We start from the raw sequence: 60,948 nt of genomic DNA, 5'->3' as shown, positions 1-60,948 counted from the left end.
TGGAGGCAGCACCTCCACACGTGGAGATGTATCCACTCAGTCAACTAGACCTGCTAGTGATAGTGGTGGAGCCAGCACCTCCACATGTGGAGATGTATCCACTCAGTCAAGTAGGACTGCTAGTGATAGTGGTGGAGCCAGCACCTCCACACGTGGAGATGTATCCACTCAGTCAACTAGACCTGCTAGTGATAGTGGTGGAGCCATCACCTCCACACGTGGAGATGTATCCACTCAGTCAAGTAGGACTGCTAGTGATAGTGGTGGAGCCAGCACATCCACACGTGGAGATGTATCCACTCAGTCAAGTAGGACTGCTAGTGATAGTGGTGGAGCCAGCACATCCACACGTGGAGATGTATCCACTCAGTCAACTAGACCTGCTAGTGATAGTGGTGGAGCCAGCACCTCCACACATGGAGATGTATCCACTCAGTCAACTAGACCTGCTAGTGATAGTGGTGGAGCCAGCACCTCCACACGTGGAGATGTATCCACTCAGTCAAGTAGGCCTACTCCACGACCCACAGCAACGCAGTCTTCTATGGACCAGTTTATGCCAAATTGATATTGCATTGGCTAAAATGTTTGCCACCGATTTCCAGCCATTTTCGATCGTGGAGGACAGAGGTTTTAGAAATTATAGCAATAGTCTAGATCCAATGTACACAATTCCAAGCAGGAAAACCCTTTCAAAATCACTTATTCCACAATGTACGAGAGCACACAGGCTTCATTGCGGGAAAGAGTCCAAAAAGCTACTGCAGTTTGCCTTACCACTGACTGCTGGACATCAAGGGTAACCACTTCTTACATGTTGGTTACATGTCACTTCATTGAAGATTTTTCGATGTATAGCTGTCTTCTGGACTGCTTTGAGTTCAGCGACAGACACACCTCAGAGAACTTGGCAGAGGAACTGTTGAGAGTGGCCAGAGAATGGCAAGTAGATGGAAAAGTGGTCTGTTGTGTTAGCGACAATGAAGCTAACATAACCAAAGCCATGAAAATGTTTAAATGGACCCATCAGCCATGTCTTGCCCATATAATCAACCTGATTGTAAGAGATGCTCTGAAGGTGATGAAGCCCACTGTGAACAAAGTGAAAGCAGTTGTGGAATACTTCCATAGGAGCACAGTCGGTGCTGAAAAACTAAAGTCTACACAACGCCAGATGGGGATGCCTGAGCTGAGGCCTAACAAGACTGCACTACAAGGTGGAATTCAACATTTAATATGTTGAAGCGGTTTCTTGAGTCAAAGGATGCCATCATCTCTAACCTGGCCATGGTCAATGCACCTGTTGATGCTCTGACCCATGAGGAATGGGAGGTAACCACAGGACATGTGACAGAGTTGATGGACACCCTATGTTCATCAATGGACAGAAAGTTCCACAGAATGGAATATAATCACATGCTATCAGAAACCGCTGCACTTGACCCCAGGTTTAAGAAGTTAGTCTTCAGTGATGCCTGAGCGATTGATGAGGCTCTTTAAAGAATAACCTCAGCAGCAGGGAGGGACAGCCCCAGCAGTCAGCTGGGTCAGGCACCAGGGCAACAGGAAGAAGAGGGAGCAGAAGCACCAGCAGTAGTGCCACAAACGTCTACTGTTTGGATGCTGTTTGACGAGAGAGCAACTGGGGATGCAGCACGAAGGAATCCCTCAGCAGATGCCATAATGGAGGTCCGATCCTATTTGGAGGAGCCCCTCCTCCAAAGATATGCAGATCCTCTGAGCTGGTGGAAGAACAAGGCCTCTGTCTAAAGTCATTACAGGGAGACTGCATAGGGGCCACATCCGTTCCCTCTGAGAGGGTCTTCGAAAGTGAGGCAGCTTGCATTTCTGAATGCAAATCTCTCAAAAAAGCAAAATATGGTCAGCATTGCTGTGTGCTGCTGGTTATAACATGGCAATAAAGAAAAGATGGACCAGTTTAATGTTTTAAGTGGGATGCTGCAGTTTTGCACATTGTTAATTATTTTTCTTTGATATGGTGCAATATTCTATTATTATGTTGTTCAGATTGTATTAGTTTTGAATTGTTACATTTAAACATTTAAACGTCCTCACTGGCAACTGCGTTTATTTTCAGCAAACTTAACGTGTAAATATTTGTATGAACAACAAGATTCAACAACTGAGACATAAACTGAACAAGTTCCAAAGACATGTGACTAACAGAAATGGAATAATGTGTCCCTGAACAAAGGGGTGTCAAAATCAAAAGTAACGGTCAGTATCTGATGTGGCCACCAGCTGCATTAAGTACTGCAGTGCATCTACTCCTCATGGACTGCACCAGATTTGCCAGTTCTTGCTGTGAGATGTTACCTCACTCTTCCACCAAGGCACCTGCAAGTTCCTGGACATTTCTGGAGGAGCCTGCAGGAATGGTACCACATGAGGGAGGAGGATGTTTTCCCTGTAACGCACAGCGTTGAGATTGCCTGCAATGACAGCAAGCTCAGTCCGATGATGCTGTAACACACTGCCCCAGACCATGACGGACCCTCCACCTCCAAATCGATCCCGCTCCAGAGAATAGGCCTCAGTGTAACGCTCATTCCTTCAACAATAAACGCAAATCCAACCATCACCCCTGGTGAGACAAAACTGCGACTCGTCAGCGAAGAGCACTTTTTGCCAGTCCTGTCTGGTCCAGCGACGCTGGGTTTGTGCCCATAGGCGACGTTGTTGCCGGTGATGCCTGGTAAGGACCTGCCTGTCCGCAATAGGTTGAGAGAGGCTGGACTGACGGCTTGTAGGCCTGTTGTAAGGCAGGTCCTCACCAGACATCACCGGCAACAACATTGCCTATGGGCACAAACCCACCGTCGCTGTTTTGAGACATCGTGCTTTCATTTGTGTTTAGAGCTCATCAGTTTATAAGTTAAAACGTTAGCAAGCTAAATGTCCTTTACCTTGAGCTAAGAGCTCATGTGGCATTATGCCCTCATGGGGCATACACATCAGTGATGGAAGCTAACAACCAGCATAGATAACAAACTAACAAGACTACCTAACTAGCTCACAAGACTAGCCAAGTTAGCTGCTTTGTTCCTTGCATGAGATTGGCTGCATGAGATTGACTGTGGTCTTGGGGGCGCCACGCAGCCTGGGAGACCATGCTGCCTGTCCGGTTATCGTTCTGGGCTTCAATGCCCCACGAGCGCATTGCGATCTATGCAGCAGCAGCATGGTACTTTTGATTATCTTGACATTTTATGTCGTGATCACAAGAAAATGATCTTGATCTGACAAAACTTTTGTGTTGTAGTGATGATGAGATAAGTTGTGATCTCTCCATAAGGAGGGAATTTTATTTATTCATTCATATGTCCTCTGAACTTCCGTAGTGAACTGAGCAATAGTTCCTCTTTCGCTCTCTGTCCTCTTTCTTCTTTTCTTCTTCTTTATGTGAGCTAACTTGTAACACATAAATAAGTACAGTCACATTTAACATGTAAAATTCATAAGCACAAATAACAATTGTATAGAAAAGGATATATTTTGATTGGAGAAAGTTCCTATTGTGACAAGATGCGTATCTCACGTGTGAGCGGTATTTCTCAAAATGAGTGATAATTGGTCACGCTTATATTGGGCTACATTTTGTGAGTTCAAAGACAACTTTGGTAGTATTATAAACGTTTAAACAGCTGGTTTCTAGTAGGCTACATAATTCAAGAAGGGCTGTTTCTCAGTAGGCTCAAGCAAGCCTGTTTCTCTCCCCAGTCAGAGGCTGCATGTCTGTCTCACAGACTGACCAGCAGCAGAAACCTATCCTCCTTACAGTGCATTCGGAAAGTATTCAGACCACTTGACTTTTTACACATTTTGTTACGTTACAGCCTTTTAAATGGATTAAATCATTTCCCCCCTCAATCTACATACAATACCCAATAATGACAATGCAAAAACATGTTTTTAGAATTTTTTGCAAATGTATATTACAAAAAGACGGCTGAAATATCACATTCACATCAGTATTCAGACCCTTTACTCAGTACTTTGTTGAAGCATCTGTGCCAGCGATTACAGACTTGACTCTTCTTGGGTATGACGCTACAAGCTTGGCACACCTGTATTTGGGGAGTTTCTCCCACTCTTATCTGCAGACCCTCTCAAGCTCTCAGGTTGGATGGGTAGCATCGCTGCACAGCTATTTTCAGGTCTCTCCAGAGATGTTCAATCAGGTTCGGGCTCTGGCTGGGCCACTCGCGAAGCCACTCCTGAACCTTCGCCCGAGTCTGAGGTCCTGAACGCCCTGGCGCAGGTTTTCATCAAGGACTCTCTGTACTTTGCTCCGGTCATCATTCTCTCGAACCTGACTAGTCTCCCAGTCCCTGCAGCTGAAAAACATCCCCTCAGCATGATGCTGCAACCACCATGCTTCACCGTTGGGATAGTGCCAGGTTTCCTCCAGATGTGACGCTTGGCATTCAGGCCAAAGACATCAATCTTGGTTTTATTAGATCAGAGAATCTTGTTTCTCATGGTCAGAGTCCGTTATGCGGTATTCTGGGCCTGAGAAGCAGGCAGTTTACTTTGGGCACGCTTTTCATCAAAAATTCTGAATGCTGCCCCCAATCACAAAAAAGTTAACCCACTGTTCCTAGGCCGCCATTGAAAATAAGAATTTTTTCTTATCTGACTTGCCTAGTTAAATTAAGGTTAAAAAATAAAAAATAGATGAGGTAGTTGCAGTTGAAGTCGGAAGTTTACATACACCTTAGCCAAATACATTTAAACTCAGTTTTTTACATTCCTGACATTTCATCCTAGTAAAAATTCCCTGTCTTAGATCAGTTAGGATCACCACTTTAATTTAAGAATGTCACGACACCGACGGATGGTGGCGCCCCTCCTCGACCGGGCGGCGCTCGGCGGTCGTCGTCGCCGGCCTACTAGCTGCCATCGATCCTTTTTGTTTCACTTTCTGTTGGTTAGGTCTAGGTAGGCACGCACCTGTTTTGGGTTAGTTATTAGTAGGGGGGGTTATTTAGTTTAGCGAGGTATGTCTGTGTTTGTGCGTGATTATGTTCCTTGTCAGGTTTTGTGGTATCTTGAGGAACGAGGAACGTGTGTTTTTTTCCCTCTGCCTGAGGTTGTTTTTGTGTTTTATCACCGCAGAGGTATTTATGGGCTGTGTCCCTATTTCTGACGTCTATAAGGGTTTTGGAGCGCGGCATCTGTTTGACGCCCTGCCCTGCCGTGTTTGGACTGTCTTTATTTTTTGTGCATAAGGATTAAAGTGTGTTCAAGAATTTACTGTCTCCTGCGCTTGACTCTACCTCTCCTGCTTCCTTGAGCCAGCCTTGACAAAGAATGTGAAATGTCAGAATAATAGGTAGAGAGTGATTTATTTCAGCTTTTATTTCTTTATTAACATTCCCAATGGGTCAGAAGTTTACATACACTCAATTATTATTTGGTAGCATTGCCTTTAAATTGTTTAACTTGGGTCAAATGTTTTGGGTAGCCTTCCACAAGATTCCCACAATAAGTTGGGTGAATTTTGGCCCATTCCTCCTGACAGAGCTTGTGTAACTGAGTCAGGTTTGAAAGCCTCCATGCTCGCACACGCTTTTTCAGTTCTGCCCACACATTTTCTATAGGATTGAGGTCAGGGCTTTGTGATGGCCACTCCAATTCCTTGACTTTGTTGTCCTTAAGCTATTTTGCCACAACTTTGGAAGAATGCTTGGAGTCATTGTCCATTTGGAAGACCCATTTGCTACCAAGCTTTGACTTCCTGACTGATGTCTTGAGATGCTGCTTCAATATATCCACATATTTTCCATCCTCATGATGCCATCTATTTTGTGAAATGCACCAGTCCATCCTGCAGCAAAGCACCCCCACAATATGATGCTGCCACCCCCGTAATTCACGGTTTGGGATGGTGTTCTTCGGCTTGCAAGCCTCCCCCTTTTTCCTCCGAACATAATGATGGTCATTATGGCCAAACAGTTCTATTTTTGTTTCATCAGACCAGAGGACATTTCTCCAAAAAGCACGATCTTTGTCCCCATGTGCAGTTGCAAACCGTAGTCTGGCTTTTTTATAGCGGTTTTGGAGCAGTGGTTTCTTCCTTGCTGAGCGGCCTTTCAGGTTATGTCGATACTGGACTCGTTTTACTGTGGATATAGATAGTTTTGTACCCGTTTCCTCAAGCATCTTCACATGGTCCTTTGCTGTTGTTCTGGGATTGATTCGCACTTTTCGCACCAAAGTACGTTCATCTCTAGGAGACAGAACGCGTCTCCTTCTTGAGCGGTATGACGGCTGCGTGGTCCCATGGTGTTTATACTTGCGTACTATTGTTTGTACAGATGAATGTGGTACATTCACGCATTTGGAAATTGCTCCCAAGGATGAACCAGACTTGTGGAGGTCTACAATTTTCTTGGCTGATTTATTTTGATTTTCCCATGATGTCAAGCAAAGAGGCACTGAGTTTGAAGGTAGGCCTTGAAATACATCCACAGGTACACCTCCAATTGACACAAATGATGTCAATTAGCCTATCAGAAGCTTCTAAAGCCATGATATCATTTTCTGGAATTTTCCAAGCTGTTTAAAGGCACAGTCAACTTAGTGTATGTAAACTTCTGACCCACTGGAATTGTGATACAGTGAATTATAAGTGAAATAATCTGTCTGTATACAATTGTTGGAAAAATTACTTGTGTCATGCACAAAGTAGATGTCCTAACTGACTTGCCAAAACTATAGTTTGTTAACAAGAAATTTGTGGTTGAAAAACGAGTTTTAATTACTCCAACCTAAATGTATGTAAACTTCCGACTTCAACTGTATATGCATACAATCAGGGTAAAGTGGCTGAGCAGCAGGATAAAAATAGCAGCGACCTATGGCGTGTGTCTTAGGAGTCATGTGAATAGAGGCACTGCAGATAGTGCTGATGACTGGTCCGTCCAAACCACGCATGAACAAGGGAATCTATATTCGGAGAGCCTGTTTCTGTCAGGCCCTTGACTTTGGTGCAGGGCATGTGATGTCCATAGCCTCTTCATCGCAAAACTCCCCGATCTTGTAAAAAAGATAGCTAGACAAACTGTGTCCAGTCCAGGTGGTGCTTTTCCAGGCAGACCATCTATGGGAGGAAGGATGACAGTGTTGAGAAGAAGCTGAAACCTGCTCACGACTGAGTCCGAAATCCAGAGCATCGAAATTGTTAAATAGGGAATAACAAGAAATCAGAAGACATTACAACCCTGCACAACATCAATTTACCTCCCAAGTTTAGATAAGAATAACCTCATACAAAGAAAATGATTTTTTTACCTGAAGTGCTGGTACTGCTTGATCTGAGGAAACGCCTGAAGTACCGAGTCAGGTGTTGTTGCCAGCCATAGCTTTCCACCAGCACCGTACCATCCTCCAGTCCAACCAGCTGTGGGATGTTGACCCCTATCACAATGCTGTCCTTCACAACACCAGCAATCTCAGACAAAGTGTTCACTCTGATCTTTCTGAAGCGCTGCTTGATGATGCTGAAGCACAAGTCAGGGGCAAACTTGGTGTGGCCTGTGATCAGGAAGTTGAAGGTCCAGATTGTGGTGGAGCTTGTGCATGGTCCACCAGGCACAATACCAGAGCACAAACTTGTTCTTGTTTTGGCCACTACAGTTATCACTATTCAGGTCCACACATGTTTTCCCAACTCTGTAGTTGGTGAAGAAATGATGCATGTAGTTGCTTCGCCCAGCTCTCTTTTTGATGACTGGGGGATTAGAGTCAGCCGTGTTCTACTGATTAATGCTGAAAGACAAATTCCAGATACAAACATTTTTGCATTATTATACAATAGATGTGAAATGGCATTATGAGTTATCACTACACACAGTTCATACAGGTAATGTTAGCTACTGTAACTAGCCAGCCATCTAACGTCAGCTGGCTAGCTAATAGCAAGCTTTAACTAGCAATACAAACCGATTGTCATAGCTAGTTAAAGTTAACTAATATGTTCAATGTTAGCTAGCTAACATTAGCCTATAACTAGCAATGTGAAATGGCATTCTGAGAAAACATCACTAACGTTACACACACTTCCTACACATAAGTTAATGTTAGCTAGCAAGCCAGCCACCTAACCTCAGCTAACGTTAGCTAGCTAACAGCAAGCTTTAACTTGGGATCTTTTGTTTAGACATGTCACGTTAACATTAGAAATAGATAGATTATAATCCCAATCCATAGAGTAACATTATTAGCAATACAAACCGATTGTCATAGCAAGCTAAAGTTAACCAAATAATGTTAGGTTCATTGTTAGTTAGCAAGCCAGCCATCGAACTCCAGCTGGCTAGCTAACAGCAAGCTTTAGCTTGCAATGAAAACAACTTTCGGACAAATTAGAAACGTATAATATCTGAATCTGAAAGCTTCACCCCTTTTATAATACATCCTGTGTTGTTTCCGTTTAGTTTGCACAGCTTGTTTGGCCTGTTGTGTTCCACTGATTTCAAAACGTGTTATGAAATGAGAGAGTCAGCATGGCACGATCGTCGTCCAGAAAGTAGTCCATCACAACTTTTTCCCACTGACCTTTGTCGATAGCGCCTGATAAATTCAGGGCAGCAATGTTATTGAGAGCAGTAGCAACATATTTGCAGTTCTCCATGGGTAACATAATATCTTTCGGAAACAAAACTGCAGTAGAAAGGATTATTTACCTATTACGAGCAGCTCATTTTATAGACACAAGATGCAACACCGATCAATCCAAACTCATCTCTCGGCATGTCCAGCCCACTCATTATCTCAGCCAATCATGGCTAGCGGGAAGGTTGCTGTCTTTCTGTGGCTAAACCAACTAGGCTCATAATTTAACAATTTTATTCGTATTTACAGATGACATACACATTTGATATTATGAAAGTTCACATGTTCGAGAAGGCATTTCTGCCAAAAAATGCTTTTTGTTGAAAAATATTTTTTTACGTTCAAAAGGCTTTCCTGTGAAGTCGTGACTTACGACATACGTCTAGTTTCCTGAATCGGGTCACATTTAATAAATGTGCAAATATTTCGAAAAACCTCTTTTCGCTTTGTCATTATGGGGTATTGGGTTTAAATGGATGATTTTTAATTATTTAATCCATTTTAGAATAAGGCTCTAACGTAACAAAATGTGGAAAAAGTCAAGGGTTCGGAATACTTTCCAATGCACTGTATTTATGTTTGGAAAACACATTTGAAGGCCAAAATTATGGGGAGGAAAGCACTCATGTTTGTGCAACCTAGTAATCACCCTAGAAGGGTTGTGACCCTGGAACCCATTGACCCGGATCCCCCCAATATGCAACACAGAGTTAAGCCCTTGGCTGGAATTACAAATGTGTATGATTCTATTATGGAGTTCCTCATTTAAATTACTCAGTTCTTGTAGATTATGTAGAACTAGAGTAAGACCACAGCTAGCTTCACTGAAAAGAAAAGCATGAATAGGGGAGCAGTAGTATGTAGTCTAGGCTACTGGATACAGTAGAGACATTTCTTTACCCGAGACAAATCTGTCGACAACTATTCTATTTGGCTACCTTTTTGCGTCATCTGACAGTCAGGGAGCTCCACAGTATGATGTAGATAGACTACATTGTTGCGTTGTCTGACGGTTACAGAGACTGTCAATCACTAAAGCCCTTGAAATATTTGTTGAACGTTGCCATGGCATTTAAATGATTTAGTAGTCGTGTTTGATTGGTTGCGTCTGTTTGTTACCTGGAGACTGTCTACAAGAGTTGGGGAGGAAACCAGCCCTTTGGCTTTGGACACAAGTTCAGAACCACCGGTGTAGACACTGCAGAATATTCGAGAACTTTGGGTAAGTAAATCTAACATTTTTGTGCAATAATGCCAAAGCTATTTTGAATAATGGAATACATTTGTCTACTTAGGTTCCATATCAAATGAACACCAATTAATTAGGCTAACTATTAAACAGAACCACCATAAATACAAGACGGCAGGCATTTTCAATTATTCAAACACCTGATGTGAATTATCACAAACAATTAGCTTAGTCTGTGTACTTGCTGAATTAAGCGTAACCTTTCCCCTTAGCCTAGCTTGCCTATCGTTTCAATTTGATTAGGCTTAGTATCTTTTCTGAGAAAAAGTAGAGTAATAGGAAAGCTAAATTGCAGACATTGTCTTATTGCCCTCCAATATTGTGCATTGATCTACTGTCATGGCTCAATCATATTTGGCCATTTTACATGAAAGCAAATTAATTGTTCAACATTTTACATGAAAGGGAATGAGTTATTCAACATAATGGCTGTTTCATACTGAAGTTAATGTATTAAGTAATATTGAGCTTTGCAGTGCACACTAGCCCAAGTTTTCATATAGCCTTAAAGCTAGTCTTAATCAACTAAAGGCTGCTTTTAAACAGAGGTTATACCAAGTTCATTTCCTCCTTGAGTGAGTAGTATGTTTTATCATTGGGTCGAGAGGGTGGAAATACACCATGTAAATTATGATTTCAACAGATCATTACTCATCAGACAGCGCTGTAGTCCCACAGGTGGAGGCTGGTGGGAGGGGCAATAGGAGGATGGGCTCATTGTAATGGCTGGAATGGAATGGAGTCAAACGTGGTTTCCATATGTTTGTGTTTGATACCGTTCCATTTATTCCATTCCAGTCATTACAATGAACCCGTCTTCTTATTGTGCACTACTTTTATTGTGCACAATAGCACTACTTTTATTGTGCACTACTTTTATTGTGCACTACTTTTATTGTGCACTACTTTTATTGTGCACAATAGCACTACTTTTATTGTGCACTACTTTTATTGTGCACTACTTTTATTGTGCACTACTTTTATAGTGCACTACTTTTGATCAGGGTCCATCAACTTGTTTGCAGTCTCATCATATCTGTGTGTCACCTGTTTCCTTTAGTCCCGTGACGCTGCGAGTATCATGTCCACGCTAAGTGCCAAGCCTGGGCTCAGGTACAGTGTGTCCGACTGGGACCTCAGTAACAAGCTGATGTCTGACACAGCAGAACAGAGGTGACACATCTCACATGAGACACGCCAGGAAGGGAGGACCTTACGCAATGAGACAACCAGCAAGGTAAGATGTTGTGACTATGTAATGAAACAACCAATTCAGTAAGGATATGCTTGACGTTGTGAGTGAATTGTAACATTGGCCTATACAAAGTTAGTTTTCATATCATAAACTGTTATGGACTATTATTTATTCTCATCACACGTATTCATGCCATCTCTCTTTCCTCTCTCTAACCTGTCATCGCTCTTTCGCTATATCTCTCCCCCCATCCCTCTCTGACTAACTGGGATGAGAGTGACAGGCTGAGTAATAGGATCTGGGATATCTCCCACTAGAGAGAGACTTTGGAATCCTGCGCACAGGAATTGGGCAAAGAGATGGATGCCTTAACCCTGATGAGATTTGCAATTCAATTTCAAATTAGTATTAATCTGGTATGCAGTTGTTTCAATGTACCTGGTAAAAAACAAACAAGCCAGGATTTGGGGTGATGTATTGACTTTCAAGTACAGCGTAGGTGAATTTATGTGCTCTGTCTCGGGGGAAGGAGGAGACGGAGCGGGCCATCATAGTGCCTCTGGAGGTCACGGTGGAGTGCCTGACCCTGAGGGAGGGTCGCCCTGGAAACGAGCTAGTCAGCGACCTGGTGGAGGTGATCGACAGAGCACAGAGGGTGCTCCAACAGCGCATTGACAAGGCCTTTGAGGAGCTGTTGTAAGAAACCATTTGACCAAGATTGAGTCCCAAATGGTGCTCCATTTCCTTTATAGTGTACTACTTTTGCACAGAGTCCCATGTGCTCTGGTCAAAAGTAGTACACTAGGAATAAGGTGCTATTTGGGATGGCTCCACTGTTAGAGTGAAACGGAAGCGAAAAAAGGAGGATGAAAGATGTCACATATTTTGCCGTCTCAGTACTTTTGCTGTCTCAGGCTGTTCTCTCCAGTCTTCTACAGGAGTCCTGGCAGCAGCTGACCCATGGCATTCAGAACAAGGTCCTGCTTGTCACTCACTGTGACATCACCTGAGATTCTCTGAAGCCAACCTTCTGCGCAAACCCATAAGGTGAGCTGGAATGAGAGTGTACAATACAATACAATACAATGAAATAATAGACCTTCTGAAATTCGGAGCAGGATATCTAGATCAAACCTACTTATGTGTTGTCAATGAGAACCTCGTACAATTGTTATCCTTACATGCATATACATGTCTGTAACTAGCAACAATATTAATTCACCAGGCACTCAACTCATCAAAATAGTTTCTGCAATGCCACCATTTTCCTTTCAAATTAAATGAATGTACCTATAAAATACCTGTATGTGTTAATGTGCTGTTGCAGTTCCACCACCTTCCAGCACTGGGAGCAGTTCAGCCAGTACAACATGGCCCAAGCACAGGAGACGATGCAGGCGTCACAGCAGCTGAGAGAGGACATGAGTCACTAGGGTACAGGTATAAAATAAAGCCTGGGGGAGGGAGAGGGGAGTGTAGCGTTACCATATGGCCAGGCCTGTAACAATAGTACTGTTCTGTATTGACTCCTATAAAACAGCACTGTCTCTGCATCCCAAAAGGGACCCTATATAGTATTGCACTACTTTTGACCAGGACCCATTGGGTGCCATTTGGGAGACACACCCTGTCTGCTTTCACAGGGCTCTCTGTGGTTGTTTAGTATCTGATAGGGCCAGTTTCTGCTTCATAGATATTGCTAAAATGTATGTGTACAGTAAGACTATTGAGAGTTAGATGACAAGTGTGGCATATCAAGAAGATGATTAAACAGCATGATAATTACACAGGTGCACCTTGTGTTGAGGACAATAAAAGGCCAATCTAAATGTTGCAGTTTTGTCACACAACACAATAAGCCGCCTCCAATGTCATTTTAGAGAATTTGACAGTACGTCAGGACCTCTACATCTGGCTTCTTCACCTGCGGGATCATCTGGGGACTTTATTTACAGTATGTCTGTAATAAAGCCCTTTTGTAGGCAAAAATGTATTCTGATTGGATGGACCTGGCTGCCTATGCCCTCTCAGTCCCACCCTTGGCAGCGCCCTTGCCCAGCCATGTGAAATCCATAGATTAGGGCCTAATGAATTTATTTCAATTGACTAATTTCCTTATATAGTGTAACTCAGTAAAATCTTTGAAATTGTTGCACGTTGCCTTATATTTTTGTTCAGTATACATGGTAAGTTTTCAGATTAATCTGAAATAATTTCCCAATTGACAGGTTGACCCAAATATGTAGTTCTTCAGGGAAGCAGATTGCATCTCTGAATGTGATCACGTTTAAGAAACACATCTGATTCGCTCATGTGTTAACTTCTCTAGGGTAGGGGGCAGTATTTTCACGACTGGATGAAAAACATACCCAAATTAAACGGCCTACTACTCGGCCCAGGAACTAGAATATGCATATTATTAGTAGATTTGGATAGAAAACACTCTGAAGTTTCTAAAACTTTTTGAATAATGTCTGTGAGTATAACAGAACTCATATGGCAGGCAAAAACCTGAGAAACATCTAACCCGGAAGTGGGAATTCTGGTGCTTGTAGTCCTTTAAAGTCATTGCCTATCACACAGTGACTTAGGCTTCATGGTGCACTTCCTAAGGCTTCCACTAGATGTCAAGTCTTTAGAAAGTTGTTTGAGGCTTCTATGATGAACAGAGAGCGAACAGAGGAAGTTGGAGACTCAGGAAAGCACTGGTGTTCATTGGTGCGCATTCACGTGAGAGTTAGCTGTGTCCCAAAACATTTTTCAAGACACTGGAATCGTCCGGTTGGAATATTATTGAAGTTCTAAGTGAAAAAGGCCCTAAAGATTGATGCTATACAACGTTTGACATGTTTGAACGAACGTAAATATAACTTTTTTGGACTTTTCGTCGTGACATTTTAAGCGCGCTTCCTACACTTGGAGTAGCTAACTGAACGTACAAACAACAAGGAGCTTCATCTATAATTCTTTGAATAACAGTTTAATATTTTATCAACGTTTATGAGTATTTTTGTAAATTGTTGTGCTGATTCACCGGCAGTATTGGAGGCAAAATATTTTCTGAACATCATGCGCCAATGTAAAATTGGGTTTATGGATATAAATATGAACTTTATCGAGCAAAAAATGCCAGTATTGTGTAACATGATGTCCCAGGAGTGTCATCTGATGAAGATCGTCGAAGGTTAGTGCATAATTTTAGCTGGTTTTCTGGTTTTTGTGACGCCTGTCCTTGTTAGGAAAATGGCTGTGTGCTTTTGTGTTGGAACTGTCCTAACATAATCTAACTTTATGCTTTCGCCGTAAAGCCTTTTTGAAATCGGACAATGTGGTTACATTAAAGAGACGTGTACCTTTAAAATGGTGTAAATAGTCGTATGTTTGAGAACTTTGAATTATGACATTTTGTGGTTTTGAATTTGGCGCTCTGATTTTTCACTGGCTGTTGAATAGTGTGAACCTCACTGCCCAAGGGAGGTTAATAAACCAGCTAGCATGCCTACTGACATTGTTTCACTCGCTAAGTCTAGGGGTCCTAGGCCTAGCTAAATGGTCTGTTACCTGATTTAATGTGTGCATTTACGTGAGAATTCAGAGTATGCGGACCGTGTTGTATGCATGTACTACAAGAGACAGCAACCTTACCTGGGTCCAGGGGCAGCTCCATGCGGCTTATTTTTTAATATATTATTTTCACCTTTATTTAACCAGGTAGGCCAGTTGAGAACAAGTTCTCATTTACAACTGCGACCTGGCCAAGATAAAGCAAACTGTGTTCAGTTTATGGTATATATACATATACAGTTGAAGTCGGAAGTTTACATACACTTAGGTTGGAGTCATTAAAACTCATTTTTCAACCACTCCACAAATTTCTTGTTAACAAACTATAGCTTTGACAAGTCGGTTAGGACATCTACTTTGTGCATGACACAAGTAATTTTTCCAACAATTGTTTACAGACAGATTATTTCACTTATAATTCACTGTATCACAATTCCAGTGGGTCAGAAGTTTACATACACTAAGTTGACTGTGCCTTTAAACAGCTTGGAAAATTCCAGAAAATGATGTCATGGCTTTAGAAGCTTCTGATAGGCTAATTGACATCATTTGAGTAAATTGGAGGTGTACCTGTGGATGTATTTCAAGGCCTACCTTCAAACTCAGTGCCTCTTTGCTTGACATCATGGGAAAATCAAAATAAATCAGCCAAGACCTCAGAAAAAAAATTGTGGGCCCCCACAAGTCTGGTTCATCCTTGGGAGCAATTTCCAAACGCCTGAAGGTACCACATTCATCTGTACAAACAATAGTACGCAAGTATAAACACCATGGGACCACGCACCGTCATATGCTCAGAAAGGAGACGCGTTCTGTCTCCTAGAGATGAATGTACTTTGGTGCGAAAAGTGCAAATCAATCCCAGAACCACAGCAAAGGTCCTTGTGAAGATCCTGGAGGAAACGGGTACAAAAGTATCTATATCCACAGTAAAACGAGTCCTATATCAACATAACCTGAAAGGCCACTCAGCAAGGAAGAGGCCACTGCTCCAAAACCACCATAAAAAAGCTAGACTACGGTTTACTGTTGCACATGGGGACAAAGATCGTACTTTTTGGAGAAATGTCCTCTGGACTGATGAAACAAAAATACAACTGATTGGCCATCATGACCATCGTTATGTTTGGAGGAGAAAGGGGGAGGCTTGCAAGCCAAAAAACAACATCCCAACCGTGAAGCACGGGGGTGGCAGCATCATGTTGTGGGGGTGCTTTGCTGCAGGATGAACTGGTGCATTTCACAAAATAGATGGCATCATGAGGATGGAAAATTATGTGGATATATTGAAGCAACATCTCAAGACATCAGTCAGGAACTTGAAGCTTGGTCGCAAATGGGTTTTCCAAATGGACAATGACCCCAAGCATACTTCCAAAGTTGTGGCAAAATGGCTTAAGGACAACAAAGTCAAGGTATTGGAGTGGCCATCACAAAGCCCTGACCTCAATCCTATAGAACATTTGTGGGCAGAACTGAAAAAGCGTGTGCGAGCAAGGAGGCCTACAAACCTGACTCAGTTACACCAGCTCTGTCAGGAGGAATGGGCCAAAATTCGCCCAACTTATTGTGGGAATCTTGTGGAAGGCTACCTGAAACGTTTGACCCAAGTTAAACAATTTAAAGGCAATGCTACCAAATACTAATTGAGTGTATGTAAACTTCTGACCAATTGGGAATGTGATGAAAGAAATGTAAGCTTTAATAAATCATTCTCTCTACTATTATTCTGACATTTCACATTCTTAAAATAAAGTGGTGATCTTAACTGACCTAAGACAGGGATTGTTACTAGGATCAAATGTCAGGAATTGTCAAAAACTGCGTTTAAATGTATTTGGCTAAGGTGTACGTAAACCTCCGACTTCAACTGTATATGGTATATATACAAAATGGCATGCTCAAAAGTTTCAAACCAAAACCTCATGGCCATCAAAATCCAGCAGCCTCGCAGCTCTGCAAGCTCCTACATCCTCACACCTTTGCACAATCAACACTTGACAAGACTTTCTGGCAGAGCACAGGACCTGACCGTTTGCTGCTGCCACCTGGGGATGGAGTTTGGAAGTGGTAGTGTAGGGTCTAATTGTGCTCCTAAGAAATAAATTACCTAACCTATTCCATAAACCACGTTTTAAGGTGGTTTAAGTATATTGAGCATTAGCATTAATGACCCTGTTTATCCTCCGTCTATCCACGCATTGTTTGGCCAAGACTACGTTCCAGATGGCATCCTATATAGTGCACTATTTTTGATCGCTGCCCTGTGGTCAAAATTTGTGAACTATACAGTATAGGGAATAGGGTGCCATTTGGTATGCAGTCCAAAATAGGTTGTTTTGATCCAGAGTCCTGGGCATAGTGTTTATTAGGCCTTTGTATCATACGGTTTATGTGACCTTTGTATCATACGAGGAGGTAGCTAGATAAAAACAAGGTAAACACGCACAGGAAAGAGAATCATTGATAATAAACCAGCCTAACAGCCTGTGATAATGTCTCCAAATGTGCGTGTTTGTGTCGGATGGAATATTTTAAAGAGAAGGAAGAAGACAGATTTTTCTCAATATTTATAGTGCAGCCACAAGTGCTGTGCAGAACATAGAACATGTTTTCTATATATACAAAAGTATGTGGAAATGAGTAGCTTCGGCAATTTCAGCCACACCTGTTCTTGACGGGTGTATAAAATCGAGCACACAGCCATGCAATCTCCATAGACAAACATTAGCAGTTGAATGGCCTTACTGAAGAGCTCAGTGACTTTCAATGTGGAACCGTCATAGGATGCCACCTTTCCAACAAGTCAGTTCATCAAATTTCTTCCCTGCTAGAGCTGCCCCGGTCAACTGTTATTGTGAAGTGGAAACATCTAGGCCACACAAGCTCACAGAACAGGACCGCCGAGTGCTGAAGCGAGTAGAAATTGTCTGTCCTCGGGTTGCAACACTCACTACCGAGTTCCAAACTGACTCTGGAAACAAACTCAGCACAGGAACTGTTCGACAGGAGCTTCACGAAATGGGTTTCCATAGCCAAGCAGCCACACACAAGCCTAAGATCACCATGCGCAATGCCAAGCGTTGGCTGGAGTGGTGTAAAGCTCGCTGCTATTGTACTCTGGAGCAGTGGAAATGCATTCTCTAGAGTGATGAATTACGCGTCACCATCTGGCTGTCCGAAGGACGAATCTGGGTTTGGCGGATACCAGGAGAACTCTACCTGCTCCAATGCATAGTGCCAACTGTAAAGTTTGGTGGAGGAGGAATAATGGTCTGTGGCTGTTTTTCATGGTTTGGGCTAGGCCCCTTAGTTCCAGTGAAGGGAAATCTTAACACTACAGCACACAATGACATTCCAGACAATTCTGTGCTTCCAATTTTGTGGCAACAGTTTGGGGAAGGCCCAAACCTGTTTCAGCTAGACAATGCCCCCGTGCACAAAGCGAGGTCCATACAGAAATGGTTTGTCAAGATCAGTGTGGAAGAACTTGAAAGGCCTGCACAGATCCCTGACCTCAACCCCATCAAACACCTTTGGGATGAATTGGAATGACGACTGCGAGCCTGGCCTAATCAGCCAACAGCAGTGCCCGACCTCACTAATGCTCTTGTTGCTGAATGGAAGCAAGTCCCCGCAGCAATGTTCCAACATTTTAGTGGAAAGCCTTCCCAGAATTGTGGAGGCTGTTATAGCAACAAAGGGGGAACCAACTCCATATTAATGCCCATAATTTTGGAACAAGATGTTCGACGAGCAGGTGTACACATACTTTAGACTATAGTTTAGGTGTAGCCTACGGTTGTATTTCGGATACACTTGTATGTCGTAGTGGAGACCAATATCTATCTTGTTATTAAGCTATATACTGTAAAACAACTGTTGCTTTGTATGGCTGAGTTTCAGATTCTTTTTTACATTTGAATGTTGTAGTACTAGGACCTACAGTAGTAGGACTTAAGTTCTGTCTGGTGCTTTAGTGTTTGAGCGAGCATAGTGAAAGAGAACTGCAGGCTATCAGTGAATTTATGTAAATCACAAAGCTAATTTGAATTTCTCAGTGACAACAGTGTTCAAATTGTACACACACATCTGTACACACACCGCACAATTAACAGATCGCATTGCACACATCACACTCCATTTTCTCTGCTCTCTATCGATCATACCTATGTGCGTGTGTTTGTCAGTGCTGTGGAAACCAAACCAACAGCAATGATACATTTCATTCTCCTTTGTTTTCAAATTTTAATTTTTATTTTATTTAACATTTATTTAACTTGGCAAGTCAGTTAAGAACAAATTCTTATTTACAATGGCGGCCTACCAAAAGGCCTCCTGCGGGGACGGGGGCTGGGATTATGAAAATAAAAATATAGGACAAAACACACATCACAACAAGAGAGACAACACTACATAAAGAGAGACCTAAGACAACAGCATAGCAGAAACGCATGACAACACAGCATGGTAGCAACACATGGCAGCAGCACAACACATGGTACAAACATTATTGGGCACAGACAACAGCACAAAGGCAAGAAGGTAGAGACAACGATACACCACACAAAGCAGCCACAACTGTCAGTAAGAGTGTCCATGATTGATTCTTTGAATGAAGAGATGGAGATAAAACTGTCCAGTTTGAGTCTTTTTTGCAGCTTGTTCCAGTCGCTAGCCGAGGATCGACCCGGGATGTGTGTGCTTTGGGGACCTTTAACAGAATGTGACTGGCAGAACGGGTGTTGTATGTGAAAGATGAGAGCTGCAGTAGAGTACTCAGATGGGGGGAGTGAGGCCTAAGAAGGTTTTATAAATAAGCATCAACCAGTGGGTCTTGTGACGAGTATACAGAGATGACCAGTTTACAGAGGAGTATAGAGTGCAGTGATGTGTCCTATAAGGAGCTTTGGTGGCAAATCTGATGGCCGAATGGTAAAGAACATCTAGCCGCTCGAGAGCACCCTTACCTGCTGATCTATAAATTACGTCTCCGTAATCTAGCACAGATAGGATGGTCAACTGAATCAGGGTTAGTTTGGCAGCTGAGGTGAAAGAGGAGTGATTACGATAGAGGAAATAAAGTCTAGATTTAACCTTAGCCTGCAGCTTTGATATGTGCTGAGAGAAGGACAGTGTACCGTCTAGCCATACTCCCAAGTATTGTATGAGGTGACTACCTCAAGCTCTAAACCCTCAGACGTAGTAATCACACCAGTGGGGAGAGGGACATTCTTCTTACCAAACCACGTGTTTCATTCAATAAAGGAAAAAGGCTAATTTTAAAAACCAATTCAGACAAATAAAAAGTAAAGGGCAGGTTTCCCTGACATATATTAAGCTTAGCTTGAACCACAAAATGATTTCAATGGAGATTCTCCATTGACCCTACTTTTTAGTCCAGAACTAGGCTTTATCTGTGTCCAGGAAACTGGCCCATAGTGCTCTTACGCATAAATGTAGATAAGGATAGCTGTTTTTTCAGGTTTCCCTCTGAACAAAGCTGGGGGAGAAATTGTTTTTCTTTACTATAAAACTATACTGATGACATTTTTATTTGCACACACAACTAGCCAACCTCTCTCTAATCTTCTCTCTTCCATGAAGAGTAATTTATGTCACTTACACACCCAAGCGCACACATACAAATATACCAGGTTGTTTTCCTACTGCTATAAAGCATAGAGAATCTACCTTGTGCCACAAAGTAGGCGCCCAACCCTAAAGCCCTACTACCCTGCTCCCACGCGATGACCATCATCCGTGGCACTTTATGACTTTACTGCCTGACCCTCAAGTTAATTTAGAGTGGCCGCGCTGTGGCTGGATGGGCATGCGCTTCCTGACAAGCCCAATTATTCTGAATCATTTCACTAAAGGGTCCAGATGCTGCCTTGCTGTCGTCTTTGATCCTGGGGGCCATTAAGACATGCTGGTGCCTCCTAAATGCCATACACTTCTGCTTGAATGGGCACCTCCCCATATCTGTTTACCTGTCATGCTGCACCCTGCCCCTTCATGCCCACACACATATACACACGCCAGTATCACCCCACTTCCGCTCTCTATACTATTGTCACCAAAGGGTTGTCTCTGCCTCCCTGCGCTATCTCGCTCAGTGCCAAGCCTGTGTGTGGAGGAGAGAGGGGTTTGCTAAAGCGTGATGTGCTCGCATGGTGGGAACTATCCTATTGATGCGCGTTGCAACTTCACAAGAGGAATGCTGTCCACCAATGGAAGCTAGAGGACTGAGGAACAGGATAGGATCTGTGATTGCGCATTAAGGATTTACTGTATGTGCTTTGGAATTTGTTTTCAACCGAGTCGCTTTAAGAGATCTTTTAACATCCATTACGTCTGCCACAGGACTGGTGTGTTTTTTTTTCTTCCCATCTCAAATGATTTTACTTGCAGAATTGAGGCTTCAGTTGCTTCTGATGCAGTGCCTCCTACGCTCCTGAACTCCTGAGCAGGAGGTGTGAGCTGAAGCGATGCAAGTGCCCGTCAAGGACTGTGTCTCCCTGACGGTCTACTCCTTCACATTCCTGCTGGGCCTCCCCTCCAACCTGCTGGTGCTCTTCGTGTACGTCCGCAAGGCACGCAAGCGGGGTGCCACGCCCAACGTGGTATACGCACTCAACCTCTGCTTGGCTAACCTTGCACTGGTGGCCTGGCTGCCCGTCAAGGCCCTGGAGACTTTCCTCCAGGACTGGGCTCTTCCATCGCTCCTCTGTCCCGTCTACAGCTTCTTCTTGTTCTCCTCGATCTACGGCAGCTGCCTCTTCCTCACGGCCGTGACGGTGGGCCGCTACCTCAGCATCGCCTTTCCCATCAGCTACAAGCTGTACCGGCGGGGCCGCATCTCCTGCTTCATCAGCGCTGCCCTCTGGGCAGTGGTACTGTTGCACGTGAGTCTGGGCCTGGTGGCAGAAGGCGGGGGCGGCTTCGTGTCCACCTCCAGCCATAATGTGTCGGTCTGCTTCGAGAACTTCACCCAGGACCAGCTGGACCTGCTGCTGCCATTGCGCCTGGAGATGGCGCTCCTCCTCTTCCTAATGCCACTGGCCATTACCGCTTTCTGCACGCTGCGCTGCGTAGCCCTGGTGTGGCGGTCCTGCTTGCCCGTCCTGGGAAAGAGGCGCGTCCTGGCCGTGGCCCTTTCCACGCTGGCTGTGTTTGTGGTTTGCTACGCGCCCTACAACGCCTCACACATTGTGGGCTTTGTGCTGCAGGAGAACGTCCACTGGAGGACTGAGGCCATGCTGTCTAGTGCCTGTAACGTCTTCCTGGAGCCTGTAGTCATGCTGATGCTCTCCCCGGCAACGCCCCGTGGCCTCATGGGAAGGCTCTGTGGAAGGCCCAGCAGATACAGCCGGACAGAGGGGCGCCATTGTAGCAAAACCATCACACGGGACCCTCTGGCTAATGTGAGGGGAGTGGCGTCACTGACCGACAGACGGGAGCAAACATTTCCAAGTTAAGTCAGGAATAATCTGCACAAACAAGACGACATGTAAGACATGTGAGTGGAACTCAAAAAGGAAATAGTTTAGGACAAAATGAAGTGGAGAACTGAGGCTGATGTGGAATACACTTCAAAATAGGACTGGTAATGCTCAAAATGGGCAGAGCTGAGGTTGGAACAAGTGACAGTCTAGAAATCTGCACAATTATTGATGACAAAAATAATATTGTGTTCTCATGATACTGTATGCTTTCTATGCTCTGAAGTCTTTAGAAAGTTATACATAACAAACCACAGTGATCATATGAAGAACCTTTATGAACTGAGAGGCTGAAAGATAAGTGAGATGTGGAAAACTGACCAAAGGTTATCTGAGATGAGCCAGTGATGAGTCCTCTACTGTGATGGTCTGATCTGGATTGCGCCACCAGCAGCTAGGGCAGGAGGACTATTTCAACTGAGTGACTAATTACAATGGAGTCATTGTTAAATAAATAGTTTGAATGTATTCTTGTTTATTTTTTGGTTTACTGTAAGAAACTGGGTATCTTTCTGTATCTTAAAGTATGGTGATAGAAATGCCCTGTCAATTCTGTCCAACTATTCTGGAGATAATTGATCAATGGGCAAGTGGTATTAAACAGATACATGTAAATAGAACCATCATTTATTGATTGTTATTTACAGCTTACACTGGGAGCTTTAAGGAGTTTACGAAGATGAATGTAAAATGTACTAATTCATTCTGATCTGAAACTCTGCTGAGCATGAAGTTAATCAGAAACATGTCTTCATTTTATATCTGACAGTCTGAGAATCAATACATTTGAAATCTCAACCAGAAACAGTTATGACTATAATGAATGTTTCTCTAATCTCAATATGTGAATTAACTGAGCATTACTTGTTTATAGAACCTGCATCTAATTGAGGATTTGACTTTGCAATATTTACATGTAAATCACTACCTTCCTTGTGCAAGAGAAATGCCTGAATAAAATATCAACTGAGCAAGTGTTGTGTATATTTCTTCTGAATCCCATTTAAGAGAGACATTATGAACTATGAATAACTTGATAAATTCAACGTGATAGTGTTCAGTGTTTCAGTTAAATGGTCTATCCTATTAGTCGGCCTAATTGAGAGTACCTAAAGTTGATCAAATATAAGCATTCAGTGAAAGTCCCTCAAACTGTTTATCATTTCATCATTTTTATGTTAGTCACTTCCTCATCATAGATACATCCTAATGTGTGTATAAAAAAAGTTGAGGTCAGTTGAAGTGCATTTATGGTAACGACTGAGGAAAAGGCCTTCTTTGGTGAGTAAATTCACTTCAATAATTTCTTACTTTTATTTGAGAGTACCATCAGTGAGGGATGGTTTAGCAAATGCAACATGGTTCACAGTCCTTATCCATTGCCGTTATCCATGACCTTTGACCAAGAGATACTGAAAATAATCTTCTGACACTTCAATTAAAGAAATACGTTGTTACTCATGCAGAACTGTGCAATTATAAATCTACCATGTAATATCTTAGTATGGGGTCACATTCTTTGTGTAATGCAAATGACCTGTACCATAATGTGTATGGCTTTTATGCATGCCTTTGTTAAATATGCTGCAAATAAGCCAAATGCTGCATTCATGAAAATAAAGAATTAATATGATTTTGACACTTCTCAGGGAATTTGTAAGGTTTGGGTTGAAAGAACAAGAGGTCCCATATTGTGTAGAAGTCCCTTTTTTTGTGTGTAATTGTGGTGTCATTTAGAGTAGTACTTTTCAGTTGAATACAACTTTATTCATCCCCGAGGGGCTTTATTGTGTTATGTTGACGAACCACACTTGCAACTCCAGTAAGAGAACTCCAGTACGAGACATTGGTTCCTAGAGTGTGCGATTGATCAGTATTCTCAACATAAAACAAGCATTACTACTACAGTACAAACTATGCTGGGTAGCATACACAAGAATAAAGTGGGTTTGATATTTTGAGGCCTCAATCTAAGAAGAATGTGCATTTTAAAATGTCCATAACATAAAAGAGTAAAAGTGCAAGGGGCAAATGTATCCTCTCTAATAATGGATAACTAAGGTTTGGATATTCTGAATATTCCGTTTATATATCCATATGTTTAACTATGGACACTAGAGGATTTGCTAATAAAACAGTACACAACAGGGTGTGCACTATGGGGAAATAACCTTGTAGATTAGTTAATTTTAAGAATGCCCTTTTTGTGTGACTAGAAATAATGAACAGTCATTATAGAAATAGCATAACTGTTTCGTGGTGCGTCTCCATGGTAATAAAGTAATGACAGGAAGTGAATGAGACAACCATGTCATCTGAGATGTTAGTTGTGCAATTCCGTTCAGACAGCTGTCTCCCAATAGTTTTGGGTTGAAATGTCGGTATTTCATGATACTCTTCTCTCTCTTGTAGTGACAACAATGCTAACAGTACCTACCAATATGAGGCCAGCAGATGACATTTCATGCAGCTTTGCGCTGTTCGTCTACATCACCACCTTCCTGATCGGAGTACCTGCCAACATCCTGGCATTCTGCACCTTTTGCCAAAAGGTGCGTCGCAAACCTGCCCCCATCGACATCCTGCTTCTCAACCTGACTATCTCCGACCTCATCTTCCTTGCTTTCCTGCCCTTCAAGATGAAGGAGGCTGTTGATGACATGAACTGGAACCTCCCTTACTTCCTGTGTCCAGTCACTGGTTTCCTGTTTTTCTCCACTATCTACAACAGCACTCTCCTCCTGACCGCGGTGAGTGTGGAGCGCTTCCTCAGCGTTGCGTATCCCGTAAGGTTCACAGCACCAGGCAGGGTTGTCCACGCACAGTTGGCCTGTGTAGTTTTCTGGATTCTGTCCCTTGCACACTGCAGTGTTGTCTTCGTAATGCAATTAGACAAAGATGCCGACAACGCTACCTGCTATGGGAATTTCAGTGATGTCCAGCTTATTACCCTTCTCCCGGTACGCTTAGAGATGTCCCTGGTTCTCTTCTGTGTACCCTTCCTGATCAGCACCTTCTGCTATGTCAACTTCATCCGTATCCTGTCTAGGCTTCCCAACATCAGCCAGCACCGGCGCCTGCGTGCCATCGGGCTGGCGTTGGGGACTCTGCTAGTGTTCACCCTCTGCTTTGGACCCTACAACGTGTCCCATATGGTGGGGATCATGCAGAATAAAGTCCCTACTTGGCGCAACAATGCCATTCTGCTCACCACCTTAAATGCCTGTCTGGACCCCATCATCTTCTACTTCTCCTCCTCAGATGTTAGGAGCACTCTCAGCCTCTGCCTGAAGCGAATCAAGGCTAAGCTCAATCCAAAGGCCACAGCTGCCCATGCTGGTACTACACCAGACCCTATGGACTCCACCCATTCGTCCAGCCAGAGGTTTGTCGCTGCTGCGGAAAGCGGGACAAATTACACCCCACGATGAATCAGTGACTAGTAAATCAGTTTTGTCCATCCATACAAAGTGTACACAAAGCATTGAAATTGTGTATTTCCACAATGTGATCTAGAATTCTGATACCATGGTCAAGCATTTTGATAGCATTTGTCCATCTGAAACTGCTATAGAATGTCTGAATTCATCTGCACATGTATTCAGTTCAGTATGCAGAATTAGAGTGAGAAAACAGTATGATGATGATGTCTGGTGACTGTGAGTGGTAATTTAGCTTGTGTCCCACAAGGGTTATTACAGTAAATTTGTATTACTTGTACAGAGGGTAATGATGAGAATAGTGCATTAGAATGGTAAACTGTAAAATATGTTATTAAAGGGAATAAAGAAGCTTCCAATTTGCCTTTGTGGCTAATCTTGTCATGCTTATTGAGACTGTAAATGCCAGAATATCAATATGCAATTGCTGCACAAATTATTTATTTAAAAAAATCTGTATCAGAAAAGTCACATTGTGGTCATTGCACTTGAATTTACAGTATATTGTCTATGTGTTATTACACATGTAATTTGTCATGCTTTTTTAGTGATCAGTTATTGTCAATAAACTCCTTATTAAGACATTATCCTTACCTAATGTTATTGTAGGAAGGAATATGCTTATTTGTGTAGAGTGTATATTCTCCTATGTATTTTATTTCTTGTGTTGTTGAGGAAGAGCTTGTAGGAAGGAATATGCTTATTTGTGTAGAGTGTATATTCTATGTATTTTTATTTCTCGTGTTGTTGAGGAAGAGCTTGCAAGTAGCATTTCACTGTACTGTTCACACCTGCTGTATCCTGTGCACGTGACAAATTAGATTTAGGTAATTTCCAGACCTCATGACAGGGGCCCAAGTTTCAAGTTAGAAATGAACAACACACTTGTATCTACAGTATTGGTGTTCGCCTACGAGTTTTGGGGGGGTATTTTGTTGTTTTATTAGGATCCCCATTAGCTGTTGCAAAAGCAGCAGCTACTCTTCCTGGGGTCCACACAAAACATGAAACAAAATGACATACAGAATATTAATAGACAAGAACAGCTCAAGGACAGAACTACATACATAAAAAAGGCACACGTAGCCTACATATCAATGCACACACACAATCTAGGTCAAATAGGGGAGAGACGTTGTGCCGTGAGGTGTTGCTTTCTGTTTTTTTAAACCAGGTTTGCTGTTTATTTGAGCAATATGAGATGGAAAAGAGTTCCATGCAATAATGGCTCTATATAATACTGTATGCTTTCTGGAATTTGTTCTGGATTTGGGGACTGTGAAAACAAGACTGGTGGCATGTCTGGTGGGGTACGTGTGTTTTATTTATTTATTTCACCTTTATTTAACCAGGTAGGCTAGTTGAGAACAAGTTCTCATTTACAACTGCGACCTGGCCAAGATAAAGCAAAGCAGTTCGACACATACAACAACAAAGAGTTACACATGGAATAAACAAACACAATCAATAATATAGTAGAAAACTATATACAGCATGTGCAAATGAGGTAGGATAAGGGAGGTAAGCAATAAATAGGCCATGGTGGTGAAGTAATTACAATATAGCAATTAAAACACTGGAATGGTAGAATGTGCAGATGATGAATGTGCCAAACGCTGTTTAAAATCAATCTTTATGGTATTTTTAACGTAAAATTGCGATAATATTCCAACCGGACAATAGCGTATTCATTCAAGGAGAAAAAGAAGGAACGGCGCGCTCGCATGACCGCGCATATCCAATCCCTTTGTCCACAGGCAGTCCACTCAGTAACTGAGCTCCTATTATCTGCCCAGTAACAGGAGAAGGCTGAAACAACTTTCTGAAGGCTTTTGACAGCCAATGGAAGCCTTAGGAAGTGCAACGTAACCCCACAGATACTGTAGTTTCGAAAGGGACTAGAAAGAAGAACTACAATTCTCAGATCCTCCACTTCCTGGTTGACTTTTTCTCAGGTTTTTGCCTGCCATATGAGTTCTGTTATACTCACAGACACCATTCAAACAGTTTTAGAAACTTCAGAGTGCTTTCTATCCAAATCTACTAATAATATGCATATTCTAGTTTCTGGGCCAGAGTAGTAACCTGTTTAAATTGGGTATGTTTTTCATCCGGCCGTGAAAATACTGCCCCCTAGCCCAGACAGGCTAAGTACGGTAATGGAACATTTTGACATTTCGTCTCTGGTATTGCGCTTGCGCGTTATGCCTTTGGATAGTGCTCTGAACGCACGAACAAAACGGAGGTATTTGGACATAAATATGGATTATTTCGAACAAAAACAACATTTCTTGTGGAAGTAGCAGTCCTGGGAGTGCATTCTGACGAAGATCAGCAAAGGTAAGAGAATATTTCTAATACTAATTCTGAGTTTAGGTGGTCCCGAACTTGGTGGGTGTCTGTATAGCTTGCTGTGATGGCTGAGCTATGTACTCAGAATATTGAAAAATGTGCTTTCTCCATAAAGCTATTTTAAAATCTGACACAGCGGTTGCATCCAGGAGTAGTCTATCTATAATTCTTTAAATAATTGTTATATATTTTGTCAACGTTTATGATGAGTATTTTTGTAAATTGATGTGCGCATTCACCGAAAGTTTTGGTGGGAATACATTTTCTGAACATCACATGCCAATGTAAAATGCTGTTTTTGGATATAAATATGAACTTTGTCAAACAAAACATACATGTATTGTGTAACATGATGTCCTAGGAGTGTCATCTGATGAAGATCGTCAAAGGTTAGTGCTTCATTTAGCTGTGTTTTGGGTTTTATTGACACATGTCCTTGCTTGGAAAATGGCTGTGTGATTATGTTCGGAGAGTACATAGACAAAAATTATCTAATGTTTTGCTTTCGCTGTAAAGCCTTTTTGAAATCGTACAATGTGGTTACATCAAGGAGAAGTGTATCTTTAAAATGGTGTAAAATAGTTGTATGTTTGAGAAAGTTGAATTATGACATTTTGTTGTTTTTGAATTTGCCGCCCTGATATTTCACTGGCTGTGTCCCGCAGGTGGGACGCTAGTCCCACGTAGCCCATAGAAGTTAAAAAAGACCACAGTAACATGTCAGATATAGTAGAGATGCTACAAAATCTGCTAGTTCATATGTATTTTCCAAAGCCTGTCTGGATGTGAACTACATTGTGCCAGGAAAACTTACGGAGCGGGGCTTGTGTGGGATATCGTGCGAGCAAGAGAGCGGGGAATTAGAAACGGAAGAGTGTATAAACCTATAACCAGGCCCTTTATCTGTAAGAAAGGAATAGTAAAATGGTTTAATTAATTATAACGTGTTTTAAAAGGTCTGTACTAAATATTTTGAATTAAATAAATGTTTTCTCACCCTTTAACGAACGGGAATCGGTCATTTTCTCTCTCGCTGAGAAAGGCTTTTCTGGGAAATGGGTCTGTTTCAAAACAATGTCTTATTTTATACGAATACAGTCTTTCCTACAACAGACAGTTATAAACATAAACAATTAAAAGGTTATTAAAATGTAGTACTGTTTGTTGTAATGATGTACAACTGTAGTCCAACAATGTTTATACATAAAACATTCGTGCATGTTTAAATATGCGCAGTAAAATTGTTTAAATAATTATAACATGTTTTAAAAAGGTCTGTACTAAAGATTTAGAATTAAATAAAGGAATTTAAAGCAGTATCTCACCTTTTAAGAAAAGGAATATATCTTTTTGCTCTATCACCAAGCATGTCCCGGAGAAAAAAGGCTTTCGGGAAAGACGTGTGCATTGTGCACAGAAAAAAGAAAAAAAAATGTATGAAATATATGCATTCACTACTGTAAGTTGCTCTGGATAAGAGCGTCTGCTAAATGACTCAAATGTAAATGTAAATGTAAAGAGTTCACAATTTTGTTTAAAAGTTCAGAATATGTCTCTTGTGAAAATTGAGATGGGGTACATATATTATGTATTTCAATTTCTTACACATTTTCAATAATACTTGTGAGTTGTAGACACGTATAAACCAAAGGTTTCATTTGGGTTATAATAATGATTTACAAATGAAAAAGTCAGTAGTTCATTGCATATTATGAAATTGTGGATTAGATTATTTTTCATTATTTTGCCTATTTTCTCAACTGTCATCCCCTTGCTTTTTGCTTTATAGGTATGCTCTGCTAGTCCTAAATCCAGACATAATCCACACATATATGATTGTTATAACTGGTCTACGTTGTGGGGGAACAAACTTATGTTTTCCTGGAAGGGTGAGCTTTCATGAATGGGGTCAAAATAAATATGCTAGAAGCGATAGAAACAAGGATCTATTTCCCAGAAACTAATAGTGTATATCATTGGTAACTCACGTTATCATGGTTCAATGAAAGGTGTTCCATTCTGTGGACTGAGAATAAAAATACTTTGCACAACACATACATTTAGATTATTTTAGAGTTGTAAAAACTACATGTAATTTACCCAAGTTAGTGTAATTGCCTGTAGTTCTTGAAATTAGAAAAAATAAAAAGGTCATCTTGAGAAAATATTGTAATTTATACATGAAAAACTTTTAAAAATCTACTGTATTTATGCTTGTTAATCTTTATATACTGTATGTATCCATATTGCCCAGGTATCACACACACCCCAGGATGGATCAAAGGCCTACACATGCTTTAACATATACAGATGCACTATCTTGTTAATCTTTATATACTGTACGTATCCATATTGCCCAGGTATCACACACACACCCCAGGATAGATCAAAGGCCTACACATGCTTCAACATATACAGATGCACTATCTTGTTAAATAAACACTAACTAAAGCGTGACAGCTTCAAAGGAATAGATGCACTATATGCATAAATTAACACTCACTCTAAGGCGTGAGAACAGGAACAGGATGTCCTGACAGGACGCCTATATATTGGCACTCCCCTAGAGCATGTGATAACTTCCCGCCAGGATGTCCTGACAGGATGCCCAAATATGGGCTGGCACACGTCCCCCGGACATAGGGTCATAAATCAAACGTTTGATGCGTGCCATCTACTGTATTGTCTCCAGCCTGTGTTAAATGATGCTTAAAGGACAAACAGCGATTGTGATTGTGTTGAATTGTGTTTGAGAAATAAAGATAGACATGGTTGTAAAAAGGTAGAGGTATTTCATTCAGTACAGAAATGTATAGGTGGCTTAATTGACCTTGTCCCGCAGCTCAACTTACCCCATACCCGGACCAGCTATGTTTTCAAAACTTTCATGTTTACATGAACCCTGATTTTTTCCAGGGATACACAACATCCTGAAATATATTTAGATATCTTTGTTAGAAAGAACACTATATTTCCTTTTACGGTGTGATGCTGAATGCAAAAAAAGGGTAATTTTACACCAGTCTCTCCTAACCAATAGTAGACAACTAATATATATGTTTTTCTCCAAAAAAGGTAGAAGGGTGAGTCATGACTGACAGGGGCCTTAAAGTCCTATAACTATGACCAAAGAGAGCTAGTGGAGAGGGAAAGGCGTACTTCTTTTTGGTTTGGATTTTTGATACTTTGCATTTCGTGACTAATTTGCACTCACTTTCCACCTCCTTGAATAAAACCACTTCCAACTCCCTAGACCAGATGCCTATGACTGTTTAATTTTATCTGATTGTCTGGTTACCATAATGTCTTAGTGGATCTGGGCTACTGAATAGGCGAGTTTGAAGAAAATTGTGGAAGGTGCAAATGTATCCTGTCTAATCATTGATACCTCAGGTTCGTATTTTCAGAATATTAAGTTTGAGTATTCAAAAGTTTAACTTCATGGACACTGCTAAAATAAAATACTGTAAATAATATTTGACAACTATGACAACACAACTCATAGTAAATACACATCAGTTACTACACATCAGAATCAACGTTGTTTCCACGCCATTTCAATGAAATTATGTCGAACCAATGTGGAATAGATGTTGAATTGACATCTGTGCCCAGTAGGCTCCTACCAATAGTTTTGAGTTGAATCGTCAGTATATCATCTTACTTGTAGTGACAACATCACTGACAGTTACTGCCCACGACAGCAGCAAATTACTTTCACGATGGCTTTGCACTATTTGTCCAGATCACCACCTTCCTGATCAGGGTACCTGCCAACATCCTGGCATTTTGCACTTTTTGACGAAAGGTGCGCTGCAAACGTGTCGCCATCGACATCCTGCTACTCAACCTGACCATCTCCGACCTCATCTTTCTGCCTTTCAAGATGGAGGCGGCCGACAAACCAGGAATAGAAGCTCTACTACTTCCGGTGTCCAGTAACTTCTACATAGGGCTGTGGTGGTCACGAAATTTCATCAGCGAGTGATTGTCAAGCAAATAATTGTCGGTCTCACGGTAATTGACTGTTAATTAACGTAAACACATTTAGCATCTCTTGGCTTTCTACAAGCCACTGATGCAGACCTTTGGAACATTTACATTTTAAAAAGTCTAATAAATCCATGTAACATAGCCTACAACTTCACAATAAATCCATTATTTATTTTAGAAAGGTCTAACATGATATGAAGAAAATGTAGTCCATTTCAGAAGAACAGAATAGCATACTCTGAGTTGTCCTGATGTTAGGTTCTGATTGAGCTATGCAAATTGGCTGTGGGCTGCATTAGTTAATTTAGCAGACAAGATTTGCTTAGAATTCCGTGGAATTATTTTATATTATTTTATATTATGAAGAATACAATTTAACAAAGCTGGATAAAATAGAAAGGATATTTTCTCCAAACGATTTGAGGGAGTGCGCACATGTGGCTGTTCTGTGTTGAGCAGTTAAAAAATATGCTTAATTTAGAATTATTAATGTAACTTTAGATGTTCTACAGACGTTGGGATATATGTTTTGATTTTAATACATTGTAAGGCTGCATAATGCAACTCTAATGATGATTTGAAAAAAGTTTAATGAAAGGCATGAACTCTGCTTTGTTTTTTGCGCATGCTGTACACACTTCATCAGTCTCTCATTCACAATTTGACAAGCACTTTGACAAGCACAATTTGACAAGCATCCCCTCTGTGTGGCCATAATGCACCCTAAAAAAATCCATGCCTTTTGCGGCCAGTGGCCGCTGTGCACATGGCCCGGAGTGCTGCGACCGTCCTTATCCAATTCCAAGATGCATATTGAAGATGTAACTGTCCACATTTACTTTTTGTCAGTGAACAAGATGAGTAGGCCTAACGAACAGCAAAAGCACTAGCCCATGTCAATCTACTATGCCCCATAGTAACAAAGTTTAAATATTCTATTCTGTGCGAGAAATAAATATTCAAAACATACAGTACCAGTCAAAAGTTTGGACACTCCTACTCATTCAAAGGGTTTTCTTTACTTTTTACAATTTTCTACATTGTAGAATAATAGTGAAGACATACAGATTGACTGACCTTGTCTTACTTGTCTTAAAGTAATGATGGACTGTCGTTTTTCGTTGCTTATTTGAGCTGTTTTTGCCATAATATGGACTTGACTAAAGCTCAGCATTCAATACCATAGTACCCTCCAAGCTCATCATTAAGCTCGAGGCCCTTTGTCTGAACCCCGCCCTGTGCAATTAGGTCCTGGACTTCCTGACAGGCCAACCCCAGGTGGTGAAGGTAGGAAACAACACCTCCACTTCACTGATCCTCAACACAGGGCCCCCACAAGGGTGTGTGCTCAGCCCCCTCCTGTACTCCCTGTTCACCCATGACTCCAACTCAATCATCAAGTTTGCAGATGACACAACAGTAGTACTGTAGGCCTGATTACCAACAATGACGAGACAGCCTACAGGGAGGAGGTGAGGGCCCTGGGAGTATGGTGCCAGGAACATAACCTCTCACTCATCGTCAACAAAACAAAGGAGCTGATCGTGGACTTCAGGAAAAAGCAGAGGGAGCACCCCCTATCCACATCGACGGGAACACAGTGGAGAAGGTGGAAAGCTTCAAGTTCCTCGGCATACACATCACTGACAAACTGAAATGGTCCACCCACACAGAGTGTAGTGAAGAAGGTGCAATACTGCCTCTTCAACCTCAGGAGGCTGAAGAAATTTGGCTTGGCACCTAAAACCCTCACAATTTTTTTTGCGCACTTGGCAGTAAGCTATAAATGTCATCTATACACTTAAATAGCGAATGGAGGACACTTTTCCTGTGGTTAATTTTCATGCCAGCCAGGTAGGCTATACTCCTGTTGTAAAGATAAGCAATGTGCTTAATATTAGGAAAGTTGATAAATAAATATAGTAGGCCTCCTCTTTTTAATAGAGGCCATCCCTCTGTTTTCTCACTCAATTGCATAGTCTATAGAAATGTTGCGCGAATGGGCTCTCATGAAGTGTTTGATTAGATTTTCAATTACATTTGCATTGATGTCAGAGTGATTAGATGGACAATAGAGTGCTGAGTACCAGGCAGTTAGCAAGTTTGGTAGGCTATTAATGACCATCAGCAGCATCAGAGCTTGGAAAAGCCTAATTACCGTGACTAAACGATCATATGGAATTTTACTGTCTTCATGACTAGTAACCGCCAGTGTGGCGGTAATATTGTCACCTCAACAGCCCTACTTCTACACCACAACCTACAACAGCACCCTCCTCCTAACAGTAGTGACTGTGGAGCACTACCTTGGTGTCGCCTTTCCCATAAGATTCACAGCATCAGGCAGGGTTGGCTACACTCTGTTGGCCTGTGTAGTTTCTGGATCCTGTCCCTTGCCCACTGCAGTGTTGTCTTCGTAATGCAATTCCAAGTTACCAATCATAATACTATGGAGATTTCACAAAATGTACAGCTCAGTATTCTTCTTCCTGTACATTTAGAGATTTTCCTAGTTCTCTTCTGCATTCCATTCCTGATCTGCTGCTTCTGCTATGCCAACATCATCTGTATCCTTTCTTGGCTGCCCAACATCCGCCGGCAGAAGCGCCTGCGTACCATCGAGCTGGCTCTGGGTACTCTGCTGGTTTTCATCAAAAACCAGCGTTTTGGGTCCTACAATGTGTCCCACCCATTTTGTGGGGTTCATGTCCAAAGTCACTACTTGGTGTGACAAGCCAACCTGATAAACACCTTTAACTCCTGTCTGGACCCCATAGTCTTCTACTTCTCCTCTGCTGCAAAGAGCAAGTTCAGACACTGCCTTTGTAACAGCGTTAAGAACGTGCCTTAAACTCACTTCACAGCTTGAAATGTCGCCAATGAAGAGGATCCTTTTTGATGGTGCAACTGGTTAGTAGTCAAGGAAGGCATTCATGTGGTCGGCGCCTGTGCCCTAATTATATAAAAAATATATATATATTTTTTTATTTATATTATTATCAGAAAGTTGTATCGTTGTCATTGCATTTCATGCTATACTGCATGCATTTTATTGTCATGTTTTGATACTCTCATCTTAAAACTTGTTTTTGTTCTTATGCAGATAAGAACCTAGTGCCAATAAACTCCTTATTAAGACTTACCAATATCATTATGTAACAACATTGCTTTTCTCTATTATCATTAGTTGAAAACAAACATTGACATGTGACGACGGTTTCAGTAATTTATGAGCCTGTAAAGTGAGTGCAGTGTAAATGTGATTGACTCCCCCATCACCAACCCCTTCTTATTAACAGCCAGTCAGTCAGATTTGACTCTTTACTAACAACATAAGGAGTTTACTCTGCCATCTGGTGGGCAGAAACATCTGATTATTCCCAGATTATTTCAATATCTCATATTTTCACAATCAAAGCCCAATGATTTCATTGCTGACCAACTATCTGCCATGTTATTTTACACTGATCTTAATGTGATTGCAACACATTTCCATGTAAATATACTGCTCAAAAAATAAAGGGAACACTTAAACAACACAATGTAACTCCAAGTCAATCACACTTCTGTGAAATCAAACTGTCCATTTTGGAAGCAACACTGATTGACAATAAATTTCACATGCTGTTGTGCAAATGGAATAGACAACAGGTGGAAATTATAGGCAATAAGCAAGACACCCCCAATAAAGGAGTGGTTCAGCAGGTGGTGACCACAGACCACTTCTCAGTTCCTATGCTTCCTGGCTGATGTTTTGGTCACTTTTGAATGCTGGCGGTGCTTTCACTCTAGTGGTAGCATGAGACGGAGTCTACAACCCACACAAGTGGCTCAGGTAGTGCAGCTCATCCAGGATGGCACATCAATGCGAGCTGTGGCAAGAAGGTTTGCTGTGTCTGTCAGCGTAGTGTCCAGAGCATGGAGGTGCTACCAGGAGACAGGCCAGTACATCAGGAGACGTGGAGGAGGCCGTAGGAGGGCAACAACCCAGCAGCAGGACCGCTACCTCCGCCTTTGTGCAAGGAGGAGCAGGAGGAGCACTGCCAGAGCCCTGCAAAATGACCTCCAGCAGGCCACAAATGTGCATGTGTCTGCTCAAACGGTCAGAAACAGACTCCATGAGGGTGGTACGAGGGCCCGACGTCCACAGGTGGGGGTTGTGCTTACAGCCCAACACCGTGCAGGACGTTTGGCATTTGTCAGAGAACACCAAGATTGGCAAATTCGCCACTGGCGCCCTGTGCTCTTCACAGATGAAAGCAGGTTCACACTGAGCACGTGACAGACGTGACAGAGTCTGGAGACGCCGTGGAGAACGTTCTGCTGCCTGCAACATCCTCCAGCATGACCGGTTTGGCGGTGGGTCAGTCATGGTGTGGGGTGGCATTTCTTTGGGGGGCTGCACAGCCCTCCATGTGCTCGCCAGAGGTAGCCTGACTGCCATTAGGTACCGAGATGAGATCCTCAGACCCCTTGTGAGACCATATGCTGGTGCAGTTGGCCCTGGGTTCCTCCTAATGCAAGACAATGCTAGACCTCATGTGGCTGGAGTGTGTCAGCAGTTCCTGCAAGAGGAAGGCATTGATGCTATGGACTGGCCCGCCCGTTCCCCAAACCTGAATCCAACTGAGCACATCTGGGACATCATTTCTCACTCCATCCACCAACGCCACGTTGCACCACAGACTGTCCAGCAGTTGGCGGATGCTTTAGTCCAGGTCTGGGAGGAGATCCCTCAGGAGACCATCCGCCACCTCATCAGGAGCATGCCCAGGCGTTGTAGGGAGGTCATACAGGCACGTGGAGGCCACACACACTACTGACCCTCATTTTGACTTGTTTTAAGGACATACATCAAAGTTGGATCAGCCTGTAGTGTGGTTTTCCACTTTCATTTTGAGTGTGACTCCAAATCCAGACCTCCATGGGTTGATAAATTGGATTTATATTGATTATTTTTGTGTGATTTTGTTGTCAGCACATTCAACTATGTAAAGAAAAAAGTATTTAATAAGATGATTTCTTTCATTCAGATCTAGGATGTGTTGTTTAAGTGTTCCCTTTTTTTGAGCAGTGTATATCTGAGATACCTTACATTGAACATTCAAGGGTTGCTGAGAGACAATGTTTGGACAGCTTTGGGAACAAAGATTGCGACAGGAGTTTATTAAATTTGTGCAGCATATCACATCACAGACACTTGTAAGTGGGTAATGCAGTGAGGGAGGAGTGTTCTGATTTGATCTGACAATCAGCATCCGGTAGACACTGTGCTGCCAGTTCATTTGAGGATCCAGTCGGATGACATCGTAATCATGAGGATACAGATTTTCAAGTTCCATGGAGGTGAGTTTGTCATTAGAAAACTGACACTTACTTTTCCGCTCGCATTAGTTACAGCATGAATGAGGTATCAGTAAAAAAATATGGGTTATTCATAAAACTTTACAACAACAGCAGAATGTAGATCTACTTTTACCACCTATGAAATTAATATTGAATAGCATCTATTCACTCTTTTACTGTATATCTTGTTAACATTCTAAGTAAATTCTGAATTTATGCATCAATCCAATCTCTACTAAAGATGTAACTTATTCAGAACACAGGTGATACATTTAACAGTAACTAAAGTTGTATAAATAACCCCAAAGTTGAGGCTTATGTTTTATACAGGTGAACAATCAAATCAAAACACAAAAGCAGACAAAAAGATGACTGACGTGTAGTGTTTCCTACTGCTGACAGATAATGTCTGAAATTTAGTAACTCATAGGACATCTCATGAGATATTTTTATGGGACACCTTTTCGGTAACACAGAGTGCCTTCAGAAAGTATTCATATCCCTTGACTTAATCCAAAAAACATTCTCACCCATCTACACACAATACCCCATAATGACAAAGTGAAAATGTATTGAAAATAAAATACAGAAATATCTTATTTACATACGTTTTCTTACCCCTGAGTTAATATGTGTTAAAATCCCCTTTGGTAACGATTACAGCTGGGAGTCTTTCTGGGTAAATATCTAAGAGCTTTGCACAACTGGATTGTACAATATTTGCCTATTATTCTTTTCAAAATTCTTGAAATTGGTTGTTGATCATTCCTAGACAACCATTTTCAAGTCTTGCCATAGATTTTAATGCAGATTTAAGTCAAAACTGTAATTCGGCCACTCAGGAACATTCACTGTCTTCTTGGTAAGCAACTCCAGTGTAGATTTGGCCTTGAGTTTTAGGTAATTGTCCTCTGAAAGGTGAATTCATCTCCCAGTGTTTGGTGGAAAGCAAATTGAACCAGGTTTTTCTCTAGGACTTTGCCTGTGCCTAGCTCCATTCCATTTATTTTTCATCCTGAAAAACTCCTGTCCTTAATGATTACAAGCATACCCATAACATGATGCAGTCACCACACTGCTTGAAAATATGTAGAGTGGTACTCAGTTATGTGTTCTATTGGATTTGGCCCAAACAAAACACTTTGTATTCAGGACAAAAGTGAATTTGCAAACAGGATGCAAGATTCGGAATATTTGTATCCTCTATAGGCTTCCTTCTCTTCACTCTGTCAATTAGGTTAGTATTGTGGAGTAAGTGTAAGTGTGGGGTACAAAGATGAGGTAGTCATTAAAAAAATCATGTTAAACACTATTATTGCACACAGAGTGAGTCCATGCAACTTATTATGCAACTTGATAAGCACATTTTTACTCCTGAACTTATTTAGGCTTGCCATAACAAAGGGGTTGAATAATTGACTCAAGAAATTTCAGCTTTTCATTTTTTATGAATTTGTTAAAATGTCGACATTTGACATTATGGGGTATTGTGTGTAGGCCAGTGAACAAAATATCAATTTAATCCATTTTAAATTCAGGCAGTAACACAACAAAATGTGGAAAAAGTCAAGGGGTATGAATACTTTTTGAAGGCACTATATTGCAGCATCAGCCCCACAGGTGATGTTACACATTCCAACACACCCTTTTCTCTTTCCAGTTGTGTCGTGAGTCTCCAAGTGTCTGTGACTGATGAAGTAGGCTAATCGCCATGCCGATCACTCATCTGTTGCTGTCTGTTTACATTGCCACCTTCCTGATCGGGGTACCTGCCAACATCCTAGCATTCTGCACCTTTTGCCAAAAGGTGCGCCGCAAACCTGCCCCCATCGACATCCTGCTACTCAACCTGACCATCTCCGACCTCATCTTTCTCGCTTTCCTGCCCTTCAAGATGAAGGAGGCTGTTGATGACATGAACTGGAACCTCCCCTTCTTCTTGTGTCCAGTCACTGGTTTCCTGTTCTACTCCACCATCTACAACAGCACCCTCCTCCTGACCGCGGTGAGTGTGGAGCGCTACCTTGGTGTAGCCTTCCCTATCAGATACGCCCTGTGTCACAGGCCACGCTATGCTGTGGTGGCCAGCATCATATGTTGGGTGGTGTCATCACTGAACCTTAGTGTTGTGTACATTGTGCCCTGCTCCCAATGGATATATAGCAATGGGACCATTATAGACGATCCCCCGACAATGTGCTACCTGAACTTCACCCAAGACCAGCTCAGCATCCTTCTCCCAGTGCGTCTGGAGCTATTCCTGGTCCTCTTCTGCGTCCCCTTCCTGGTCTGCACCTTCTGCTATGTCAACTTCATCCGTATCCTGTCTCGGCTGCCCAACATTGGGCGGCGGCGGCGCCTGCGGGCCATTGGGCTGGCACTGGGCACCCTGTTGGTGTTTGCCCTCTGCTTTGGGCCCTACAACGTATCCCACGTGGTGGGGTTCGTCCGGAAAGACAGCGAGAGTTGGAGGGATGTAGCGTTGCTCTCCAGTACCCTCAACGCCTGCCTGGACCCCATCATCTTCTACTTCTCCTCGGTGGCTGTCAGGAGCATGCTCAGTCACTGCTTCAGGAGCTTCGTGGCTACACTACACATTTTAAAGTGTGAGAGGGGTCAAGTCTGATAGGGGTCAGCCTCCAAGACTGATAAAAACAGAAAATCATTCCCCCTTGAGTGTTTATGTTCCAATTAGTCATGCATGGAGATTTATGTATGTTCAGTGCAATTATGTGTATTATATGTATTAGGTATATTCTGTTATGTTATGTAACTGTTGGCAAAGATCATTTAATTCCTACCTATGATAAATTACGTTCCCTAAAGGTGTGTCACAATTATAGTATAACCATTACCCACACCTCCACAAACCATATTTATATTTAATTTAAAAAATCATGAATAAATCGATCACCCGTATTGTTTATATTACAGTACATGTGCTCTAACCAGTAGGTTACATCCAATAAAAATATACTTGTTTTATGGGGTTTGGAATAAATAAATTAGAACCAGAAGCTATAAGAGCACAGAGGTGGGTGTGAAAGATGTCCAATTTTGAGTTCATTTTGTGTAACAAGCGTGTAAGGCAGGATGTGCAAACATGGGGAGATTATACAGCACTGAGTCACAGCGTCTCATGCTCGTCTTTCCGTTGCTAGGAACTGTAAACAAATCGATAACCGCTCTCCTTGTGCCGGTCTTGATAAATACAGATAACTGCTCTTTATAGTGTCCTGTGAACTAGTTATGTTTGTTATTAGTTTACAAATTGTACACTCAGTAACATTATAGATTCAATGGGATTGAATTCAGAGGGAAATAAATGAGTGCCTTGTTTGACAAGGCAGATTGACAATTAGGGCTGACCCCATTTAGTTGACTGGTCAGTTGTTTGGTTGATAGGCTGTTGTTCGACGGAGATTTTTTTAGTTGAGGGCTCAAACATTTTTTTTTATGCCACACGAGACACCCGCCTGTTTCGTGCCTGTCTGTTAAAGGAATTTAATATCTTGATGATAATAATCAATAATCAATTCGCCTTGACTAATGCCCAAGGTTTGTAAGACAATGGGTTAAAATAATTAGGCAAGGACTCAGCTTTCTGCAAAAGGTTTCTGTAGCTTTATTCAGAGAACGTTCTGGCGTCAGTATAACAAAACAGTCATTATATAGTTCTTGCTTACTTACGCACATGCATTTATACACAATCCGTTGGTGACCTGCAACCCCCATAAACTTCTCACACTGTTAATCACCTTCTGGCTCAGCCTGTTCCTTTCCTTCAAGGTTAGGAACTCTCTGAGGTTTTACTCCCTTGACCATCTGCTTCTCTATCTCTCTATACTAATTGCATACACACATTTCTTTCCCTCTCCAGTGGTTCCTGGACTTTCCGGAACTAATCAGACTAATCGATCCCTACATTGATCATTACATTGATTCTTCATTAACCATGCTGTATGACTAATAGTTCATCATGGTTTATTGATTCATTTACCTTTATTAGATAATTCTCTTATCACTGTCTCGGTGGACTAATCCATTGCGGAGGCCGCAGGGATGGTACAGTCCATCACTCTAAGACATATATGTGCTACAGTGGAGGCTTGTGGGAGGAGCTATAGGAGGACAGGCTCATTGTAGTGGCCGGAATGGAAAAAATGGAACAGAGTCAAAAATGTGGTTTCCATATGTTTGTGTTTGATACCGTTCCATTTATTCAATTCCAGCCATTACAATGAGCCTGACCTCCTATAGCTCTTCCCACCAGCCTCCACTGATGTGCTACTGAAATTGTACATGGTAATATTATGTACGAACAATGCTGCAACACTAACAGCCCTATTGGCAATACAAGACAAATCAGCTACAAGCTCCAAATTACACAGCAACTACACTGAATATACCAAACATTAGGAACACCTTCCTAGTATTGAGTTGCAACCCCCCACCCCCCTCAGAACAGCCTCAATTAATCAGGGCATGGACTCTACAAGGTGTCAAAAGTGTTCCACAGGGATGCAGGCCCATGTTGACGCAAATGCTTCTCACAGTTGTGTCAAGTTGGCTGGATGTCCTTTGGGTGGTGGACCATTCTTCCAATTCTTCTATAACCAGTGTCCTCCCCTTCATCTACACTGATTGAAGTGGATTTAACAAGTGACATCAAGTCAAGGCTCTGGCTGTGCCACTCAAGTACATTCAGAGACTTGTCCCGAAGCCCCTCCTGCGTTGTTTTGGCTGTGTGCTTAGGGTCGTTGTCCTGTTGGAAGGTAAACCTTCGCCCCAGTCTGTGGTCCTGAGCGCTCTGGAGCAGGTTCTCATCAAGGATCTCTCTGTACTTTGCTCTGTTCATCTTCCCCTCGATCCTGACTAGTCTCCCAGTCCCTGCTGCTGAAAAACATCCACACAGCATGATGCTGCCACCACGCTTCACCGTGCCTGGTTTCCTCCAGACGTGACGCTTGGCATTAAGGCCAAATAGTTCAATCTTGGTTTAATCAGACCAGAGAATGTTGTATCTCATGTTCTGAGAGTCCTTTAGGTGCCTTTTGGCAAATTCCAAGTGGGCTTTCGTGTGCGTTTTACTGAGGAGTGTCTGGAATGCTGCAGAGATGTTTGTCTTTCTGGAAGGTTCTCCCATCTCCACAAAGGAACTCTGGAGCTCTGTCAGAGTGACCATTGGGTTCTTGGTCATCTCCCTGACCAAGGCCCTTCTCCCCCGATTGCTCAGTTTGGCAGGGTGGCCAGCTCTAGGAAGAGTCTTGGTGGTTCCAAACTTCTATATAAAAATGATGGAGGCCACTGTGTTCTTGGGGACCTTCAATGCTGCAGACATTTTTTGGTACCCTTCCCCAGATCAGTGCCTCGACACAATCCTGTCTCGGAGCTCTATGGACAATTCCTTCAACCTCATGGCTTGGTTTTTGCTCTGACAACTGTGGGACCTTATATAGACAGGTGTGCCTGCCTTAATCATGTCCAATCAATTGATTTTACCACAGGTGGACTCCAAGTTGTAGAAATAATCTCATGGATGATCAATGGAAACAGGATGCACCGGAGCTCAATTTCGATTCTCATAGCAAAGGGTCTGAATACTTATGTAAATAAGGTATTACTTTTACATTTTTTATAAATTAGCACAAAATAAACCCTTTTTTATTATGGGGCATTGTGTGTAAATTGACGAGTACCATTTTTTATTTAATCCATTTTAGAATAAGGTTGTAACGTAACAAATTGTGGAAAAAGGGAAGGGGTCTGAATACTTTCCGAATGCACTGTATACGTGTGCACCTGTTGTTTGAGTAGCCGGTTGTCTGCCTGAACTCTCAACATCTCTTTGAAGTGGTCCTGCAGTCGCTGGTTATTCTGTCTCAGCTCCCAGAAGTAGTCACACACTTTTGACAAGATCCCTCCTTTCTTCTAGAGAGAAAAGGTTGCACATGACTTATAAGAAAACATGATTTCGCACAATCTGCCATTGTGGGTGAGTTTCTCGGACACAGATTAAGCCTACATCTGGACTAAAAACCTATTTCATTGGAGTGTTTCGATTGAGCGTGCTTTCTAGTCCAGGACTAGGCTTAATTTGTGTCCAGGAAACCATCCCATAAAGTCTGTAAATGTCTTAAATGATATAATTGACCACACTCACTGCTCCAGTCTTAGTACTGTCCATGTTGCAGTCTAGGATGATCTTTGAGAAAGTGATGATCCGGTTGTTGATCTTGTCTCTTCTCCGCCTCTCCACTGCAAATACAAGAATCCCATAGCTTAGTTGTTAAAGCTACAGTGGTTCTTCCTGTAAAAGTTGCGTCATACTGCAGCACACCTTGCGGGCTGCCGCAGAATTCTAAGGCACGTTATTTAATTGTCAGCCATTGTTGCCATTAATGCTAGTTAGTGCTAGTTTGAACACCAGAGGGCATCTTTGAGAAGCATTTGGCAGTCTTCAATATTGGCTGTACTAGAGAATTTAAAAGTTTTTTTGTAAGAACATAGTATATGGGATTGATTTTAAGAAATGTAGCTTAATTAATTTGATTAATATTATGGTGTTTCTATTCCAAGAAAAACGTAACCCTCAGGGTTTCCGTTAGGAAATTATGGCGCTGTATAACGTGACCTTTATTTAATTAGGCAAGTCAGTTAAGAACAAATTCTTATTTACAATGACCGCCTACACCGGCCAAACCCAGGCCAATTGTGCGTCGCCCTATGGGACTCCCAATCACAGCCGGTTGTGATACAGCCAACCTAACTAAGAAATACATTTGACGAAACAATTCTCCCCCTACCCTCCTTCTTGGCAAGAGTCTATTGTCCTGCTAATAGCCCATAATGGCACTGTACAACGTGACCAATCTGGAGTAGGCTACAGTAGTACAGTAAGAGCAAAATAATCCTAACATTTCCACACCCTAATTGTAGTCTAACCGATACCCAAACGGTGATTCAGTGAAAATAAAAATCTCATTGATTTATCAAGACCAGTCCCCATGCTTGTCTCAGAGCAGTGCTGTCTTGACCTCTGAATGCTGTCTTTTCCCCCTTCCACTTGCCTCTCCCATTAATTTTGAAAGAGTATTTTCCAGTAAGCATAATCAGTGCTGTAACTCCCCCTTGTGCTGGTTTGGCGCAGTGACGCAGTGACGAAGGGTACCGTACTAAACCACAAATGACCTCTAAATCCCGCAGCATAATCTCAAAACTTTTAGTTGAGCAACCACTGTACAGCATGAGCCATACTCCCATTCGGAGGCTAGTCAATACCACTTACACAAGATAATCAAAATCATTTTGGAAATTACATGAAAACATTTAGTAAGGCTCCTCCTTTTTCTCTCTATGCCCATAGTAAGTCTGAACTTTTACTTTTAAGTCTCCATTTGCCAGATAAATTATTTTTTACTTTCATTGTGTTGTGCTCTTCTTATCCCTAGGTGCCCGTGAGCCATCAATCTTCCTGCATAGAGAGAGTAAGACAAATAAATGGTCAAACTTAATGTCACCATTACCCACTGTAAAACCTACGCTCATAAAAACAAACAAATTGACAGTGTATTCAAATACATTGTCCACAAATCCAAATTAGAATGATAAACAAATTGACTATAGTACTTTTGCAATTAAGATTTGCCTTTATTTCTTGTACTGCATTTAAGACACCATTTATTTTACACGGCAAAACAGTTGGAACAATCTACTTGAAGACATTGGTCATACTTTATTTGGATAGTCCAGATAGTGTGTTGATAGTATGACCATCTGTTGATAAGCAACTGCTTGAGAAGGTAAGGGTTAAGTTTAGGGTTAGGATAAGGGTAAGGGTTAGTTGAAATGTTACTGATAGTCCATTTATAGATGCTCTACAGACTATTCAAATAAAGGTGTTACCGTGACATTTCCTTGCCACATTGAAGAGGACTCCTTCGGTCAGCCAATAACCCAAATCTAAATATACCATACATCACGTTCACCTGACAGGGACACTAAGTTGTATGATTCATCACGACTAGTGGATTAACCACACGTCTGTCTAACAAAGATGGGAGGGGGGCAGTTTTAGGGGATGCAAGCAAACATAGTCCTCACCAATTTGAACTTCCATGCTGTAGAGTCTACTTTTCACCAAGGTCTCTGGGGATGGCAGGTAAGTGGGACAGTTTTTGTTTTCTCCCATTTTAAAAATAAATTATGTCATGATACACACAATCACAAACCAATCATGCCAAAATTGGAGGGTAAATACAGATGGGATAATTTCCTGAAGGTTTAGCTAGGGAAAGTATATATATATATATATTTTTTTTTTTTTTTGTTTCAAATTCAGTTTTTAACCCTGTCTCCTAAGGGACCTTAGTTCTAATCAGTTTTGACCTAGTATTTAGGTGTGGCAGTATTAAGTCTGTAAATAGTTAGCATGTGAAGGTTAACGTGTGTAAACATGTATGGGCATAACCATAAATACTGTAGTTCAGTGCCTCGACCTAATAAGTCATGTACCCCTAAAGACATGTATTTACTTACTAGTAAGATGCCCACACAGTGAAAAAAACCAAATGGATATCACTTCATTCAGGACTATCCGTAATCATGGTAGCATCCACATTAATGTAGAAGTGTTTAAAATCCTATTATATTCTTGTTAACAATAAAAGTGACTCCACAATGACACAATACATTATTCACCATTAATTTCTATTGGACACAGGTCATTTTGATCATAGTCCAGCGGCTACGGGAAAAATGTGAAATATTTTTGGCTAGAACCATCACAGATTTTGTCCATTACACCCATGGCAGACATTTCCAATATGGACAGCTATGGCCACCAACCAGCTGGATATAATACACTACATGGCCAAAGGTATGTGGACACCTCTTCAAATTAGTGGATTCTGCTGTTTTAGCCACACGTGTTGCTGACAGGTTTATACAATCAAACACACAGCCATGCAATCTCATTAGACAAACATTGGCAGTAGAATAGCATGTACTGAAGAGCTCAGTGACTTTCAACAGTCATAGGATGCCACCTTTCCAACAAGTCAGTTCATCAAATTTCTGCCCTGCTAGAGCTGCCCTGGTCAACTGTAAGTGCTGTTATTGTGAATTGGAAACGTCTAGGAGCAACAATGGCTCAGTCGCGAAGTGGTAATACACACAAGTTTAGAGAACGGGACTGCTGAGTGCTGAAGTGTGTAGCGCGTAAAAATCGTCTGTCCTCGGTTGCAACATTCACTGACTCTGGAAGCAATGTCAGCACAAGAACTGTTCGTTGGGAGCTTCATGATATGGGTTTCCATGGCCGAGCAGCCGCACACAAGCCTAAGATCACCATGCACAGTGCCAAGTGTCGGCTGGAGTGGTGCCATTGGACTCTGGAGAAGTGGAAACACCTTCTCTGGAGTGATGAATCACGCTTCACCATCTGGCAGTCCGACAGACAAATCTGGGTTTAGCGGATGCCAGGAGAACGTTATCTGTTTTAATGTAGTTGGGTGGAGGCGGAATAATGGTGTGGGGCCGTTTTTCATGGTTCAGGCTAGGCCCCTTAGTACCAGTGAAGGGAAATCTTAGCGCTACAGCATACAATGACATTCTAGGTGATTCTGTGCTTCCAATTTTGTGGCAACAGTTTGGGGAAGGCCCTTTACTGTTTCAGCATGACAATGCCCCCATGCACAAAGCGAGGTCCATACAGAAATGGTGTGGAAGAACTTCCCTGTACTGCACAGAGCCTCAATCCCATTGAACACCTTTGGGATGAATTGGAAGGCTGACTGCGAGCCAGGCCTGATAGCCAACATCAGTGCGCAACCTCACTAATGCTCCTGCGGCTGAATGGAATCAAGTCCCTGCAGCAATGTTCCAACATCTAGTAAAAAGCCTTCCCAGAAGAGTGGAGGCTGTTATCGCAGCAAAGGAGGGGATCAACTCAATTTTAATGCCCATGAGTTTGGAATGAGATGTTCGACGAGCAGGTGTTCACATACTTTTAGTGTACATTCACAATGGGATTTTACATAAAAAGTTACGTGTACACAGGTTTCCTGTAATTTGTCTTAAAATTGGACATAAAACAGAAGATCATTATATATCATTGCAATCAGTAGACTTCAGGGAACACCCATTTAGTTTTTAGTGTTTACATGTAAACTTTTGGAACTAGATATGAAACAATGTACAAACAGTAGTAAGTTGGCACACGTTTTCACCACTTTTCTACTAAGAGTTTAAGGGATATGTATATGGCATCTTTGGGCCATTTTATTGTTTTCCAGACCCCCTCAAACATTTTAAGACATCATTGGGCTGTATGTACCAATTATTTATGGAGATATGGCCATGTGAATCGTGTCCAATACAGCCCTATACAGCTGGTTGGCAGCTGTACAAAAGCCCTCAGAGTGGAGCAGCATACTACTGAGATGAACTTCATTAACCAAGCTGATTTCACCTGTTGACTCTTTCTAAATGTCACACACTTGTCACTAATTATCAGGACTGCCTTGATAGGCTCATAAAAAAATTGTTTGTTAAGTCATAATGTTAAGATGTCATGTAATTTCCTTATTTGTGATTTATTGGTATAATAGATTCATCCTTATCACCTTTACCTTTTATGTTATGCAACTTGCTTATAAAGCCCCACAATGGACGTGTCATAATACCCATAAAACCTAGCGGTGAAATGGTTTTTCCACCATTCATTTTTCCCATATGGGATTTTAGAAACACTTAAATAAGGGATGTGTTTTGATAACTGTGTAAATCTCTTTCGGACATAGTGAGTTTTATCAATATATTTGGCTCTATTTACTCTCATATTCGAAAATGCTAATTAGAATCAAAGTAGACATCATGCAAGACTACAAATTCCTTCACGTCATCTTTAGCTGACACCTTTGCAAACAGGTATTGTGTAAATTTGCATCTTGCCCAAGGCAGTTCACAAAATTGTACATTTAAGGAAATAGAGCCAATTTATTGATTACTAAATGTAGTTAACATTAAATAGTTAATCCAGTTATTCTTACCTTTGCCTCGATTCGGCAGTCTCATCCAGATCATCATGGCATTTGAATTTCTATATGATAGCCACATTAGTAGCTAATTGGCATTGCATTTTTTTTAGGGGGGGGGGGGCAAATACAGGAAAATATATTGAATAAAAGTCCCCTTGATTGATATTTACACGGTTATCAAAACGTCACGATAGGGGAAGCCTAAAATCCCCTATGGGGAAAAATGAATGGTGGAAAAACTATTGGAACCATTTAGGGCTGACCCCATTTAGTTGACTGGTCAATAGGCTGTTAAGTCAACCAAGATTTTTTTTATTGAGCAGTCTAAACCTATACAGTACCAGTCAAAAGTTTGGACACACCTACTCATTCAAGGGTTTTTCTTTATTTTTACTATTTCATACATTGAATAATAGTGAAGACATCAAAACTATAAAATAACACACATGAAATCATGTAGTAACCAAAAAGTGTTAAACAAATCAACAGATGTTATATTTGAGATTCTTCGAAGTAGCCACCCTTTGCCTTGACAGCTTTGCACACTCTTGGCATTCCCTCAACCAGCTTCATCAGTTAGTCACCTGAAATGCATTTAAATTCACTGGTGTGCCTTGTTAAAAGTTAATTTGTGGAATTTCTTTCCTTCTTAATGCATTTGAGCCAATCAGCTATGTTGTGAAGATAGTCCTAGGGCCTCCCACTCCTCTTTCTATTCTGGTTAGAGCCAGTTTACGCTGTTCTGTGAAGGGAGTAGATCACAGCGTTGTACGAGATCTTCATGTTTCTTGGCAATTTCTTGCATGGAATAGCCTTCAATTCTCAGAACAAGAATAGACTGACGAGTTTCAGAAGAAAGTTCTGTTTCTGGCCATTTTGAGCCTGTAATCGAACCCACAAATGCTGATGCTCCAGATACTCAACTAGTCTAAAGAAGGCCAGTTGTATTGCTTCTTTAAATCAGGACAACAGTTTTCAGCTGTGCTAACATAATTGCAAAAGGGTTTTCTAATGATCAATTATCCTTTTAAAATGATAAACTTGTATTATCTAACACAACATGCCATTGGAACACAGGAGTGATGGTTGCTGATAATGGGCCTCTGTACGCCTATGTGGATATTCCATATTTAAAAAATCTGCCGTTTCCAGGTACAATATTTACAACATTAAAAATGTCTACACAGTATTTCTGATCTATCTGATGTTATTTTAAATGGACAAAAAAGGTGCTTTTCTTTCAAAAACAAGGACATTTCTAAGTGAGCCCAAACTTTGAACGATAGTGTCCATATTTATGGCACAAGACGCCTGTCTCAGTGGACTAATCCATTGTGGAGGCCGCAGGGATCACCAGTAGTACATTTATTGTTAATTCCCATACTTTCTATATCTGCAATGTTTGTTTGGTTGCGGTAATTTCTGTTAATGCATTCAATATATTATTATTAGTCTTTTACTGTTCTCATTGTCGGAGTGGACACGTATGTGGACCGCACAACCTAGGCTACACTTGTGAGGAACAAGTTTTGGTTTATTTAATTCCATTTAGGAGTAGTACATTTATTAACTGGAGTTTGTTTGTAGCACTCATGTCAATGTTGAGTAAGGACGCGCACCTGATTATAAATAGAATTAGGCCTAGGCTACCTGGCCTGCGTGCAAATATAGGCTATAAAATGTGCCCATTTGGGGATCTGATAGTACTTCTGATTGTCTTAACTCAGCACCACTTTGGAACTTCTCTAAGTATTTTTTTTCTTCATCTCAAACAGGAAGTAAACAAAGTCTGTTTTTACATCCATTGAGAAAGACAAAAATTCCTCAACGTAGCCTATTTGAAAAATCTTTCCAGGTCTCTTTCTATAACCACTCACCGTGAAAGGAGAAAAAAAGTAATGCTCTTGTCATGACTCTCTCTCCTTGGTGAGGATCAAAAGGACCCATCAGCTAGGTAAATGTTTGAGGATTTTAGTTTTATAATGAGATAATGTTTTTTCATGTCTGTTGCACACTAACTAAGCCACGCCCCTAATGAGGTCAGAGTTCGTGTCAACTCGATGCAACCGCCTTTCAGGCCAGAGTGCTTAAAAGGACTCGCTGAGAATTTAAATACAGACCATAGAACGTGAGGACATGGTCCACATGTTGAAATGGTTAAAACTACAAGACCAGAAAATGGTAAGACCCTCTGAAATTCTCGACGAGTGTAAAAGGTGAAGACTAGACCAAACATTCACAGTCTGCAGCTGGTGTGTAAAGTAGTCTAGGACAATTGACCAAAGACAGGAGGGAAGAACAGTTCCCTCTCACCACCGTGAGGTACACCTGAAGGATCCATTCTAAAAACACTCCAGAACAATTGAAGTCTTCAACTGAGAAGGACATTGTGACTTCTGGTGGACAACCAGAGACTTACATCGAACTACTCCCCATAGACGGACCGAGTGGTTTCAACAGAGAGACGACAGAGAAAGACATCTACGTGTAAATATATGTTGCATTTCTAATCCGAATGAGCGGTTGTTAGGGTGCTAAATATGCATATTTAGGGTGAGCGTAGTTTCCAAATGTATGTACGATAAGTCCACTCTCTTTGTCTCTCTTTATCTTTCCCCACCCCCTTTCCATTGTGTAACAAGCCGTCATATCGGGTTAGTCCACTAGGGACTGTTTTCATTGCATTATATTAGTAATCAATAACCTCTACTGTGTGTGTGTGTTTGCATTTTGTGTGATTATTTAGTTAGTAAATAAATAATTAAGCCAATTTGTGTATCGCTGATTCATCAATTAGGTAAGTGTTTGTGCAGATTTACCAAGTCAACAATGTTCAGAATGAGACTGAGGCCATAACTAATAATTGACTGTTACTGTTGTAAGAGATATTTATATTATCTTTAGAGCTTAAGTCGGGGGAGAGTAACTCGCTAAAGAACTACCATGGTGCCCCAAATTCCTAATGAGTTAATTGTTACATGATTAATCGAGTAATAATTCAATGTAGTAGGTAATTATTCGATAAATAGCAGTCATCACATTAATGATAGTAACGTCACAACACTCTGATCCGGTGGAAACGTCATAAAATAGGCCTATCTGATTACTTCTTATTCCTTGCGCAAATAGCCTACAGCTATGTCTGTCTGGAGCTCGCTGGACCGGGAAAATCTGAGGGCCCAGAATATTTTATACAATGTTGGAAGTTTGCTAGTGCAAATTCAGGCCAGACCCAAGTTAATTGTTGATACAATGTTTATGGTTTGTTGATAGGATATTTATTTTTATCAGGATATTTTCTATCTGCAGGCTGCAATGTTTTTATTTGTTGGCTTTATGTAGGCTATTTTTACATAGTTGCCAATATAAATTACTTTTACAATTTTGATTAACTACATAATGCTTTTGAAATAAAGACTTTATTATAAATTAAATGAAACTGTTCCATGAAAATGTGCATATAAAAAACATAACTAGATAAAATGGAAAATGTTGCCGACCCCTGGTGTAGGCTATTAGGAAACTTAACAGCAGGAGCAAAGGCCAGCAGCAGTGGGGGTAAGAGGGTTGGGAACATTTAAAAAATATATATATATTCCGGTTAGGCTATCTTGATCTCTGGCTCCCTTGAGCCATTTGTGTGTAATAATTATTTAATCACAGTGTGCTTAAAGCATCAGACAAGTTCAGTAGCCTGCATATAGGTGATTTTATTAAAACACAAACGGTGTTGCTATATTGGGAAAAATACACGTTTTAAAATTTAAACCAAGCAATTGGTCGAAAGAACAGAAGACCCTAGGTTGACCAAACCTTTTAATATTTTTTATTGGGGACACCCCTAGAACCATTTCCCTGTTTGACCGCTAGGTTTTATGGGTATTATGACTTATACTGTGGTACTTTGTCTCATTTGTTGCAGAACCACACACAAATCCAACTTCTTAGTCTATTTTTCAGCGACCATATTGGAAATGACCGCCAGGGGGCTAATGGACAAAATCTGTGATGGCAATTTAGCCAAAATTACTTATTTAGACATGCCCTAGCTGTGTGTGAAATTTGGTGGCTCTATTAAAGTCAATTTTTTTTTCCTTTCGCTGCTGGACTATGGTCAAAATTACCTCAATGTGACCCCCATGAAAGTCTTTATGAAAGTTTATTTAGTGGGTATATAACAATGACTTTGTAATGTAATGTTATATTGTTTGGAATGATGTTACCCTAACAGGAAATCTGGATTGACTGTAAGGCTTCCCAGACTGCCTGCAATATTTAAAATGTTCCTTAATGTATCTAGTATTAGTGTACCAAGTTTGATACTTGTATCCTAAAATGTAACAATTATTTAATCTCTCCGCTGGACTATAATTGACTGTGTACTGTACACTGATATAAGTAGCAAGAGTGCCCCCTGGTGTTGTTTGCAGAAGAAAATGTGGTATACTCGTCTGCTAAAGTTGATTTAGTAAAATGTATACTAACTTAATTTTGGGGTAATCAGACAATGCAACTTGCATGCATCAGCAGGTCAACACTAGACTTTCAACTTTCCCTCCAAAACATTGACAAATTGGTAACGCCCCCGTAATCCTTCAGTCTAAAACACTTAGTCTGCAGTCTTTTTTAAGGCAGAGATCAAGACAGTGCTGTTCCGAAAAGCTTTCAATTATTATTATTATTATTATTATTATTATCATCATCATCAAACCCATAGTGGAATATTGCATAATGATATCAAAATGGAATCGTTGTAAAAAATAAAATACATTATGCAAGCGTGGGCAAAATATAGGCAGTTTCATGTAACCAATAACGAAATATATTACTGAAAATGAATGAATATAGGTTGCGCTAATGTGTTGCAAAGGAAGATGGTGCCTAGGCTTGGGAAGTTATTACGAGCGGTGAGTATAGGACGCGTTTTCGTACCTCTTAGAGCTGTCCAAAGTCTGTTCAAGCATATCCATGAAGGTTAAAGTTTAAAATATGATATTCAGCGACACTGAAATGCGGAGAAGGAGGTAATGATCACCCAGACAAACACACGAGTCATGTGATAAAGACAGTCCAGAGCACGTCAGGTACGGACCTGAGCTAAAATGGATAGCGCGAACTAGGAGGTGTTGAAGTCGCTTGTTCGAAAATGCAAGATTAGGGCTTCAGAATTTGACACTGTTGAAGGGTCTAACGATATTTGCCAGTCGGAGTTATACAGGGCCATTGGGAAGATATTTCCGTTATTAACTGGTTTATTTTGTGCCTTTTTATTTATTGTAATTACATTTTTGTTGTTCCCTGGGCTATTTCACTCGTAGTGGTGTTACATGTAGCCATCCGCAAGGCTGCGGCAGTAGCCGTGTCGTTGTGGATTATACAATATTGAGTGGAGTGTATTCTAAACACGCGATGATTCTTGATTCTGCTGAAGTTGTGAAAGTGTTGTATCATAATTATTCTTGAACAAAAGGTTGTGAAGTGAAATCGACAGGCTAACTGTTGGGGGGGTGCCTTCAGCCTCATTGCAAAATGTGAACAATGGCATGAGATGAGCACATTGTTCTCTGACCCATGGCAAAAAGAGTAGAATTACAGACAATTAGCTTTAATACTGCAACATTTTCTCTTAGCCTCATGACAAAGTATGTAAAATAGTATTATAAAACTGCAAAAATTCAATAAATCAGGAAGTTAGCTGCCCCAACAAAAAATTGATTAAAAAAAAAATATATATATATATACTGCTCAAAAAAATAAAGGGAACACTTAAACAACACATCCTAGATCTGAATGAAAGAAATAATCTTATTAAATACTTTTTTCTTTACATAGTTGAATGTGCTGACAACAAAATCACACAAAAATAATCAATGGAAATCCAATTTATCAACCCATGGAGGTCTGGATTTGGAGTCACACTCAAAATTAAAGTGGAAAACCACACTACAGGCTGATCCAACTTTGATGTAATGTCCTTAAAACAAGTCAAAATGAGGCTCAGTAGTGTGTGTGGCCTCCATGTGCCTGTATGACCTCCCTACAACGCCTGGGCATGCTCCTGATGAGGTGGCGGATGGTCTCCTGAGGGATCGCCTCCCAGACCTGGACTAAAGCATCCGCCAACTCCTGGACAGTCTGTGGTGCAACGTGGCGTTGGTGGATGGAGCGAGACATGATGTCCCAGATGTGCTCAATTGGATTCAGGTCTGGGGAACGGGCAGGTCAGTCCATAGCATCAATGCCTTCCTCTTGCAGGAACTGCTGACACACTCCAGCCACATGAGGTCTAGCATTGTCTTGCATTAGGAAGAACCCAGGGCCAACCGCACCAGCATATGGTCTCACAAGGGGTCTGAGGATCTCATCTCAGTACCTAATGGCAGTCAGGCTACCTCTGGCGAGCACATGGAGGGCTGTGCGGCCCCCCAAAGAAATGCCACCCCACACCATGACTGACCCACCGCCAAACCGGTCATGCTGGAGGATGTTGCAGGCAGCAGAACATTCTCCACGGCGTCTCCAGACTCTGTCACGTCTGTCACGTGCTCAGTGTGAACCTGCTTTCATCTGTGAAGAGCATAGGGCGCCAGTGGCGAATTTGCCAATCTTGGTGTTCTCTGGCAAATGCCAAACGTCCTGCACGGTGTTGGGCTGTAAGCACAACCCCCACCTGTGGGCGTCGAGCCCTCATACCACCCTCATGGAGTCTGTTTCTGACCGTTTGAGCAGACACATGCACATTTGTGGCCTGCTGGAGGTCATTTTGCAGGGCTCTGGCAGTGCTTCTCCTGCTTCTCCTTGCACAAAGGCGGAGGTAGCGGTCCTGCTGCTGGGTTGTTGCCCTCCTATGGCTTCCTCCACGTCTCCTGATGTACTGGCCTGTCTCCTGGTAGTGCCTCCATGCTCTGGACACTACACTGACAGACACAGCAAACCTTCTTGCCACAGCTCGCATTGATGTGCCATCCTGGATGAGCTGCACTACCTGAGCCACTTGTGTGGGTTGTAGACTCCGTCTCATGCTACCACTAGAGCGAAAGCACCGCCAGCATTCAAAAGTGACCAAAACATCAGCCAGGAAGCATCGGAACTGAGAAGTGGTCTGTGGTCCCCACCTGCAGAACCACTCCTTTATTGGGGGTGTCTTGCTAATTGCCTATAATTTCCACCTGTTGTCTATTCCATTTGCACAACAGCATGTGAAATTTATTGTCAATCAGTGTTGCTTCCTTAGTGGACAGTTTGATTTCACAGAAGTGTGATTGACTTGGAGTTACATTGTGTTGTTTAAGTGTTCCCTTTATTTTTTTGAGCAGTGTAGTTTTTGGGATTTGTTTTGCTAATTCATGTTTTAAAAAATACATAAGTACAGACCCTTTACTCAGTACTTTGTTGACGCCCCTTTGGCAGCAATTACAGCCTCTAGTCTTCTTGGGTATGACGCTACAAGCTTGGCACACCTGTATTTGGAGACTTTCTCCCATCCTCTTGATTGACAAGAAATAAGGTAAAATCAAAGTTTATTTGTCACCTAATAGTCCGGGTAGCCTGTTCAGGAGTCTTATGGCTTGGGGGTAAAAGCTGTTGAGAAGCCTTTTGGTCTTAGACTTTGCACTCTGGTACTGTTTGCCATGCGGTAGTAGAGAGAATAGTCTATGACTGGGGTGGGTGGGATCTTTGACAATTTCTAGGGCCTTCGTCTGACACTGCCTGTTGTAGAGGTCCTGGATGGCAGGCAGCTTAGCCCCGGTGATGTACTGGGCCTTCCTCACTACCCTCTGTAGTGCCTTGTGGTCGGAGGCTGAGCAGTTGCCGTACCAGGCAGTGATGCAACCAGTCAGGATGCTCTTGATGTTGCAGCTGTAAAACCTTTTGAGGATCTGAGGACCCATGCCAAATCTTTTTAGTTTCATGAGGGGGTATAGGTATAGGTGTCTTGCCCTCTTTACGACTGTCTTGGTGTGTTTGGACCATTCTAGTTTGTTGGTGATGTGGACACCAAGGAACTTGAAGATCTCAACCTACTCCACTACAGCCCCGTCAATGAGAATGGGGGCGTGCTCGGTCCTCCTTTTCCTGTAGTCCACAATCATCTCCTTAGTCTTGGTTATGTTGAGGGATAGGTTATTATTCTGGCACCACCCGGCCAGGTCTCTGACCTCCGCCCTATAGGCTGTCTCGTTGTTGTCAGTGATCAGGCCTACCACTGTTGTGTCGTCTGCAAACTTAATGATGGTGTTGGAGTTGTACCTGGCCACGCAGTCGTGGGTGAACAGGGAATACAGGAGGAGACTGAGCATGCACCACTGAGGGGCTCCAGTGTTGTGGATCAGCGTGGCAGATGTGTTGCTACCTACCCTCACCACCTGGGGGCAGCCCGTCAGAAAGTCCAGGATCCAGTTGCAGAGGGAGGTGTTTAGTCCCAGGATCCTTAGTTTAGTGATGCGTTTTGAGGGTACTATGGTGTTGAACTCTGAGCTGTAGTCAATGAATAGCATTCTCACGTAGGTGTTCCTTTTGCTTGAAACATGTTGGTATTACAGACTCAATCAGGGACATGTTGAAAATGTCAGTGAAGACACCTGCCAGTTGGTCAGCACATGCCCGGAGCACACATCCTGGTAATCCGTCTGGCCCCGCGGCCTTGTGAATGTTGACCTGTTTAAAGGTCTTACTCACGTCGGCTACGGAGAGCGTGATCACACAATCGTCCGGAACAGCTGATGCTCTCATGCATGCCTCAGTGTTGCTTGCCACGAAGTGAGCATAGAAGTGATTTAGCTCGTCTGGTAGGCTCGGGTCACTGGGCAGCTCACGGCTGTGCTTCCCTTTGTAGTCTGTAATAGTTTGCATTACAGTATTGACGCTTTGCCTGTTTGATGGTTCGTCGGAGGGCACAGCAGGATTTCTTATAAGCTTCCGGGTTAGAGTCCCGCACCTTGAAAGCGGCAGCTTTACCCTTTAGCACTGTGCAAATGTTGCCTGTAATCCATGGCTTCTGGTTGGGGTATGTACGTACAGTCACTGTGGGGACGACGTCCTCGATGCACTTATTGATAAAGCCAGTGACTGATGTGGTGTACACCTCAATGCAATCGGAAGAATCCCGAAACATGTTCCAGTCTGTGATAGCAAAACAGTCGTGTAGTTTAGCATCTGTTTCATCTGACCACTTTTTTATAGACCGAGTCACTGGTGCTTCCTGCTTTAATTTATGCTTGTAAGCAGGAATCAGGAGGATAGAGTTGTGGTCCGATTTACCAAATGGAGGGCGAGGGAGAGCTTTGTACGCGTCTCTGTGTGTGGAGTACATATGATCTAGAATTTTTTTCCCCCCTCTGGTTGCACATTTAACATGTTGATAGAAATTAGGTAGAATGGATTTAAGTTTCTCTGCGTTAAAGTCCGCGGCCTGTTTGCTTCTTTCCTTATACTGCTGACTGAGTGCCTTCTTAGTGCCAGCGTCCGTCTGTGGTGGTAAATAAACAGCCACGAAAAGTATAGATGAAAACTCTCTTGGCAAGTAGTGTGGTCTACAGTTTATCATAAGATACTCTACTTCAGGCGAGCAAAATCTAGAGACTTCCTTAGATTTCATGCACCAGCTGTTGTTTACAAATATGCACAGACCTCCCCCTGTCTAACCGGAGTGTGCTGTTCTATCTAGCCGGTGCAGCATATATCCTGCTAGCTGAATATCCATGTCATTATTCAGCCACTATTCCGTGAAACATAAGATGTTACAGTTTTTGATGTCCCGTTGGTAGGATATTCGTGATCGTACCTCGTCTAATTTATTGTCCAATGATTGTACGTTGGCAAGTAATATTGACGGTAATGGCAGCTTTCCCACTCGCCTTCTCCTGATCCTTACGAGGCACCCGCTCTGTGTCGTCTGTACCTGCGTCTCTTTCTCTTGCCAATAACGGGGATGTTGGCCTTGTCAGGTTTTCGCAGTATATCGTGTGCTTCTTGCTTGTTGAAAAAAAAATCTTTGTCTAATCTGGAGGTGAGTGATCGCTGTCCTGATATCCAGAAGCTCTTTTTTGCCGTAAGACATTGTGGCAGAAACATTATGTACAAAAAAACCCCCACATAATAGCACAATTGGTTAGACACCCGTAAAACTACTGCCATTTCCTCCGGCGCCATTTTATGTTTTTTTATTTTTAATAAATGTGCAAAAATATCTAACAACCTGTTTTCACTTTGTCATTATGGGGTATTGTGTGTAGATTGAGGAAAACATTTTATTTTAAGAGTAAGGCTGTAACGTAGCAAAATTTTGAAAAAGTCAAGGGGTCTAAATACTTTCCGAATGCAGTGTGTGTGTCTATATATGTTTGGGGGGGCTGGAGGTTGGTGCCCCAAATGCGGTAGTCCAGCCCTGGTCCTATCTTTAACAAATTGTCTAAATATATGACCATATGTCACTTTATGGTCTTCTAGGCCCACTGAGGGACAATAATTATTTACATTTCAATAGGGGCATTTTCATTTGGTCCTCATTTTGCTAAGATTTGCTCTTTTGGTGCCTTTTCAAAGCCTTTCAACCATCATCTTTAAGTTCCTTACTCAGGTGACTGAGGAGATCCAATCTGGGTTTTCCTTCAAACCACATGACAATCTGCCATATTGAGCCAACAGTATACCACCCTGCATCCCACTGCTGACTTGCTTCAGAAGCTAAGCGGGGTTGGTCCCAAGATGGGAGACCAGATGCTGCTGGAAGTGGTGTTAGAGGGCCAATAAGAAGCACTCTTTCCTCAGGTCTAAAAAAATATATATCCCAATGCCCCAGGGCAGTGATTGACACTGCCCTTTGTAGGGTGCCGTCTTTCGGATGGGATGTTAAAACGGGTGTCCTGACTCTGTGGTCACTAAAGATCCCATGGCACTTATCGTAAGAGTAGGAGTGTTAACCCCGGTGTCCTGGCTAAATTCCCAAGCTGTCCCTCATACCATCACGGTCACCTAATCATCCCCAGCTTACAATTGTCTCTTTCATCCCCCTCCTCTCCCCTGAAACTATTCCCCAGGTTGTTGCTGTAAATGAGAATGTGTTCAGTCAACTTACCTGGTAAAATAAAGAAAATGCATGGCCCGGTGTCCCAGAACAGTGGAGATTTTACTTAAGGACCAATGGAATGGTCTGCCCACCTGAGGGCTCTGTGCCATGCAAAACCAACCAATGTAGCCATGTATTTAACAAACTAAGTTAAAACTCAACATTTGTTAGATTAAACTATACATTTATCCAACACCTAAACAAATTAAGCATGACCAACAGTCAATTGCCTCAGAAACACTGGCCTACCTGTGTGTTATTTTTTAGTCAATGTATCACCACTGTTTGCATAACATCTACATTGAACATTGTTGTAAATGATAGACTAGGCTGCTTACTAATGTTACGAACCGGCTCAGAGTTCGCAACAAAAGGGAGACAACGTGGAGACAAGGAGTGTCAAAATATATATTTATTAAATAAAGTAACTAAATAGTTACCCATGCTGTGTGTAATCAGTAATGTAAGTGAGTGTTTTGCATACCTGAATGTAATAATGCAGAGTGTTGAAGGGTGCCAAAGCAAACAACCAAAAAGCCACAACCAAAAACAACAAGATGTCTGCATGGAGAGAGTCTCCCCAATGACTGTGGAAGAGGTCTCTTTATCCTGGGACACACCCGATCCCAGGTGTTTCCCATCTAGCTGACGACCCTTCCAACTCCGCCCACTGGCATCCTAATAAGGAACAAGAGCAAAGAGAGAAAATACAGCAGACAGAGTGGGAGGGTCGTCACACCCCCCCCCCCCATAAAACCGGGGACCAACAAGGGCCCCGGAACAACGTACCAGCCTCTGCGTCCCAAATTGACACAGGCCTCTCTGCGTCCCAAATTGACACAGGCCTCTCTGCGTCCCAAATTGACACAGGCCTCTCTGCGTCCCAAATTGACACAGGCCTCTCTGCGTCCCAAATTGACACAGGCCTCTCTGCGTCCCAAATTGACACAGGCCTCTCTGCGTCCCAAATTGACACAGGCCTCTCTGCGTCCCAAATTGACACAGGCCTCTCTGCGTCCCAAATTGACACAGGCCTCTCTGCGTCCCAAATTTACGAGAGGTTACATGTTCACCTTCCAGTTGCCCCAGCCAACCTCCTTCTCCCCAGACCTCAGCAACCTTTGTGCACAGGAAGCAACATTTAAGAGGAAAGGAGAACACAAGACCAGGAGGAACAGACAGGAAAGTTAGAACATGACAAACCAAACAATGGTCAGTCACATAACACTCAGGAACAGGGCACACAAGAGACCGTATCATCTACAAACGCAACAACATCTCCCAACGGTTCATAGTCACTTCTCAATGGTTGTCATTTCCCAACGACTCATAGTCCCGCCAACGACTCATAGTCCCGCCAACGACTCATAGTCCCGCCAACGACTCATAGTCCCGCCAACGACTCATAGTCCCGCCAACGACTCATAGTCCCGCCAACGACTCATAGTCCCGCCAACGACTCATAGTCCCGCCAACGACTCATAGTCCCGCCAACGACTCATAGTCCCGCCAACGACTCATAGTCCCGCCAACGACTCATAGTCCCGCCAACGACTC

At 42.1% G+C, this 60,948-nt stretch overlaps 3 protein-coding genes, 1 long non-coding RNA gene and 1 pseudogene across 8 annotated transcripts; 4 read left to right on the top strand and 1 right to left on the bottom strand.

Annotated features, from left to right (window-relative positions):
* Positions 1-9,538: 9,538 nt before the first annotated feature.
* Positions 9,539-25,957, top strand: LOC115173385 (free fatty acid receptor 3). 5 transcript variants are annotated; one of them, XM_029731418.1, is made up of 5 exons: positions 9,539-9,862; positions 10,950-11,126; positions 12,013-12,131; positions 12,412-12,524; positions 24,566-25,957. In XM_029731418.1, the coding sequence occupies exon 5, from the start codon at positions 24,574-24,576 to the stop codon at positions 25,582-25,584; it is 1,011 nt and encodes a 336-aa protein (XP_029587278.1). In that variant the 5' UTR covers positions 9,539-9,862; positions 10,950-11,126; positions 12,013-12,131; positions 12,412-12,524; positions 24,566-24,573; the 3' UTR covers positions 25,585-25,957. The 5 variants fall into 5 exon arrangements, with proteins under 5 accessions (XP_029587278.1, XP_029587276.1, XP_029587277.1 ...); XM_029731416.1 differs by having other exon boundaries at positions 11,614-12,131; XM_029731417.1 differs by having other exon boundaries at positions 10,950-11,780.
* Positions 21,140-22,129, top strand: LOC115173143 (free fatty acid receptor 2). Its single transcript, XM_029731076.1, has one exon. The coding sequence runs from the start codon at positions 21,140-21,142 to the stop codon at positions 22,127-22,129; it is 990 nt and encodes a 329-aa protein (XP_029586936.1).
* Positions 25,958-32,744: 6,787 nt separating the features above from the next.
* Positions 32,745-34,789, top strand: LOC115173142 (free fatty acid receptor 2-like; annotated as a pseudogene).
* A 4,084-nt stretch (positions 34,790-38,873) lies between these two features.
* On the top strand, positions 38,874-40,044 carry LOC115173383 (free fatty acid receptor 3-like). The gene has a single exon (XM_029731413.1). The coding sequence runs from the start codon at positions 38,996-38,998 to the stop codon at positions 39,908-39,910; it is 915 nt and encodes a 304-aa protein (XP_029587273.1). The 5' UTR covers positions 38,874-38,995; the 3' UTR covers positions 39,911-40,044.
* A 2,981-nt stretch (positions 40,045-43,025) lies between these two features.
* On the bottom strand, positions 43,026-53,422 carry LOC115173384 (uncharacterized). The gene is made up of 3 exons (XR_003871601.1): positions 53,256-53,422; positions 43,448-43,542; positions 43,026-43,215 (listed from the first exon to the last, which is right to left on the bottom strand). It is a non-coding gene; the product is annotated as an uncharacterized LOC115173384 (long non-coding RNA).
* Positions 53,423-60,948: the final 7,526 nt, after the last annotated feature.

The sequence above is a fragment of the Salmo trutta genome, chromosome 34, assembly GCF_901001165.1.
Source record: "Salmo trutta chromosome 34, fSalTru1.1, whole genome shotgun sequence".
Taxonomy (NCBI): Eukaryota; Metazoa; Chordata; class Actinopteri; order Salmoniformes; family Salmonidae; genus Salmo; species Salmo trutta.
The sequence above is the reverse complement of the archived record's forward strand: the minus strand, read 5'-3'. Positions and strand labels throughout refer to the sequence as shown.

Coding starts and splice junctions, on each gene's coding strand:
- LOC115173383 (XM_029731413.1), top strand. CDS start 38,996: ATGCCGATCACTCATCTGTTGCTGTCTGTTTACATTGCCACCTTCCTG.
- LOC115173143 (XM_029731076.1), top strand. CDS start 21,140: ATGCAAGTGCCCGTCAAGGACTGTGTCTCCCTGACGGTCTACTCCTTC.
- LOC115173385 (XM_029731418.1), top strand. CDS start 24,574: ATGCTAACAGTACCTACCAATATGAGGCCAGCAGATGACATTTCATGC.